This window comes from Hyperoodon ampullatus (assembly GCF_949752795.1).
Source record: "Hyperoodon ampullatus genome assembly, chromosome: X".
Classification (NCBI taxonomy): Eukaryota; Metazoa; Chordata; class Mammalia; order Artiodactyla; family Ziphiidae; genus Hyperoodon; species Hyperoodon ampullatus.
Window position 1 is genome coordinate 100935352 of NC_136913.1, and position 72089 is coordinate 101007440.

At 36.9% G+C, this 72089-nt stretch overlaps 1 protein-coding gene across 1 annotated transcript; it reads right to left on the reverse strand.

The window, feature by feature from the left end:
* Positions 1 to 3726: 3726 nt before the first annotated feature.
* On the reverse strand, positions 3727 to 48747 carry LOC307069781 (sodium- and chloride-dependent neutral and basic amino acid transporter B(0+)-like; the record flags this gene model as incomplete). Its single annotated transcript, XM_079728103.1, is given in 13 exon segments — positions 3727 to 4135; positions 4838 to 5005; positions 7015 to 7124; positions 7383 to 7482; positions 8032 to 8038; positions 8040 to 8148; positions 9346 to 9471; positions 11291 to 11519; positions 16322 to 16462; positions 18055 to 18187; positions 19347 to 19485; positions 20287 to 20448; positions 48615 to 48747. Coding segments are annotated over 13 exon segments (1704 nt in total). The 3' UTR covers positions 3727 to 3988.
* Between the last annotated feature and the right edge of the window lie 23342 nt (positions 48748 to 72089).

A 72089-nucleotide genomic window follows, 5' to 3' on the forward strand; every position in this document is an offset into this window, starting at 1 on the left:
TTCTACTGTCACTGTCACTTATCTTTGTCTATTGTGTCTTTTGTTGAACATAAATCATGAATTTTAATTTAATTGGGTCATTTTTCTGCTTTATGAATTATAATGGTAAAATTTCATTTTAACAGTCCTTTCTTTGCCTGCCCATAGTGCACACAAATATCTCCTTCATTCCCATCTACTAACATTATAGTTTTCTCTTTCACGTTTATGTCAATAATTCATCTAGAGTCCAAATTTTTATGATTTGTTACCTAATTTCATCATTCTCCACAAAGTGAACCAGTTTTCCCAAGATTATCAATTAAACAGTCTTTCATTGCCTCATTGATTTGTGGTAACTTTTTAAACACATATGAACTTTTGGGCTCTCTTCTGTTCCACTGGTCTACGTACTCATCAACACCACATTGGTGTTATTACTGTGATTTTATTATGTCAGTGACTGGTAAGGCAATCCTCTGATTTTTCTTTTTAAAGATTGATTCAACTCCTTAGAGTCCATTATTCCTTCACATGAATTTTGGAGTAATTCAGAAAGTTCCTAAAAAAATCACATTGAAATTTTTATTTTGAATGCACTGAATTTAATGGTCTTTTAAAGAAAGAATTACTGGGAGATCAGCTCGGTGCTTTGTGACCACCTAGAGGGGTGGGAGGGAGGGAGACGCAAGAGGGAAGAGATATGGGAACATATGTATATGTATAACTGATTCACTTTGTTATAAAGCAGAAACTAACACACCATTGAAAAGCAATTATACTCCAATAAAGATGTTTAAAAAAAAAAGATCAAAGAGACATATCAACAAAGAAAAAAAAAAGACTAGCTTTTGAGGTAGCTTCCTTAATATTCCAGCACTATATTCTATTCACCTCGCTATAAATACATTTTTGATGTTACACTGAAGCCTTTACAAGTAGTTTTCAGCAGCTAGCACATACCAAAATGATATCTCACCTTCAAACAGAAAGGCTGTTGGATGTTTAATAACAATGAAAGCACTTAAAAAAAAACCTCTCCTAGTGTCCTATTCCATTAGGAGCATACAAGAAAAACTAGTGACCTGTTCTTCAACTTTTCTGAATGAAGCATTGTAAAAGATATGCAAAAGCAAGAAGACAAAGACCGCATAGGAAGTAGAAAAAAAGCCAGAGCCATAAAGTTAATGCACAAGACTGTGTGCCAAGAGCATTCAAAAGGTGAAAACAGGAAAATAATGACACCTTTACAACTCTCTCATATCCTTCTTAACCCCTAACATATCTGCAGCCCAAGCTAAAGAGAAATATAAATTAACATTTGATTTCTAAATTCGACAGTGTCAAATAGTCAGAAAAGCAACGTATGCCCTTTTGCCTTTCATATGAGGACAGCTATACGCAGGAATAGACCAATAAGCACAATAAGGAAAACATTTTAATACCAACCTTGAAACAATGGTAGAATCCTCCAAACTGAAACTGGACCTAAGCTAGCAAATTGTCCCAGTGAGCACTCTAGGAAGAACAAAGGTAAACCAGCCAGTGCTAGCATAATCGCATAAGGTATCAAGAAGGCACCTAGAAAACACAAAAAAAGAACAAAAGCACTCTTATATGCCCAAATCTTGATGGCACTTTGACAACTAGCACAACATTTTGAAAGCATTCTGATATAGTGGAGTCAGAGAGTACTGGGTTTAGGCTCCAAATTTACTACTGTCTGTGAGAAAATAGTTGATTCTCTAAATCTTGGATTCCTCATCCATGAAATGGGGATGCTAGTATTACCTAATGAGGTTGCTGTGATTATTAAAAACAATAGCCCGGGGCTTCCCTGGTGGCGCAGTGGTTGAGAGTCCGCCTGCCGATGCAGGGGACACGGGTTCGTGCCCCGGTCTGGGAGGATCCCACATGCTGCGGAGCGGCGGGGCCCATGAGCCATGGCCGCTGAGCCTGCGCGTCCGGAGCCTGTGCTCCGCAATGGGAGTGGCCACAACAGTGACAGGCCCGCGTACCGCAAAAAAAATAAATAAATAAATAAAGGGAGGGGATGCCAAGTCAGATACAAAATTCAGACATCTGTCAGTTTGCTCACTCACATTTAAAGATTTGATTATGTTGCTAATATATATTTCACTGGGAAAGGAATGAAAGCACAATAGAAAAAGAAACAGTTCGAGTTGTTTTCTTTTTAATAAGCTACACTAAAAAGAATATTGAGATACAGTGATTTTAATTTCAGTCAAGTATGAAAAAGTTTTTTCTAATGGTTTACAATACAATACTGTAAATGTCTCCAAGTTTGCATTAAAGTAAATGGGATTTGATGGAACTCTTTCTTACCACTGTTGAATCTGTGTAATAATAATACTAAGAGCTATCATTGAGCACCCTAAAATGTGCCAGGCACTCTGTTAAGATCTGTACTTTACACAATTGTAAAGATAGTCACAGAAACTCTTAACTACTCTTTGTAGTCAGCTCTTGAAGTGGATTTCTTTCCAGTACCAGCACTACCACCAATTAGATATTATCAGTATTTCATTAGAAGTGTGCCTGAACTGTAGAAATCTTCCCTGAACTGTAAGAGTCATCGTAGAAAATTACATGCATTTTTTTATTTGGTGAAAAATCCACACCTCAAATAACACCAAAATATAAGGGTAGAATGCATGTAATATAATATGGATTAAAGTTAACGTCTAAGCTGTAGTTATCTATTTCAAATAGTATTTTATAAAATCCAATATAATTGAGGAATTAACAATCTGTTGATATTCACTAACAGCATTTGATCTACGCTCAAAGAAAACCCTCAAAATATCTAACACGAGTTCATCTTACATATGTACATAATTCACTGAGGTTTTTCAGTTACAGGCCTACCTATTTACCTACCTTCATGCCCCCTCCCCCCAAAATAAGTTACCAGTGTAAATTAAACAAACACCTTAATGTTTACACTTAATGTATACACTTAATGTATACACTTAATGTATACACTTAATGTATACACTAATATGTATAAAATGGATAACTAATAAGAACCTGCTGTATAAAAAATAAATTAAATTAAATTTTAAAAAAAGTGGATGGAGCACTTAGAACTCCCATGAGTTGTCAAAAAAAAATCTATGAGTGACATAATATGTTTTCATTATCTTTTGGAAGCAAACTGGGATATAGGACTTTCTAATTTGGCTGCCCTCATTCTTGACAAGTTTCACAGGTTTATCTCCTGTAAGTATGTAAATAAGTTACCACCCATAAGTAGTAACTTATTCAGAGAAGACAAAATCATTCTACTTGATCTATTAACTAGAAGTAATCAAAGCTTCTGGATTCCATTTTCTAGATTTATCACTTACTGGCCATAGGATCCTTAGTTTTCTGTCTTACTTCACTATTTGTAAATAAAGAATGTAACCACTAAGTTCACCTAGAAAAAGTGAGCCATGAATACATGAAGTTTTTAGACATATGAACCAAAAGTATTAAGCTACAGTCATCATATTATATACACAGTCCATGTTTTTCATATATATGGCATTTCTAAATAAGTGAGGCTTTCAATTTTAACACTGTCTTTTAAATATATTGATTTATTTTCCCCAGCTTTATGGAAAGGAAGGATTATGTACTAAGAAAATGTAAGCAAGTGATATTTAAAAACTTGTATAATAGAAAATATAATTATTTTCTAAATAACCAGTTCAAAATAAAACCTTCAATATATTAGGAAAATATTATTTTTAATATTTTATTGTGAAATAGAGGCAGCTATGTGTGTGTTAAGATAATCTTAAAAGAAATATAATAATCACATTGCTAAACATTAGTAGATTCACATTTTTATATTACATTCCTGCTTAAATAGGAAAAAAAGCTCATCATACTATTACGAACCTAGTATATACGTTTTTCTACTCAACATTCAAATAAATAAAAATTTCCTCTATTCTAAAATAATCACATTACACAACCACATATTTTTAAAAACTAGATCTCATTCTGGTTTTCTACTGCCACTAACAGTAGGTATTTCATGGTCAGTCTCTTTTTTAGGATCTACCATATTTTTATATCTTTCCCCACGATGTCTTTCCAGGTATGGCCCCCAGTTAGGAGCTGGTCTGCAGCAGCTTACAATGCGCTGAAAAGCAAAGAAAAAAAAATGAAGTTTTAGAGTGTTAAGTCTCCTTGCTAACCAAAATGAAATAAGAACCATAGAAAAGTAAAAAATGATCATCTAAATTCTTAATATACTGTCTACCAAAAAAAAGACACTCAAATGTAACCAATTGTTAATAGAATTGTATTAACTACAAAGCCAAGATAATTGAGTATGTAAATGATTTCAAAAGAAAGTGTTTTGTGAGCCCATTCAAGCAACAATATCACTTCATATACTTTCACTGAATTCTCAGACATTTCTATCCTGGCCTTAGGGTGAGGGTTAAGTGAGGATCTAAACCAGTGTATGCCTGGGAAGTTTCAAGAACCAAAGCGAGGGTCAAACCATTGACCTAGATCCACAAAGCACTCACCTAGATCTTGAACCCAATCTGCCTGCTGAGCCTACCCTGTCATTGTCCTATTGAGATGTCATAATCAACTCCCCTAGACCTTCATGGAAGAGGGATAACTCAGGGTCTAGACTGGGTTCAAGAAATTTACCAGAGTTTTTCCAGCTTTAACATGCTATTACAGTATGTATTATAACCAGATGAAGTTTTAAGGGTGAAAATTATAGATATAAAGGAAAAAGGTCATTTGCTTTGTGTCATCTCAGTAGAACTCAGTACGGGTATAGATACCATAACTTTTAAAGTATAAATAATATTAACATGCTTACTTGAAGGATGGTTCCTTCAGCTTGAATTATTTTTATAATAGCCATAATTGGAATCCAAATAATGCAGAAAATAATCATACACCAGCCTAGAGCGACTCCCCAGTCAGGGTATGGAATTTGGGCATAACTAGGTCTATGAAACTGTACCAATGACCAGATCAAGATTGCCTGTGAAAGTAAAATATGAAAAGAAAATGGTAAAGATTAAACTTTATTGCACTAATGATTTCATTTGCACTAAGTATTAGCAATTTGATTCCATTCCTTATCAAAAGCAATTAAAATGAAAATACATTCAAGCCAACTAAGATAATCAGGTAACTAGCCAGAAGATAAAATACTAAATGAACCAATCTAAATAACTTGTATTTGGCTCTGAATAGATTCTTCCAAAATTAGCACTTCCATATACTTATAAAAGATACAAATACTTGTACAACATGTATTTCAATAAACTACTGAACTACAACACGTATTTCACTTATAATAGCATGGTTTTATTCTGTTCTATAAGCTAGCCAGCATATCAATCAATTCAATGAGAATGTAAAGTACACTTTAGTGAACATGCTCTGCACCTTGCTTAGCAGTTGTTTCTATTATTTTCTACTACACAGAGCACCCCTTACTCCACACCCAAAACACACACGCATTCACACATTGGTACATAATTACCAAAGAACGCTTCACTTTCTTATTGAGAAAAAAACAAGCTCAATATATGTTTCGGCAAAACAGTGACTCTTCAAGATGAAAACTAAGGCCAAGTTTTTTTAAAAGTGTTAAAAAAAAAACCTACTAGAATGTTGCAGCATTAAAACTAATTATTTAGAAATCTATAAAGCAAACAAAACAAAATGAGCAAAAACTAAAAAATCATCTAGTAGTTCCTCTAAATTTACCTGTCTTGAATTTTATAGATATTCAAGTTTAATTTTAGAATTAAATTGATTAATTTCTTTCATTTCATTACAGTAATTTAAGTTTATTTCACAATTACCATAATTTTACATAACTACAAGAGAATGGCTGAGGGATAGTGGAATCTAATATATATGACTTTATACAAAATAGATGATAATGTATATCATTTAATATCTAATACTTTTGCATTTTAAAGTAAATCCAGTTGTCAAACCTAGTAATCAGTGAAAATTAGCCGGCTAAAAAGTCTAGCTAGATCTTCTAAGTTGGTAAAGCACTTATATTATTATGGAGACTTGTGAAGACTTGTGAAGTAAGGAAAACAATATTTAGTAGCACTGTGAAAATCATTTAGCAAGAATATGGAGCATACAAATATTTTATTTCAGCACACCCAGTTCCCAACCGCTCACTACTTGAACCTGACCTTATAATGTTAAAAACACCCTCTAAAACAAATTCTAGATCAAATTATGTAATGGCCTTTTCTAGGAAAACCTTTGAAGCATGGGGGCAGTGAGAACCAAAGCATCCTCTCTAAGGCTTTGCCACTGCCCCACCCCCACCATTATCTCTAGTCCATAGAAATTCTCTGTCCCATTAAGTGTTTATTTTGGCATTCAGCCTTTTACTGTCCTGAGCTTTTATTTAAAGATATCATGTCTACATGTCATGTTTCTCTAAGAAGACAGCTTTTGCTTTCCCCCAGCTCCTAAATAGCACCAATTTTTAACATAAACTATTGCCTCTATTGACACACGTGAGTTTCTTTTACTAATTTCAGATACTAAACACTTCCCATAAAAAAATATGCATTAACAACTGAGTGTTGTTTCTTAGCAATTAGTATGTTTAGATTGAATTCCTTGAAGGCAGAGACTGGGTCTTAAGCAGAGAGGTTAAGAACATTGTAGATGGCTCAGCATATTTTTTAGGGAATGAACAAATGACTGGCTTTTAAAAATGTATCCTATTGATAATTTTTAAGTATCTAGGACCTTTAAGTCTATAGGAGCCTGGTTATTTTCTCAAATGGTAACTGTTTAAGCCTATGGCCTCAAAAATAATACTACAAAGAAAGGCATTGTAATTTAGGCAACTTGGAGGCGCCAGTCATGAAGTAAAAGTTGAAAATCATTACTTTATGATATTAATTTGCCTTACTCTATTCAGTGTGAATAATTCAAGTTTATCTTAGAAGTGTTTAAATATATATATTATTGATACCAAATTCATGGCATGTTAATACTTACCGTCAAAAGGACAGGCGTAATGAAAAACCAGCAAACTCTCCACCATAGCCAGAATATCCACCTTTTTGCTCCAATCATCATTTCTATATCTTCAATGAATCTGTTGCCTCCTAAAAACAACAAAGAGTGCATTCAGCCCTCATTTATACTTTCATTCATTACTCATTGTGGCCCCAAGTTAGCTTTCTATGTCTAAACCTTTTCCAATACTACAGCAATGAAGCATATATATACCTTTAACTACATTTTATTCATAATAAATTTTTGTCCAGTATATTACACTTAGCTATTACAGTAAACATAATGAGAAGGAATCAAACTAAGTCATTTTAGTAAAATGTGTAGATAATTCTATAGTCACTATTTACCATAAATCCAGATGAACCCTATTAGTTCCAGTATAGCTGCAATCAAAATGCCCCATCCAGCACAGAAGTGGTCAATCAGATGAACCCAGTAAATTCCAGCCTACCAAAAAAAAATCAGTTACTTTTAAGTATATTTTTAATTATTTCTATGATTGATGAGGTACTCAAATTGAATCTACTAATTTGATTTTAACATATGCTCCTTGGTTTCACCTCTGCCAAAATGCGAAAAGGAATGTTTTCAAATGTAAACACAAACGTGGCTTTAAATATCTCAAACAGGATGTACCTTTTATTCTATACTGAGTCACTGTTAAAAAATAAGCATTTAGAATAGTTGATTATCAAAATGATATGCAGTGTGTGCTCTGTAGTAGCTGCCAAGAAATACAGCCTATGTTTAAAGTATATAACTTTATTGTAATTGGGGAAATTGTCCATTATTGGGCTTTTTCCCCCTCTGCAAAATATACTTACTATTGAAATTGTGTTATAATGGGGAAAAAACCTGGGCTAAAACTCAGAAAATCTTGATGCAAGTCAGACTTGGACTTGTCACTAAACATCCTCTTAAACCTTGGCTTCCTCATTTAGATTATAAAGTACATTCCAACTAATATTTTGTCTATGAAAAAATACTGTAGTATACCTGAGTCACAGACGAGGCCAAGGAGAAACAAAATGAAGCAGCAACGCAAAGTGATGGGAACCCTCATTTTCTTCATCACTTTGGGAAATAAATCTTGAATCGCTGTTGTAATCGTTTCTTCAGAAGGGAAAAAATGACATGTCAACTCATTTGCCAATAATTTTAATCACAGAAATCAACTTCTATTAATCAAATTTACAAATATGTGTTGAGAATATACGCTGGGCCCTACTTCTTACTTTTAAATATCCACAGGGTCCTTTCTCTTGGCAGTGACCGCTCATCAGTTCTGATAAAAATCAAATGGAGCTCTATTTGTTGTTTTTAGTCTGTTTTATAAGGTTTTTCATTAGTAGCAATTATAAGGTAACAGGTTCCCAAGGGCTGAAGTAGTTTGAAAGAGGGTTATAGGGAAGGAAGAATTCTAGTAGAACTTTTAAATAAGGTGAATATTTGAATAAGTAACATGGAGACAGAAAGGCCTTCTAGGTTTAAGAAATAAATGTGTTCCTGAAACAGGGTACTGGCTAAAAGTAGAAGGATATATGAGTAAAAGGATTAAGAAACATATTTGAGATTTTTGGAGGGCTTTGAAAGTCAACTAGAGGAAGCTGGACCTTATCCTGTAAACTATTAAAATGGTTTATGTAAGAGCACAATATGATGAAATTCAGAATCTTTTTCCCTAGGGGAAATCCCTATGTGTACACAGAACCATGTGAAAGAATAGTCACTGCAGCAGTGTGTGTAATTTTTAAAAATTGGAAATAATCCAAATGCCCATCATTATGGCAACAGATTGTGAATTAATTAGCACTATATGTCTATGTGTCAACATGGATTCATAATACATATAAAAAACAACTGTCAGAATGATATGTATGCTATGAAACTTCACATTTATGTGAAATTTAAAAAAATTATGTTATTTATGGATACATATAAAATGTATACAAACATGTTCTGAATAACATACATAATCCATGGTGACAGTTGCTTCTAAGAAGGAAGAAATGTGAATTGTATTAGACAGAGAGACACAGGGGACTTCAAATTTATCTATAACAGTTTAGTTTTCTAAAAAATATCTGAAGCAAATATAAAATATTAATCTCTGCTCCTTTTGGGTGTCTGATACATGAGTACTTTGGATTCTTCCATGTTTAAAACTTAGGTTAAAAAGAACTTTCAGAAAGATGATTCTGAGAGTAAAAGCTAGAGGGAGGCAACAAGGGTAAGAAAAGGATGTTTTTAAGTAGAGGAAACATGAGTAAAATATACGAGGGATATGTTAACATTGGGAGTATTACTTACCAACGGAAGCAAACTGCGAGTCGAGACCCAAAGTCAAAAGCATGAAGAAAAATAATATGGACCAAAATGGCCCACCTGGGAGTTGAGCTAGAGCTTCTGGATAAGCAATGAATGCCAAATCAAAACCTAAGAAAAATGAATGGCATTTTAATTTAAAATTAGTTGCCAAGAAAACTCACATATTTGAACATTTTCAAAATAAGATACTAGAAAAATCTCATTTTAATTTGGCAACCCAATCCAAAATATACATTCTTTAGCAACTGTTTCACTTTCACTTTTAAAAGCGTTTGACTGGGTTGTTCTACGATGTGATAATGTGAACATGTGACGTGAATTAAGCTAGTGAGATAAATTTTGTAAATGGTACATTTCTCACATAAGAAATCTTAACTATATCAATGATTTTGTTCAGCTGATTTTATTTATTTTTTAATTAATGAAGAACAATTGTCTTAAACTCCAGAAACCTAAATTAGGTCACCTTAGCCTAGAAGTTCTAAAAAATTTACACTATCAAGAAAGATATATTCATGGAATTAACTTTTTAGTCTTTAACTCTCTTTCCAAATGTTTACCCAAAATTACTATATGTAGTGCCATTTAATTATTTTTTTCACTGTACATTTCACAGCCGTGTAGTGCCATTTTATTTTTTTTATTGAAGTATAGTTGATTTACAATCTTATGTTAGTTTCAGATATACAGCATAGTGATTCAGTATTTTTTCCAGATTATACTCCATTATAGGTTATTACAAGGTAATGGGTGTAATTTTAGTGCCGTTTTAATTATTATATGGATACCTGCAAAATTGTATGTAATGAAACTATAAATTGAATCTTATTTTCTATTTGTTTTTTTTGTTTGTTTTTATTTTTGACTTATTTTAAACATTTTATCAAGAAGGCACATTTTTTTTATACAGCAGGTTCTTATTAGTCATCAATTTTATATACATCAGTGTATACATGTCAATCCCAATCGCCCAATTCATTCTATTTGATGTATGTTACCTTTAGAGACGCTTTATTAAAAAATTTCAGTCATGTTATATGATACTCAGTTTTAAGTATTTTAAGTTTCTCCAACCTCCCAGGGGACTGACCTAGGAGTCAGGAGAATTAGCTTCTAGCCTAGGCTCTGTCACTTCCTAATGATTCGATCTTCTGCAAGACATAACATTTCTGTGCATCAATCCACTCCTCTGTAAATGAGGAGCTGGATACTAGATGATCTCCAAAGTCCTTTCTAGTCCTAACATTCTATTCTCATTCATCAATCTCTCCATCAAATGATACTAACCATAAATAGAAATTTAATAAGAAAGTCCTACTTAAAAGAACCCTAGAATTCTGTTCCTGAGAATCTTTAGCCAGATAATTAAGCATCCCTAGTTAATGTCTTTAAAGTTAGGAAGTTCACTAATCAGATTCCTTTCAAGTTGGACACAGCTGTATACTCAGTCAGTTGTGTTTCTATCTGTATGACACTTGTGCGTTTTAAAAATTCAGACCTAATAGTGTAATTTTACGTGGATTAATTTTTATATATAGTCTCTCATATATTCATATATACATATTAACACACACATGTATATATATGTATGTGTATATAGATATACATACACACAAATGAAGATAATGCATGTAAAGTGCATAGCATGATGCCTGATACTTACAATTGTGCAGTAAGTAGTTCCTATTAAGGACTAAACAAAATTTGGAAAAGATATTCTTAAACAAGTGTTCTGGAATGTACTGTTGTTTCTCAGATCATCTAAGAATTATTAAATCATTAAAACAATCAAGTTATATAAGATGAAATGAGAAAGAAAACACAATACCCTAAATCTTGAGTGCTTTAATTGCTGTAAAATATATCAGTGTTTCTTAAATGAGCTATATTGAGTTAATCAAAGTTAATAATATATAGCATTACATACCTGATTTTACAACTTGAGAGACTTCCTTTCCAGATATATGAGCCATGTGTCCCAATATAGAAAAAATAGCAAATCCAGCGAACACACTAGTGAGGCAATTTGTCAAACAAATTACAATGGCATCTGAGAAGCAGTTGTTATTGAACTTATTGTAAGATGACAGAGCAACTAAACCACCCCAAGCCACTGACAAGGAATAAAATATCTGTGTGGCGGCATCTTTCCAAACCTACAAGAGAAAATAATATTTAAAAACACACTCTTAATTTTTCATTTGTATAAAATATTTCATATATACAAATGAATAAATATTCATACAAGAACAAAATAAATACCCAAGTACCCACTACTCAGCTTAAGAAATAAAATGTTACTAGTCTATTAAAACCTCCCTGTGCCCCTTCCTGATCATATCACTCTTCCAACCTCAGTGGTAACTGCTATCCTGACTTCCGTGTTTATCATTTCTTCAATTTTCTTTATATTTTTAACTAACCTAAACAATATGGCATTTAGCTTTACATGTTTCTGAGTTTATAGAAAAGTTTTCTTAAAGCATATAAACTTATACAACCTGCTTTTTCCATTCAGTAGTGTATGAGATTTATCCATTATCAATTTGAACCTTATGAAATTTCAATTTTGTAACTCAAAAATGAAAGAATATAGGCAAATTCCTATGGTTCAATTAAATGTATGTAGTTCTGAACATTTTTTTCCACTGCTGTATTGCCCCACTAAATATTGCCAAATTATGCTCCAAAATAGTTGCATCACTTTGCACTCCCAACAGCTGGTATGAGAGTTCCCATTCCCCTACATCCCTGCCAACACTGGTCAGAATTTTTAATACTGTCCAAACTAGTGGCTGTGAAATGAGTTTTGATAACCCTAAGTACTTTATAAGGTTTAGCATGTTTTTATGTGTATATATATATTCCATAGTCTTTTCCTGTGAAATTCCTGTTCATACTTTTTGCCAATTTTTTGTTTGGGTTATTCGCCTTATTTGAGCTCTAGGAATTCTTTATGTAGTTCGGATTCTAATCCTTTAGCTGTTATATATGTTAGTTTTTTTCTCCCAATTTGTGGCTTATATTTTTCACCTCTTGACATTGTGTCCTTTGACGAACCAAAGATTTTGTTTGAATGTAGCTGAAGGCATTCATCTTTGCTTTTATGTATTGTTCTTGATTTCTCTGACTTAAAAAAAGAATCCTTAGCCCAAGGTCATAAAGCTACTATCCTATATTTTCTTCTAAAAGACTTAGAGTTTTGCTTATAGCCTTAAGTTTTCAGTTCACCTGAAATTGATATTATGCATATTAAATTAGAAATCCCAACACACTGTTTTCTAAATGGAATATCAATGATCTGAAGATAATTGATATTATCAATTATGTCCAAAGATAATTGATATTTTCAATTATATCATTTGGATATCAATTTTATATCAATTGGATAGTCCATCCCTTTCCCACTGACCTGCATCCCCACCTCTGCCACATATCAAGTTCCATATGTCCATGAATCTGTTTCCGAGATTACTATTCTGTGCCACAGGTCTGTATGTCTATACCTAGGCTAACACCACATTGTTTTTATACCTATAGCATTATAATATTGTTTCATATCTGGTAGGACAAGTCTTCCTCACTTCCTCAGAAACACCTCGCTTTTTTGCCTTTTCTCCTTTGCATAAATTTTAGAATAAATTTTCAAGTTCCATGGAAACTGTGCTGGGAATTTGGTTGGAATTCTATTTACTCCACATATCAACTTGGGGACAATAAAAACATTAATTCTTAACAAGGGTGGTACTAGGCAGTTTTTGAAGAATGATGATACATTTAGGCATACCCTCAGTCATCCAGTACCCTCATTCCATGTTTTGATTAGAGCCCCACGTGGCTGGCCTCATCTCTCCATCTAATTCGACCCCTTTATCATTCCCCCTTTCACAATTTACCCCTCCTATGTCTCTGCTAAAGGACAATAATAAATCTTAGAAACTAACCTAGGTAAATCCATCTTAATAGTAAAATTCTGTAGATATAACATTACCCCAAAGAAAAATCTAACTGTGAAGACTTCACATAATAGGGCTGGCATATATGTAGGCAAAAGTGTGTTTTTAGTCCATCTGAAAACAGGACTGGTCAGTGGAAGGCAGGCCGTATAACATGGTGACTAACAGTTCTTGCTCTGGAGTCAAAAAGAATGAAACCTAAATCCAGTACGTCTCACTTTCATTGAATTTGATTTATTTAACATCTTCAAGCCTGTTTAATCATCTATAAAGTGGAGATGATGATGATGATAATAATAGTAGTAATAATTATGTGTCCTAGGAAGGATGTGAGAATTAAATGAGATAACATATGTAAAGCAATTAGTAGGATACTCAGTGATAGCTATTATTGGTTTTATGGAAGAGAAACATAAACTGATACTCGGTTTCTTTTGTGGAAGTTAAAAACAATAATTTTCTCCTTGAAAGATATGTAATCTATTTCCAATTTCAATTGAAATAAAGTTGTTAGGAGTGAAATAAATACTTACTAGGTCTTCAGAATACAGCTTGATGTTAGATTATTATTACATTTTATTTCTCACATGATTTTGTTATATAGAAGTGAAATATATATATAATATATATACTGGCAGGAAGCCAGTAGGAAGTAAAATGGGTGGATAAATAGATGGATAGATAGACAGCTAGATCACAGTTATTTCACTTATGTATAACAAAATCATGTGAGAAAAAAATGCTCTCTTATTTCTTAGGCGGTTGTACATATTAAGAAATGAACAACAGGCTTATGTTGGTCTCTCAGCTGCTTTGACTTGATACATTATGTATGCATATGTGAGTGGGGGGAAGGAGGCTGGAGGTCGTGTGGCAGGTCTGGGTTGTGTAAGAATGCTACTGCATACCATGATGTACCTAGGCTGCAAATAAAAGTGAAATATAGTTCCAAACATAGTTATAATCTCTGTATCTACCCATCTCATAGCTATATACAAGATTATTAGTTGAGTGATTAGGAAACCTTAATTCAAGATGCAAAAGCAGGCTATGTAGATTTAATTAAATGTGACTCTTCCTGGGTCTCAACTTCATCACTGTAAAATGACGGAGTTAGTAAAATAGTCACTGGAGGCCCCTCTAGCTATAAATTTCTATGGTTATCTACTCTCCTAGAGATATCAGTAGAGTTCAAATACTTAAAGAAAAGGAAAAAAATATATACTTATGATTGCATGTTTAGAATATGGATTGGAGAGGAATAAAAAACATCTAAGAAAAAATTCTCATTGCCAGCAAACCCAAAGAAGGCATGAGGGTAGTGTTTGTGTTGGGGAGAGGAGGTAGGATGATTAAACTGTATGTTTCATAAGGAGCTTTAGGCTTAGCTCTGATGTTTTAAAGACAATAGAGACACCGAAACACAGACCAGTATAAAATAGTCATGTAAAATTTTCTGGATAGTTTCATGGAGCTATAAAGCCCAGGTGATCTGAGGCTTGTAAAAGCCACTTAAAGGAATATCAAAGGGGCTTTTCAACTGTGCTCCAAGTTATGAGGTTTAAAGAAAATGGAGGGTCCACTTCTTAGGGAAAATGTTGCATCTACAATAATATAGTATTATATAACAGCAATAATTAAAATACTTGTGTGCTCATATTTATATAACGGTTTACCATTTCAAAGAACATTAACATATTTTATCTTGTTTAATAACCTAAGAGAGGGAAGATGGTGAGTCCCAACTTCCATTTTATTTGCTTCTCATCCATTACCAAAAATGGTCTAGTTGGAAAGAGACTAACAGACAAGATTAAAAGATATGAGGCCCAAGATAAATGAAGAAATCAACAGTGGCCTACGGACACATCAAACTATGTTAATCTCCAGCACATAAACAATAAAAGTTCATGGTTCTAAGATAATTTAGGGTTTTTTGGTTAATTATTGAGTGAAAATTATTTGGACACACAGAAGGTAACTGAAGGCCAGAGATTGACCTCTCAATTTTCAAAAAGGTAAAGGATGGATTTCCATGAATAAAAACTGATAAATTTGACTTGCTTACCAGAAATGTTCTACAACAAATAATTAAATATCTGGATTGTGAGTATTTAGAAAGTCACAATTGCTCGAAATTAGCATGAGTTCCACAAAGAATACCATAGCAAACTAAAACTAATATCCATTTTGGCTAACACTACTAATATGGTAGATATTATAGTGTTTCTTGATTTTAATGTAATATCGTGGGGTTTTACCTGACCAGAAGCTTAATGTGTTCCAAGAATGTGACATGACTACTAAAAAAGTGAAAGTGTTATTAGCCTGTATCAATAGAAGCATAGTATATAGAGTACACTTACTGACAGTGCTGTCTGCAGTCAAAATTGTAAAAGATTTTATGTACCTATGATACACACAGCCATTGTCTGGAGATGGACCAATATTATAAGCGGTAACCAATTCATAATCATGGCACATATTTATGTGTCTGGTACAGGTAACAGTTTTGTTTATGGAATGCTTCATCCATTTCAAATTTATGTTTTAACTTCATAATATTAACTTTTGATACTAACTTTTGAAGACAATTAAAATTTATATTAGACCATTAAACCATCAGCTATAATCTTTAAATCTACTATGAGTTTATCTGATAAGTCACATAGCCCTAGTCATCAATTTGTGGGTACTCATGCATGAAATATTCTTTTTCAGATTAATAAGCCCCAAATCCTTTTGGTCAAATAGAATCAGTTTGAATAAAATGACTTTGAAAATCCTATTGCTAAAAATGATTGTCTCACTTCCAATAAGAGAGCATTAGTGCCATGTTAAATAGTTAAATCAGACATCCTAGGGGACGGAAACACTAATAAACTTAAGTACATATTCTTTTGCAAGCTACTATATTATGACACTCAATGGCAATCAAAGATTTTCAATATTGGCTTTTAAGTTTTACCTCCTCAGATAATTTGAAATCCAAATTGTCTTACCTCAGCTTCCCTAAGTTTTGTAAAATTTGACAGTGCTCCAATATAGTATGAAATGCCTTTTGATGCACCATCCAGAGTTGCCCCTCGGATCAGCAGGATGAGCAAGACAACATAGGGGAAAATAGCTGTAAAATATACCACCTACCAAGAAGAACAACCAAAAGTTAATGTTATTTTTTTAAATCATGGTGTATAATTATATACAAATAAAGTTATTAGCCAGTTGAAATTAGTAAAATAAAGTATCAAAGATTTCATTAGGTTATTAATGTCTGATAATACTAATACCAATGTTGGCATAACTTTCTCTTTCTGTTCTCACCACTCTCAAATGATCCACTTTCAAAACACTCTGATGTATGAAGCAATATTTACCAGGTTTGTGTTGTAAATACACAATACATTAGCAACGGTGACTTGGAATCTAGATCGAGTGCTTTCCTAAATGTATCCTAATAAATGTCTGAGGGGACTGAATAGCACCTCTTGGTAAATTACTGCATCGATGTGGGAAGGGAAATGATTTTAAACCCTGCAATGATACTCAATCCCCAAGGAGAAGGAAAATCTCCTAGTAGGTGTCCAAATCCCATGAAAGTTGATTAAGTGAATACTTAATCGACACTTGCTATTATTATCCTTAAAGCTACCATTAAGAGAGTTTGATAGCACACATATATACGTGTGAACTGCTTGTGTCCTAGATAATACATGGTTCCAGATGAGCAGACTGCCTTTGAGGCTGGCTTTTCATTAATGTGGATGATTTCTTTGGTCCATAGATGTCCTATGTTTGATAATATGCCCAAGGAGATGATTTAAACAAGTCATCCAGAGACCAATAAAAATTAATTGTGTGGGTAAATGGCTTTTAATGGATTCTTTCAATGTTAACATCAAAAAGGAGCCAAAGGTTTCAAAAATGTGCAACTGCAGCATTATTTTGGAAAGTTTCCACTGACTTTGTGATGTTCACTGTGTTTTTCTGATCTAACAGCATGTCTCATTACAATGTAACATTAATTGACTGTGCTAGATATTGTACCAGAACACAAAGATAGTATCCACAGTTATTCCTGTCGTCTGTCTTTAAGGAAATTTCAGTCTAGTAGTTACAAACACATACACATTTACTTTTCTGAGTACTGTCCAACTGCTCACAGAGAAAATTTCATACTGTTCTCTGAAATTGCCACCATGTTCTCTGAAAGTTTAAAAAATAAAACAATGAAGTGGGAAATGTTTTTCAGAAGAGGACTCTGCTGAGACAAGGTTCTGAGTCAATTTTGGCAAGCTTTAAGAGAACAATGGTATAGTTTTTTTCCTTCTCTCTCTAACAAGGGGAATCCTGACACTGTCACCCTATATAACGTATATAACAAGGATCTAAACTTTCCAAACCAAACATTGCAATATATAATTCCATTCAAGATGCTTCTTTATTATAGTAGGACAGAAATACTCCCAAGCCTCAGAATGCTGTATCAGCTAGAAGGGCCCAAGTTTAGAGAAACTGCACACATCTAGTACTAATTTTTGCTTGCTTTGTTTTATTTTTAATAATAGCAGGGTTCTTATGTATTTTCTTAGAGCGAGGCTGCCTACTTAGAAAGCTTTTCACACATTTGAATGTTCCCATCATAGAAAAAACATGCATTTGGTACTACCTGGCATTGAACTGCAATGAAATTGGAAAACAGCTACATCACTGTCTAATGTGTTTTCTAAATTACCTTCCCAGAAGACTTGATTCCTCTAAATAGTGCTGCTCCAACTATGAGCCAGGCCAGAAGAAGACAAAGTGCTAAATACCACACAATGACTCCAGCCTCATCCAATCCACTTGACCGTTGGAGCGCCACTTTACTGAAAACACATAAGCCCTTTGATGAACACACAATCACTTGTCTTGATACATTGAATTTTTAAATATCTTTCATCCAGGGAGAAGCTTCATGAGTACTTTATTAATACATCAATGTTGTGTGAGTCTTTTATTGATACAATTGTATGGAGGGGCAAACATAGTTCAGTGAAAAATTAGACTCTGAACTTTCTGGTCAACTGCAGCCAATCCAAAGTTCCAAACCCCAGAATAAAAGACCCACTCATTCCTTTAGCTATGATTTTCCCCTAATACTTCAAAGCTCCTGTATGGAAAGAAATTAACCTTACATCAGATTATTTCATTTTACTCGTTACGGTAGTTTTTTCTCAAGTTCAAATGATGGAGAAAACATTTAAATTGTATTAAATATTTTCTTATTCATCATACTTGTAGTTATCAAACCTAAATGGTCCCATTATTTATACCTTTTTCAAAGGTATAATTCCATGATTTCCACTAGGAACATATATGGATCTAGGATTTTAATTCTTAGCTTGATATTTGGAACATTTCAAGGTCCAAATTTTAAAAGGGTCACAAAGAGCAACAACATGGAGCTGAGGAAGAGCTCATTACAGCAATAGTCAAAGAAGTTATGTAAGGGTAAAGGGTAGGTATACAGTAAGGAGATAAAAGAGAGCTCATTTAAAATTAATAAAAGCAAATATAACCCCAAACATCTATTTTTACCATATGATGACAATTATAAGCAAAATGGATAATGAAGAATCTCAGCCTTAAATAGCAATTTTGCCCCCAATATTACTCATCACCCAACTGTTTATCATTAGAACTTGCTCATTAGAGTCTAAAAGTTGCATATTTTTCCTTCAAAGCAATGCCCTAGCTTATAGCTAATAAACACTGTATAAATCATCACTGAGAACATTGTGCCCATTTCATAACTAATTTATAAATGACAATCTATTAACTATGAGCTAATTTTGCAGGCTACTACTACTCACACAGGCTAGGTAAACATTTGAGTCAAACGAAGTATAATTTGCTCTGACTTGACTCCCCCCCCCGCCTTTTTTTCCTACTTATATGAGTTAAGAAAAGAGCGGATCAATATTTTATGGTTATAAACATTTTTAATAACATCCGTTTAAGATGTAGATAATTTACTGTACTCACTTCCAATATTGTTCACTGGGAAGCTGCCCTGGCTGATAAACTTCACTTCCATTGATGCAGGTAAAATTGTTGGCGTCTACCCAGCTTTTATTCACTTGGAAGATTTCACCTAGCTTTATACTCACATTACAATGTGTCACTAAAAATTAGAAAAAAGAATACATACACAGACACATACTTAGTTTTAGAAGAGTACTTACCTGGAAAAAAAAAGTTTTAATGATGAAATATTTAAAGTACTGTTTAAATTGTTACTTGGTGAAGGTGGAGTAGAAATCTTACAAATGGAATAAGCCATGCACATTCAGCATCTGAAATCCTCTCTACTACTAAGCTGGGGGTGAGTATGAAAATATCTGCCTTTTTAAGTTGTGGTTCTATTTAGAGTAATAACAGCTATAGAGTAACAATCATTTCAGTTGGGACTTAGTGCTCTAAGGAACTTTTCATATGTGGACTTATTTAACCTATATAGATAAATGACACCTTTAAATTCCTAAGAAGTGTTAAATCTTTATCACTTTATCCTCCAATATACACAGGCAATCCCAGTGGTAATAGTCTACAGTATGGATGCTACATTGTCCCAAAGATTAGCAACACTCAACCATCAACTGAAACACTACTACTATCATAAATAGTGCTTTTCTCTCTTACCACTTTCCCATTTTCTTCCTTTTCTTGATGCCCACAACTTAGGCCTGCAAGAAGTACTCCAAGTAGTGGTTTAGCCTTACTGGGTGCCCTCAGAAATTGACATATTGCATTAATCAATTTTCAGGTTATACATGCTTTATTCTGCTTTTATCAATAACCTATGGCTCACTTAAAATTGAACCTAAATTGGTTAGAAAATGATTTAACCCTTTAATCTTCTTAGAAAATATAAAAGAATGATGCAGAGTTAATAATATTTTTTAAATAAGTAAATGAATTTTACCTACAGGCGATCTGCTACAGGTTTTATCTGCCCAATAAGAACAAGTTTTCCATGGTAGTTCACGTTGAAAAGAAGCAAACATGTAGTAAAGACTATGGACAATTATGACATTATAATAGATTGTCACAAAAATGGATATCAGGACCATTGTAATTCCCACACCTGGAAAAGAGAACAATTAAAATAAAAAACAAGTGAAATTTGTTTTCCTAATTCATAAAGCTGCATCTCAATTTCCACAAAATCTATTTTAAAATGAGAAAACTGTTTCAAACAATGTTTTTTCTCTCTCTCTTTTTTTTATGTGGGGAGGCAGTACTACTGTCTGAGTAGCTTTCTTCTCAAAATTATTTTGATGATTGACTTTCTGAGACAGTTTTTTAGTTGATCAGAAAAAGGTTCTAAGATCAAAGACCTGTATTAAGCCATCAAATTCACATAAGGGAAGACCATGTTCATTATTCTTTCTTATTAAGTCTGTAAATTCTGGTCAGAGTGGATACTACTAAAAAAAAACTATTCAAAGCTCATATCCTATCGACTTGCTGACCAATACTTCCCTCTTCATCTATAAACCAGCATTTTAAAAACATCTTTATTATAATTGCTTTACAGTAGTGTAGTAGTTTCTGCTTTATAACAAAGTGAATCAGCTATACATATACATATATCCGCATGTTTCCTCCCTCTTGCATCTCCCTCCCTCCCACCCTCCCTATCTCACCCCTCTAGGTGGTCACAAAGCACGGAGCTGATCTCCCTGTGCTATGTGGCTGCTTCCCACTAGCTAGCTATTTTACGTAAACTGGGACCAAGTGAGAGAGTGGCATGGACATATATAAACCAACATTTTGACAAGTAGAAGATAAATCCTCTGAATGAATGTCCTAAAAGGAGAGTGTACAGCATTTCTACAAGTGCATGTAAAGAAAATTCAATAACTCAGTAACAATCCAAATTTGAACTTCTGAAATTTCTTTAACTCAGTAGTTTCAAAATACAGCAAGCATATTGAATGTAACTCCTATGTTAAGACTAGCTTTTGTGACAAAGCGAGAGAGTGGCATGGACATATATACACACATATATACACAACGTAAAATAGATAGCTAGTGGGAAGCAGCCGCATAGCACAGGGAGATCAGCTGGGTGCTTTGTGACCACCTAGTGGGGTCGATAGGGAGGGTGGGAGGGAGGGAGACGCAAGAGGGAAGAGATATGGGAACATATGTATATGTATAACTGATTCACTTTGTTATAAAGCAGAAACTAACACACCATTGTAAAGCAATTATACTCCAATAAAGATGTTAAAAAAAGAATTAACATCTTTATAAATATTAAGCCATTTCATCAAAGAACATAGACTGTCTCTCCATTTGTTTAAATGATCATATATGTTTTTTTCCAGCTTCATTAAGGCATAATTGACAAATAAACAGTTTTATATATTTAAGGTGTGCAACATTTTGATACATGTATGTATACATTGTGAAATGATTACCACAATCAGGCTATTTAGCACTTCCATTATCTTACATACTAACCATTTTTTTGTGTATGTGGTGAAAACATTTAAGATCTACTCTCTTAGAAAATTTCAAGTGTACAAAACAGTATTATTAAATATAGTCACCAGGTTGTACATTAGATCTCCAAACTTATGTATCCTGCATAACTGAGACTTTCTACCCTTTGACCAACATCTCTCTATTTACCCCCACCCCCTCACTACCACTATTCTATCCTCTGTTTCTATGAGTCGGTATAGCTAATCTACCATAGATATGAAATTTACAGATATGCCTTTATGCAACTTCACTAAAGGCCAGATTTTAAACTTCCGGGGTTTTCAAAGCAAGAAACATTCCAGAAAATGTTTGCTGCTCTTTACCATCTGTCTTTTCACACAATATCATCCATTAACAGGGTGGGAGAGTTTCCAGTTTTTCTCTTGACATCTGGTCACATAATTTAGGTCTACGAATGGAAATCAAAATGCATAATAGAGCCTATTATCTAAATTATTCTGCCTTCAGTCTCTCTGCACCCCCAGACTTAAATAAAGTCCAGAAAAAGGTGTGTGAAATATTCATAAATACAAAGCAGAAATATTTGATAAGCTTTCAACAAAATAGTTAAAATAATTGCCCTTCAATTCCTACTAAAAGCCTTTTTCCTCAATGTGTAGTACTGTTCCAGGTGGTTTGCATATATAAAAAATAGCTCATGAGGAAGGACAAAATATATCAGGAGAAATACTACATGTTTAGTGCTGAAGGAATGTTGATTAAAAGATCCCCTGGGGATGCTAAGAATTGGGCACAGAATAAAGTCAGTGAAGTAGAATTTCATAATGGCTGATGATTAAAATTTTGCTCTTAACCAAATTTATGTAAATTGATTGAGAAAAATAGAGAACCTTCCTAACAGTGGCAGTAGCATTAATAAAGGCATGGTGACAGGAGGGAGCAAGGTGTATTAATGATAGTGATTTGACTGAAGAGATGGGCAATATTATGAGGAATGAAAAATACATTTATGGAGATAATATGAATGTAGAATAAATTTATGGAGAACTTTACATGTTAGGCTAAGGATTTAAGGATGTATAACTTCCATTACCAGAGGTAAAGTGAAGTAGGAAGTCTTGCCAACCCCCTCTCTCTGGAAACAATCAACCCAGAAATATGGTTTTAAAAGAAAACAAAACAGCCTCTGGTTTGGGACAAGATGGCATAGACACATCTCTCCCAGCTCCTCTCTACTAAGTACAAATAAAAATCCTGGACATAATAAAGTAGACAATCATGGATAACCCTAAAGAGTTAAAAAGAGAAAACAGACTGCCTAGGGAATCCCAGAACTTGAGGGGAAACACAGCAACCCAGTTTTTTACCACCCTCCCAGGGGAAGAAGCAAAACCAGGCCCAAAGTTTCTTGACTCTCCAAGAGACAAAAAACATGCCAGCCTCAGTGCCTTGATAGAGTGGTAGCCCTGCTGGCACTACACAGCCAAAAGAGACCTGGAAAGCACTCTCTGTTACACAGGCCCAGCTACTCCCAACAGGACCTAGTGGTACCCAGTAGGCCAGTGAAGTACATCTTACCCCTTCAGGCAGCACCAGGAAGAATCAAGAGGGAACTCCACCAGCACCAGGTGACTTGGCAAAGAGTGGTTCTCATGTCCCATCAGGCCCAGTGTCTCTTGTCTCCACTTAGGGGCAACATGCCTGGGAGAGTACATTTAAAGAAGAATTAGTGCCACATTTTACACATTCTCTTTCAGAAAGCAAACAGAAGTGGATAGAACACTTTCCAACATATTTTATAAGATCAGTATTACCTTGATACCAAAACCAGACAAGGGCAGTAAAAAAAATGAAAACTTCAGACCAATAGCTGTCATAAACTTAGACTCAAAACACTTCAACGAAATATTAGCAAGACATTGTGTAAAAGTGGTATTCATTCTTCTTGAACTGTTTGTTAGAATTCTCCAGGGAAACCATCTGAACCTGGAGCTTTCTTTTTCAAGAACTTTTTAATTGCACATTCAATTTCTTTAATGGTTAGAGGGCTATTCAGATTGTCTGTTTATCTTTTTGAGTTTGGTAGTTTTTGATTTTTAAGAAATTTGTTAATTTCTTCTAAGTTGTTGAAATTATGATCCTACAGCTGTTTGCAGAATTGTCTTATTATCTTTTTAATGGATGCAAGATCTGTAGTGATATCTCCTATTTTATTTCTGATATTGGAGATTTGTGTCTTCTTTTTTCTTCAAATCTTGTTAAAGTTTCACCAATATTATTAATTTTTTTCATAAAACCAGATTTCTCATATTTTCTCTATTGTTTGTCTGTTTTTATTTCATTGATTTCTGTTCTTATGTTTGTTTCCTTCCTCCTCTTTGTTTTGGTTTTACTTTACTCTTTCTAGTTTCTTGAGTAGGAATTCATTAGTGATTTGAGGCCTTATGTCCTATAATTTTATAATTTATTTTAATCCACAAATCAGCAAAACAAAAAATAAAAATATTAGGGTATAATATCTCTAATGGGAGGTAAATGAACCAGTCCAGATGAGCCATATGAAGTGGTTAGCAGATTATTTGTACAGATAACTCAGAAAAATAAAAACTCCTTTCACAAGAATTTGTTGCAAAAGTGAATATTCCTTTGAAATATCTTAATGATTTTCTCAAATGTTCAATTTATATTGACAGCAAATAACTTGAAATAATATAGAACTTAAAATAACATGAAAGGCAGATACTCTTTAAACACATTGTATGTTGAGAAAAAGGACAAATGGAGACAAGTGAATAGAGGACACAAAAGAATATCTTGTGGTGTTTGCACCCAAAGCAGTAAAGAGGATTTCAGGGCAAAAAGAATCACCAGAAATGCAAAAATCAACAAGCCTAAGCAAGAATAAGATTGATAAGGAAAACTAGGAGCACCAAACGTAAGATAAGTCAGATGCAGTTTAGATAAGAGAAGATAATAAGAAAATAGGAATAAGAAAGATGAATTAAGAGTAATTATAAGGATGAGGAGCTTTACTTAAGAATGATGGTGGAGGTTCCCTGGTGGCACAGTGGTTGGGAGTCCGTCTGCCGATGCAGGGGACACGGGTTCGTGCCCTGGTCCGGGAGGATCCCATATGCCATGGAGCGGCTGGGCCCGTGAGCCATGGCCGCTGAGCCTGTGCGTCCGGAGCCTGTGCTCCGCAACGGGAGAGGCCACAGCAGTGAGAGGCCCGCATACTGCAAAAAAAAAAAAAAAGAATGATGGTGGAGGGGGAAGATGGCGGAAGAGTAAGACACGGAGATCACCTTCCTCCCCACAGATACACCAGAAATACATCTACACGTGGAACAACTCCTACAGAACACCTACTGAACGCTGGCAGAAGACCTCAGACCTCCCAAAAGGCAAGAAACTCCCCACGTACCTGGGTAGGGCAAAAGAAAAAAGAATAAACAGAGACAAAAGAATAGGGATGGGACCTGCACCAGTGGGAGGGAGTCGTGAAGGAGGAAAGGTTTCCAGACACTAGAAGCCCCTTCGCGGGTGGAGACTGCGGGTGGCGGAGGGGGGAGCTTCGGAGCCCCGGAAGAGAGCTCAGCAACAGGGGTGCGGAGGGCAAAGCGGAGAGATTCCCGCACAGAGGATCGGTACCGACTGGCACTCACCAGCCTGAGAGGCTTGTCTGCTCACCCGCCAGGGCAGGCGGGGCTGGGAGCTGAGGCTTGGGCTTCGGTCGGAGCGCAGGGAGAGGACTGGGGCTGGCGGCATGAACACAGCCTGCAGGGGGTTAGTGCACCACGGCTAGCCAGGAGGGAGTCCGGGGAAGAGTCTGCAGCTGCCGAAGAGACAAGAGACTTTTTCTTCCCTCTTTGTTTCCTGGTGCGCGAGGAGAGGGGATTAAGAGCGCTGCTTAAAGGAGCTCCAGAGACGGGCGCGAGCCACGGCTAACAGCACGGACCCCAGAGACGGGCATGAGACGCTAAGGCTGCTGCTGCCGCCACCAAGAAGCCTGTGTGTGAGCAGGCTCCACACCTCCCTTCCAGGGAGCCTATGCAGCCCGCCACTGCCAGGGTCCCGGGATCCAGGGACAACTTCCCCGGGAGAACGCACGGCGCGCCTCAGGCTGGCGCAACGTGACGCCGGCCTCTGCCGCCGCAGGCTCGCCCCGCCTCCGTACCCCTCCCTCCCCCCGGCCGGAGTGAGCCAGAGCCCCCGAATCAGCTGCTCCTTTAACCCCGTCCTGTCTGAGTGAAGAACAGATGCCCTCAGGCGACCTACACGCAGAGGCGGGGCCAAATCCAAACCTCAGTCCCAGGAGCTGTGCAAACAAAGAAGAGAAAGGGAAATCTCTCCCAGCAGCCTCAGGATCAGCGAATTGAAGCTCCACAATCAACTTGATGTACCCTGCATCTGTGGAATACCTGAATAGACACCGAATCATCCCAAATTAAGGAGGTGGACTTTGAGAGCAAGATTTATTGTTTATTCCCCCTTTCCTCTTTTTGTGAGTGTGTATGTGTATGATTCTGTGTAAGATTTTGTCTGTATAGCTTTGCTTTCACCATTTGTCCTAGAGTTCTATCTATCCTTTTTTTTTTTTACTTTTTAAAAAAATTTTTTCTTAATAATTATTTTTTATTTCAATAACTTTATTTTTTCTTACTTTATTTTAGTTTCTTTTATCCTCTTTCTTTCTTTCTTTCTTTCTTTCTACTTTTTCTCCCTTTTATTCTGAGCTGTGTGGATGAAAGGCTCTGGTGCTCCAGCCAGGAGTCAGTGCTGTGCCTCTGAGGTGGGAGAGCCAACTTCAGGACACTGGTCCACAAGAGACCTCCCAGCTCCACGTAATATCAAATGGCGAAAATCTCCCAGAGATCTCCATCTCAACACCAACACCCAGCTTCACTCAACGACCAGCAAGCTACAGTGCTGGACACCCTATGCCAAACAACTAGCAAGACAGGAACACAACCCCACCCATTAGCAGAGAGGCTGCCTAAAATCATAATAAGTCCACATACACCCCAAAACACACCACCAGACGTGGACCTGCCCACCAGAAAGACAAGATCCAGCCTCATCCACCAGAACACAGGCACTAGTCCCCTCCACCAGGAAGCCTACACAACCCACTGAACCAACTTTAGCCACTGGGGACAGACACCAAAAGCAACGGGAACTATGAACCTGCAGCCTGTAAAAAGGTGACCCCAAACACAGTAAGATAAGCAAAATGAGAAGACAGAAAAACACACAGCAGATGAAGGAGCAAGATAAAAACCCACCAGACCTAACAAATGAAGAAGAAATTGGCAGTCTACCTGAAAAAGAATTCAGAATAATGATAGTAAAGATGATCGAAAATCTTGGAAATAGAATAGAGAAAATGCAAGAAACATTTAACAAGGACCTAGAAGAACTAAAGAGGAAACAAGCAATGATGAACAACACAATAAATGAAATTAAAAATACTCTAGAAGGGATCAATTGCAGAATAACTGAGGCAGTGGAACGGATAAGTGACCTGGGAGATAAAATAGTGGAAATAACTACTGCAGAGCAGAATAAAGAAAAAAGAATGAGAAGAACTGAGGACAGTCTCAGAGACCTCTGGGACAACATTAAATGCACCAACATTCGAATTATAGGGGTTCCAGAAGAAGAAGAGAAAAAGAAAGGGACTGAGAAAATATTTGAAGAGATTATAGTGGAAAACATCCCGAATATGGGAAAGGAAATAGTTAATCAAGTCCAGGAAGCACAGAGTCCCATACAGGATAAATCCAAGGAGAAACATGCCAAGACAAATATTAATCAAACTGTCAAAAATTAAATACAAAGAAAACATATTAAAAGCAGCAAGGGAAAAACAACAAATAACACACAAGGGAATCCCCATAAGGTTAACAGCTGATCTTTCAGCAGAAACTCTGCAAGCCAGAAGGGACTGGCAGGACATACTTAAAGTGATGAAGGAGAAAAGCCTACAACCAAGATTACTCTACCCAGCAAGGATCTCATTCAGATTTGATGGAGAAATTAAAATGTTTACAGACAAGCAAAAGCTGAGAGAGTTCAGCACCACCAAACCAGCTTTACAACAAATGCTAAAGGATCTTCTCTAGGCAAGAAACACAAGAGAAGGAAAAGACCTACAATAACAAACCCAAAACAATTAAGAAAAAGGGAATAGGAACATACATATCGATAATTACCTTAAATGTAAATGGATTAAATGCTCCCACCAAAAGACACAGACTGGCTGAATGGATACAAAAACAAGACCCATGTATATGCTGTCTACAAGAGACCCACTTCAGACCTAGAGACACATACAGACTGAAAGTGAGGGGATGGAAAAAGATATTCCATGCAAATGGAAATCAAAAGAAAGCTGGAGTAGCAATTCTCATATCAGACAAAATAGACTTTAAAATAAAGACTATTAGAAGAGACAAAGAAGGACACTACACAATGATCAAGGGATCGATCCATGAGGAAGATATAACAATTGTAAATATTTATGCACCCAACATAGGAGCACCTCAATACATAAGGCAAATACTAACAGCCATAAAAGGGGAAATCGACAGTAACACATTCATAGTAGGGGACTTTAACACCCCACTTTCAGCAATGGACAGATCATCCAAAATGAAAATAAATAAGGAAACACAAGCTTTAAATGATACATTAAACAAGATGGACTTAATTGATATTTATAGGACATTCCATCCAAAAACAACAGAACACACATTTTTCTCAAGTGCTTATGGAACATTTTCCAGGATAGATCATATCTTGGGTCACAAATCAAGCCTTGGTAAATTTAAGAAAATTGAAATTGTATCAAGTATCTTTTCCGACCACAACGCTATGAGACTAGATATCAATTACAGGAAAAGATCTGTAAAAACTACAAACACATGGAGGCTAAACAATACACTACTTAATAACGAAATGATCACTGAAGAAATCAAAGAGGAAATCAAAAAATACCTAGAAACAAATGACAATGGAGACACAACGACCCAAAACCTATGAGATGCAGCAAAAGCTAAGAGGGAAGTCTATAGCAATACAATTCTACCTTAAGAAACAGGCAACATCTCGAATAAACAACCTAACCTTGCACCTAAAGCAATTAGAGAAAGAAGAACAAAAAACCCCAAAGTTAGCAGAAGGAAAGAAATCATAAAGATCGGATCAGAAATAAATGAAAAAAAATGAAGGAAATGATAGCAAAGATCAATAAAACTAAAAGCTGGCTCTTAAACAAAATTGATCAACCATTAGCCAGACTCATCAAGAAAAAAAGGGAGAAGACTCAAATCAATAGAATTAGAAATGAAAAAGGAGAATTAATGATTTGTCTCCCTTTTTCTCTAAAGATGCATTCTCTTGGACTGATTTCTTTGGACTTTTGTCTTTTAAAAATCAAAAGCCAGGGACTTCCCGGGTAGCACAGTGGTTAAGAATCCACCTGACAATATAGGGGACATGGGTTTGAGCCCTGATCCAGGAAGATCCCACATGCTGCAGAGCAACTAAGCCCATGCGCCACAACTACTGAGCCTGCGCTCTAGAGCCCGTGAGCCACAACTACTGAAGCCCACACGCCTAGAGCCCATGCTCCGCAACAAGAGAAGCCACCGCAATGAGAAGCCCATGGTGCACTACAATGTAGTGCATGAACAGTAGCCCCTACTCGCTGCAACTAGAGAAAGCCCATGTGCAGCAACGAAGATCCAATGCAGCCAAAAAGAAAAAAAAGAAAAAAAAATCAAAAGCCAGAAATTTTGAGATTCACAAACCTGTTCTTGAAGGTTGCTACCTCTCTGATGAACTTCAAAGCCTATTTCAAAATCTATTTTGAAACTCAAAAGCTGAGAATTGGTTTTTTTCTGTTTGAATTTCTATCATAACTGTGCATTGAAGGAGGTGAGTATAGCATGATACCCTTGCCTTTGCATTGATGGGATAGAGTAGGGAGAGCAAAATGCATATTATGTCATATTTTACAAATTTACCAAATAAAATTAAAATATTTGTCTCAAGTCCTTCCAACCAATAAGATGTTCTAGATGTGAACTTGAATTAGAAGATCAGATTCTTCCCCTATCCAGAACTTCCCAGCTAGTATATAGCACATCGAAGTGCTCCAAACATGTTACGGATACACACTCTTCAACCTGGGGCGGGCTCTGGACATTGGCAGTTACATATAAATCTTGTCATTTAAAAAAAAGTTGGAAAACATCATCCCAGCCTATCTCCTTTCCTACTCCTTTACTTAAGCCTTTTTAACAAATGGATTTATACAGCAGCAAGCCTAGTCAGACCAGAGATGGATGGGATATGAAAAGCAGAATAAGCCAATTAATCAGGCAGATAAACCAAGAAGGATTCAAGCAAGAGGAAGGTGGTAGAGGAAGGAGTGGAAATCAGCCACAGCATCTCTGTTTTAGAGACAGGCCACCAGTTTCTAAAATTCTTAGAAGGGGGAAAAAGCAAGAAGAATTAGGGTTCAAGGAAGAAAGTCAAGGGAATAGTTCATCAGACCCACTTATTAGCATGTGGGTCTGATTTGAGAGCAGGACCAGCAGTAAGGCTAACACTTATAAGGTTCTGAATTACTGACCTAGGACTCTTTAGATTCTCCTGCCTTGGGAAAGAAATGGACCTAGCAACCAGAGAAGGGATGAACTTCAGCAAGCTTTAGCATTAGGGGGCAGGACAAATCAGAGAACACATCTGAACAGAAATGTATAAATACCAAGAAAATAGTGGCTTGTCTTATCCTAGGGACCCATGATTTTGCATGAGTTCCAGAATAGGAATTGAATTTAGGAAGAGCCAAGAACACACACTGTCTACCCCTTACTGATGTGATCTCTACTGATGTATTTTTAAACTTCTTTGTTTCCTTCTAGATCGACAAATAGAAAAAAATATTTGGGACTAAAACATGCAATATTTCTCTCACATGGTTATCACATGAGAAAAGCTTCGGGTACCAAAATTAACCAGACTAGGCAGACACTCTCATCCCCATCTTCGTAAGTAATCACCCATAACACCAAGGCTCCTGAGTTCTCTGTCCTCTGTGATGCTCTGTATTTCCTTGCCCGTAACTGAAGCAACTGCTCTCCCCGCACACGCCTTTCCCAAATCCCTTTACTAGGCCCTCTGTAAACGGCCACTGCTCCATATTTAGCAAACAATCCTATTCTCAGAATACATGTGGGCATCACATTCATTTTCTTATCTTAACTGAGTCCTAGCTCTTCCCTGAGGCCACTTCTCCTAGGTACTCTAAAGTGGGGCTTACTTTCTCACGCACCATGCAATTGAATTGACAGGGTTGTGTCCTCTTTGATCTTCATTGCCACTTTCATTCATTGCTCTTGGCATCTTCTTCTTTTAAACAAAACAAGCACAAACAGCAACAGCAGATTCCTGTTTTGTTGCTAATTATGCCATTCCATTACAGCATCCTCTCCCTTCCCAGTCACTGTCCCCTACGATCTCCCTGACATTCCCCTTCCTTTATTAAACACTTTGCCATCAGGCTCATAGTTTTTGTTTTTGTTTTTTTATATTTCTATATTTCTTTAGTTCTTATTTAATTTTCTCAGCAATGCTGTGGAATTGGCAGCATACCGGTCTTTTGTTTTTTTTAAATTTTTATTGGAGTATAGTTGCTTTACAGTATTGTGTTAGTTTCTACTGTACAGCAAAGTGAATCAACTATACGTATACATATGTCCCCTCTTTTTTGGATTTCCTTCTCATTTAGGTGACCACAGAGCACTGAGTAGGGTTCCCTGTGCTATATAGTAGGTTCTTATAGGTTCATAGTTAAAAAAATTTTTTTTTCTTTTGGGATCTCTTCCTTCATCCAGGTGACTCTCATACCTTCAGGGATCATCTATTTAATAACAAGACCTCTCAGTGCTTCAAGCAGCCCCGATAACTTTTTCCTCCACTCCATGTGAGTCAGTCACTTCCACGATTCTGACTTGAACCTCACCATCATCCACAACTGTTAGAAAGAAATCATCTTTCCTTTTCTGACTTCAACCTCCTATCCTTCCAGTTTGCTTGTTCAACTGCCTCCCTGTGTCATGGAGACATCCAGTCTATTGATCCCTCTACTTTTTCCCATTCACTCAGATCCTTCCTTTCATCACTTGCCTCCTTACCCAATGTAGATTTCATGGCCCATCATTTCAGTAATGCCCAGCCAATATCCCGAGTGTAAGATTACACTCACTAACTTTATGTAAGACTTCAACGGTACTCTGTATCCTCACCATCTTTCTCTAAGTCACTATTTCAAAACTTCTCTACCATCCTTGAGTCTCTGACTCCCTCTCCCTTTCTGTGCTGATGCAGAAAGAGGGAGAAGGGGTCCAAAATTTGAGAATAGAAGATAGAAAGAAACTTCCAGAAGGAAAGTTTCTCATTTTCTCTATACAAAATGCACATATTTACTTTAAAACTTCAAACAGCTTATCATCCTTCTCCCCAATTAGGATAATGAGGCTGCCCTTTATTCTATCTAAGACTAATTTCTCCACATTATTTATACTCATTGTTTCCATTTCTTTACTTTCAACTCACCCTGTTCAATCTAACTTTTTGCCCCCTCCCTCCATAAAAACAGATCTGCTTGATGCCATCAGTGTCACTAAATAAAATACAATTTAGAGCGGCTGGGCCCGTGAGCCATGGCCGCTGGACCTGCGCGTCCGGAGCCTGTGCTCTGCAACGGGAGAGGCCGCAGCAGTGAGAGGCCCGTGCACCGCAAAAACAAAACAAAACAAAACAAAAAAACACAAAAAATACAATTTACAGTTTATGTTTTATTTGACCTCTCATCAGCAGCATTCACTGTTAAACTACCCAAACCTTCTTGAAACACTCTTTTTTGTTACCGTCTACAACACAATACTTAACTGTGTCTCTGCCCATTCCTTCTCTGCTCCTTTGCAGGCTCATCCTGATCTACCAGCAAATCTATATTACATGTTAGAATTCATCAAGGTTTGTTAATAAACCCCACTGGTTTCTCATTCTATAGTCTTCCCCCTGATTTCAACTAGCACGTATACCCAAGTGAGTAAAAAAAAAAAAAAAGTAACATGTAATGGCAGAGAGACAGAAAAATAGTAACTGTTAAGTATTGTGTATACATTATGTTAAGTATTGTGTGTGTGTATATATATCCGACATCTGACGTCTGTGATCCAAAGCGGTATATTCAATGGATAACAGAATATTCAACTCATTGTATTTGTTCTTTCCTTAGTTGTTTTAAAGTTACCTCAGACCAACAATGAACACATCTCACATACACACATACACACACATTCACACACATCTACCCCACCAAATACAGTCCTCTTCCAGGATCCCCTTACCAAAATGGACCCTTGATGGCACCTCATGCCCACCCCATTGCTAATTCAGAACTGGCTTATAGATTTTACCTTCCAAATCTGCTTCATTTAGCCAGGCTTTTCCATCTCCACTGTCAACACCCTAATGGAAGGCAGTGTCTCCTGAATGAACTATGACAGCTTCCCAATTTTGTCTTATTGTATTCATTATTACCCCTTTCCTATCTGCTTCCAACGGCTGCCAAAATTTGTAATGCAGATCTTATCATGGTCCCTCTCTCAATTTAAACTCTTTCAGTGTTTTACCATTGCTCTTAGGATATGGTTAAAACTCCTTAACGTTTTCAACAATGCTCTGTGTAGTCTGGCCTTTGCCTACCTTTCAGGGCTTTCTTGCCATGTTCCCTCACAGCACAAGTCCTTTGCATATGCTACCTCTTGTTTCCTAGAACATTTTTTCCCGTGTCCCTCCAAGTCATCCTGCAGAACTCAAGTCATATCCCTTTGTGATACCCTTTCCTTTTTCCTAGTATCACTCTTAGTTTGTAGTTGTTTATCTGTATGGTTATTACTGCCTGCATTTTCTTTCCAGAGTCCAGACTCTAAACTCTATGAGGGCCTATCTGTGTTTGTCCATCTTGTACTCCCAGCGCCTAGTGAATAATTGTTGAATGAATGAATGAATAGACTCTTTACCAGCACAATAGTGAAATTCACCAAGTAAGAGTTTACTTCTTTTGGCCACTCCTTTCCATGTCTTCTTCTCTCCACAGTGGTACAATCAGTATTCTCAAAACCATTCTCGGGCTTCCCTGGTGGCGCAGTGGTTGAGAGTCCACCTGCCGATGCAGGGGACACCGGTTCGTGCCCCGGTCCGGGAAGAACTCACATGCCGCGGAGCGGCTGGGCCCGTGAGCCATGGCCGCTGAGCCTGCGCGTCCGGAGCCCGTGCTCCGCAACGGGAGAGGCCACAGCAGTGAGAGGCCCGTGTACCGCAAAAAAACAAACAAAAAAATGTTCTCTTACATTCTTCCCTAGTTCTGAAGTATTAGTTTTCGAGAAGTGAGGAGATAAGCTCATTGAGACTTAGGAGTGACAGGCTGGTAAGGCTCAATAGTTTTCTCCTCCCAACTGAATTTACCTTTTGAAAATGGATTAAACCTTAAAATTTAAACAAAGAGGTTCTACTGTGAGATTTCTTCTGTCAGAAGAAGGCTCTGAACAGATACCACAAGTTCTACTGAAGAGATTGTCCTTTCCTTACTCAATTTTTGTGAAATCCATTTCTTGTTCATAGTGTAATTTAAGTTTATTTTGGCTTCTTCTAGAAAATCATTGATACTAATGTTACTGATGTTTAGCCAAATATCTAATTCTGTTTATAATATCTCAGAGCTGAGGAGGACTTAAGCTTCATTTCCACATAATGTAATCATTAATTTTCATTTCCTAACTGCCTTAAGTAGTAATTATTTTTGATGTGGTTATTGTCAAAACAGTACATAAGGGGCTTCCCTGGTGGCGCAGTGGTTGAGAGTCCGCTTGCCGATGCAGGGGACACGGGTTCGTGTCCCGGTCCGGGAAGATCCCACATGCCGCGACTGGGCCCGTGAGCCATGCCCGTGAGCCATGCCCGTGAGCCATGCCCTTGAGCCATGGTTGCTGAGCCTGCGCGTCCGGAGCCTGCTCTCCGCAACGGGAGAGGCCACAGCAGTGAGAGGCCTGCGTACCGCAAAAAAAAAAACAAAAAAAACACAAAAACAAACAAACAAACAAAAAACAGTACATAAATTATGTCAGTTGCTATATAGATATTCAGATAAATAGATATATACATAATTGCTTTTATCATACCTATGTTATTGGTTAGGACAAATGATCATAACATGCCATTCTCCCTGCTCTCCCAAGGAAGAATAACTTCCCTTGAGAGCCATAGACCCAGTGAAAGATTTAGTACCGGAGCTGACAAATTTGTCCTGGCTTTTGTGACTTGTAGGAAGCTATACATTCTGTTTGTTGGGAAATCTAATTTTGCATTAACCTAGCAGAAAAAAGAAATCCACAAGTAGCTGAGAATCTGATTGATATGCAGCTGCATTAAAAGAAGAGAAAATGTAATGCTGTCTGCCTATGGTTTCCTTCAGTCACCACAGGGTAATAAAAGCAACATATTTTTTAATTACCATTTCTTACTAGAATGTGGAAATATTAGCCTCCAGATACCCATTTAAAAGCTTGAAACCAGATGGTAGAAAATATCCAGCTGAATCAAAGTCGAGGGGAGAACAATCTGAGTAAAGTGATTTGGAGACATCTGATATGTGGAATGGGGGCATATAAAGACTCCGAGAGAAAGGAAGGGAAGGCAGATCAACTACTAAAGCCTCCGAAAATGTCAGACATATTTGAGAAAATCTTATCAAGTTAATAATGGCCAAAATTCACATCTTATTTCAGAGAATGGCTGGAAATCATAGGCTGTAATTTCTAGTATCAGATGTGAAATTGCTCCTTTAAGTGAAAGTAATTTTGATACCTTAAATTTCCATGGTGTCTTTCTTTTCAAAGAAAGTTTCTCAGAGTGAGGTTTGCAAGTACATAGAGTTAGTTGTCAGCAGAAACTTGCAAAGAAAAAAATGTCCCAAGCCAGGTTGTCCTCTTTCTTCTTTCTTCTGGCTACACATCACAATTGTCACCACACATCCCCCAAGCTCAACCTCCATATACCCAAAGGAAAACACAAAATATTGATATATGCTACTATACATATGAACTGCTTCTGGAGTACAGGAACAAATTGTTCCCAGAATCAGCTCTGTGTTCTCAGGGATCCCACTATATCCATTCATTTATTGAGTAAAAAATATATTAAGCAGCCATGTTTCTCCAGACCCTTAGCAGGCCCTACAGTATAAAAACATGAGCAAGATATTCAGTTGACCCTCCAAATCCATAGATGCCACATCCACTGATTCAACCAACTGTGGATTGAAAAAAATCGGGAAAAAATTCTAGAAAGTTCCAAAATCAAAATCTGAATTTGCCTATCTGACAACTATTTACATAGCATATACATTGTATTAAGTATGGTGCCTATGGCAAAGAATACACACATGAAAAAGCCCAGAGAGACTATTTACTGACACACTGAACAGAAGCAAGTATGGCCGAAGTATTTCAAGAATGGGAGTGTGCAAGATGGGGTGGTAGATCAGCCAGAAATCAAAGCCACCTTTCCGTGCCTTGAACATGCCAAGCAAGCTCCAGCCTCCTCCAAAACTTCACATGGCTCTCTCTCTCACTTCATTGTAGCCTATGCTCAAATATCGCCTAATCAGAGAGAACTTCCTTAACCTTTCAATCTAGGATAATTTCCTTCCACATCATTCTCTGTGCCTTGATTTGCTTCATTTTTCTTCAATGCACTTACCACTATCTGATATATTATTTATCATCTTTCTTCCTTCAGTAGAATGTAAGCAACTTGAGAGGCCCTTTATTCTTTTCATTGCTATATCCCCAGTACCTAAAATTATTCCTGGCACATTGTAGTTGTTCAATAAATATCTGATAAGTGAAGACATGAAAAGCAGGTAGAAAAGTGCCTGACAGATAATAAGTGCTTCAAAGTGTTAGCTATTTTGTTGTTGTTGTTGTTGTTGTTTTGCTGTACGCGGACCTCTCACTGTTGTGTCCTCTCCCGTTGCGGAGCACAGGCTCCGGACGCGCAGGCTCAGCGGCCATGGCTCACGGGCCCAGCCGCTCTGCGGCATGTGGGATCTTCCCGGACCGGGGCACGAACCAGTGTCCCCTGCATCGGCAGGTGGACTCTCAACCACTGCGCCACCAGGGAAGCCCAGTGTTAGCTATTTTTATTACGAAGTATGGATAAGGCAGAGGAGATCATAAAAAGATAAAATAAAAACTTGAGTATTTGAGTACCACAGTCTCTCTGACTGGAAACCTGGGTTTGAGTCTCTGCTGAAAGCTCCCATAAAAGGAGGGACTTTACTATTTCCTGCTGCAGACTATCCCACTGATTAGACCAAAGGTCTATTCATTCAAAGGTTTTCTCTTAGGCTGACCTGAAATCTGCATCCGTAGTTTCTTCCATCTCTTCCAACCTTCTTGAAAAACACAAAGCAAATCCCTTCTGGAGAACTAAAGTCTGCTATTACATGTTTCTTTACTTTTAATCAGAACAAAATAATTCAATTCCTTGAACTGCATGAATTTCTGTTAGCCTTTTAAAATATTCAGACATATGATCTGACCAATAGGCTTCATTGGTCCCTGGGTTATCATTATTAATGCAATTTATGATTCTATAAGCATTTTAATAACTGTGTTTACTGAAATAGTTATATAAGTGTATATGAACATCGATTCATTTTAAAGTGTTTTCTCTAAAAAACATATACTTTGCTGATTAAAGTTGTTAGTTTAGCTGGTTAATACAGAATTCTATTTTTAATACTTGAAACAAGAGAAAAACTAATCTCTTAATCCAATGCTTTCCCCTAAGCTAAGTAGAGTAAATCTCTGGGATTTGAGGATTTAAAATTCAAAGTTTCAGATATCCACAGAAGACCCAAATATTAAAGGCATGCAACAATCTGTAATTTTCCTGAGGCATGAGTTTTCCTGAGGCATGAACGGCACACCCGGCAAGGTTAATATGTGGCAGTGTGTCTCTTAGCTTATGAGTGAGCCAAGCTCTCTCCCAAGCTTATGTATCTTAACATGGCTCTGTTATTCTCTGCTCAAACTTGTATATATATATATTTTATGGGATTGAAATATATGTTACAGTATTGTTAGAGAATATGGGGAATATCCAGAGTTTTAGTAGTTTTTCTTAGCAACTATTTTAAGTCTAATATCCAGTTCTTACAAGAGTGGTCATAATACTCTACTGCCACCTGGTGACATCATGTTGTCCACTCAGCGTAAATTTATGATCCAATCCCCTGCATCCTACTATATGTAGGATTCCTTTGCCAGTTTGGAAGAGCTCTTGATCAATATCCATGCTCTATTCATTCTCAACTTAGAGTAGGGAGACCAGGTTATATGTGAATGGTTCTAAGTGAAAAAATCAGAGAATACTCACACTGCTGTAGCAGAGTAAAAAATAAATTAATTAATTAATAATAAAAATAAAAAACCAAGATATTCCTTAAGCAAATTCAATTGATTAAGCCATGACTGAATAATTATTTTTGGAACATAAGATTTTTCCATTCGAAATTATTATGACTTTTAAATACTCTATTGTGTCTGGTTGAAACTAAAGTTTGATTGAACATAATGCTTTAGAGAAACCGTTTTACATTTTTTTAGAATCCATTTATTTTTTAAATTTGTGTTTTATTTTCTTAACTTTTTATTTTGAAATAATTATAGACTCAAAGGGAATTACAAAGATAATAAAGAAAAGTCCAGGGTACCCTTCACCCAGTTCCCTAAGATGGTTTACATCTTAGTTAATCATATCATAGTATCAAAACAGAAAAACTATCCCATCTCCACAAAGATCCTTTGTGTAACTCCTTTACAGTTACACGCTTCCCCCACACCATCCACTACCATAGCTAAACCCTAGCAACTACTCATGTGTTCTCCATCTCTATAATTTTGTCATTTCAAGATTATTATAAATGAAATCATACTGGATATAACATTCTGAGACTGGCTTTTTTTACACTTGGCATAATGTATTTGAAATCCATCCAAGTTATTGTATACTATAAATAGCTTCTTTTTATTGCTGAGTAAAATTTCATAGTATGGATGTATCACAGTTTGTTTAACCACTCATCCATTATAGGCTATTTTGTTTGTTTCCAGTTTTGGGCTATTACCAATAAAGCTCCTATGAACATTTGCATACAAGTTTTTGTGTGTCTGAGAGTTCTCAGAGACAGGGTGCCTCTCTCTCTCCTTTGCCATTCCATGATGGTTTTATTCAAGGAAAAGACTATAAAAGGCTTAGCATCTACTAGTAACTTTGTCAAAAGGAAAGTCCCAAATCAAAGTCCCAATGAAAGACTTTAGTTGTAGAAAAGAATCTGTAAAAAGTGGGCCACCGCTACTATCACCACAATCCTACCCTGATATGTATAAGTGCTTATATCATTTGAGCCTTATATTTAGTGTTTTTTAAAAATATCTTAGATGAAAACATCAACTAGGAAATGTTAACAACTATTAAACAACCAACCAAGGATATGCCTTGGTATATCCTACACCAGGGAAATGTGTGCAGTGATCCTATGTTGACCAAATCCAATAGAGATTAAAGATCATGCGTTGAGTGAATATGTGTGAAAGGGGATCCAGTGGACAAAAAGAAAAATAAACATATTTTAAAATATTCCTTCATATGAGGTTATTGAATGTCAGAGGATTTATAAATTGGCCAATATGAAAATATCTCCTGTCTCCAACATAAAGAATGAACTATCAAGAAAAGTGCAGAGTAAAGGAAGCAATGTTTTCGGCTGGAGCTTCTTATTATCTCAGCAACATCTGCTGAGGCCTGATTTTGCTCTGGGATCCCTCCTCCCAGATGAATATATGGGAAGGTCTTACATAGACCAGCCATTTAAGATGGGTTCAAAAAGAGTTTATTCTGTTACATTCAATGTTTCCTCACCCAGGTATCCACAAGTAGGTTAAAGCTTCACTTTCCAGAAGTCTCTTACAGATCAATAGCTGCCAGAGGTAGAGGGTGGAGGGTGAGGGAAATTGGTGAATGTGGTCAAAAGGTACAAACTTCCAGTTATAACATGAATAAGTTCTGGGGATGTAATGTACAGCATGGTGACTATAGCTAACAGTACTGTAATGTATATTTGAAAGTTGCTAAGAGAGTAGATCTTAAAAGTTCTTATTACAAGAAAAATTATTGCAACTATGTGAAGTGATGGATATTAATTAACTTATTGTGCTAATCATTTCTCAATGTATACATGTATCTAATCATTATGTTGTACACCTGAAACTAATACAATGTTATATGTCAATCATATCAATAAAACTGGGGAAAAGAGAAGTTTCTTGTCTCTCAGACAAAGCAGTACGCATTTTTTGCTCTCTATACCCAGCTATAGATAGGTCGAATAAGTTTAAACATCATTTGAGCATACCCTCTTCCCCACAGTTTCTCCTTATGGGAAATGAGGTCCATAAAACCTCTTTCTTGTTCGTAGATTTTATTGTGAAGGTAAATTAAAGAAGGGGAGTGTTGGGGAGGAAGAAATTTTCCTCTACTAGGTTCTTCTGGCTGGTCTAAGAATTAAATTGACGTGAGAAAGATTAACAGGAGAAAATCAAACAAAAGTTTAATAACATATACACATAGGAGAGACCCAGGAAAACTGAGTAATTCATCAAAATGGCCAAAACCCTCACCTTAAATACCATCTTCAGCTAAAGACAAAAGAGGATGTTGGGGGTAGAGGTTTGGGACTTCAAAGGAGAGGAAGACAATTGACATGGAGAGGGAAAAACAAATGTTTGGTAAATAAATATTTGCTGGGCTAGGCAGAGACAATGGGTCATGGAGAGGAATTTTAATAAGCAGACTTTGCTGGATTTCTCCCTGTCAGCACAGCTAATTCATAGTATAGTTATCTATGGTGATACCCCTTCCTGGAACAGGTCCTCCATCTACATTCTTTTAGGCAGTTAGGGGGAAGGTCAAAGGTTCTTCCTGAGTCTTTTGGGACTTAAAAATAATCAGCCTAAATGAATCCTCTTGCCAAAGAGACACATTGTGCTGGCAAATATTGCTCCCCTACAGCAGAGACATGTTTTGAGCTTTTCATTAAAAATACACAACATAAATTTAAAACATTAGTATTTTTGGTGCAATTGTTACAAACATGGACAAGCTACTCCATTCAAGAGGTGAGAAAAGACACTGCCCCAAAAATGTGACAAATAATCTTTGGGTTGAATCCTAAGCTTATTAAACTGTCAGTGCTGAATTGTCAGTAAATCAAGAAGGATGTTAATGAGCATCTGTGCTTCAGCTTTCATTGCCATTTGGCAAACAGTAGCACAAAAAGAAAATGGTAATTAGCAATAAAGGTGTGTTTATTGGTTCGTGCAATTGACAGAGGCTGTGTGTCTCTTCTGCACAGTATGTGTCCTTTATAAAACTGCCAGACAATGGAGGCAAAACCTGTTCTCTTTTCCTTTAGGCTAGAGCTTCATGACCTTGAAGGGCCACTAGAGAAAATCAATTAATGTGGGTAGGAGAATTTATTGTTTTCATTGAAAAACAAAACAAAGAGATCTAGTGAACTGAGTAAAAATTTGAGTAGCCCTCAATCCCTCCCTACTCCAAAGGCCTTTCCTAAAGCCTGCCTTCCCACTCCAATCCATCTTCCATACTGCCTCCTGTGATCTTTCTAAAGGGAAAATTGATCGTGACATTCTCCTGATGAAAACCCTTCAATGGCTTCTCAGAATAGGATCCAGCTCCCTAGGGTGTTCGGTAAGTCACCTCGTGATCTAGCCCTTGCCAACTCTCTAGTTTCTTCTCAGGCCACTATTCCCCCATCCCCTCATAATCTACACTCTGAGAAGGGAAATGTTATGAGGAGAGGGAGGCAGGAATGTTTATACTCTTCTGGAGAAAGGGTACATTGGCACAGTCAGGGTTGAGAGCAATGTGGCAACCTATAATAAAGCAGAAAGTGTTTGCTTTCTGCAGTCTTGTTATTCCACTTCTAGGTACACCACTGAAAACTTCAGGAAGTGCGCTGGTATCTTCATTGCAGTTTTTTTCACAACTGTGAAAAGTGATATGAGAAAAGCAAAGAACCCCACGTAAATAAGAGAATGAATAAACACATGATTACGGTCTCCTTACATAAAGGAATCGTATAGGGAGTAACAATTAAAGAGGTAGTAGTATACTACATGGACAAATGTCCAAAACCTAATGTTGAATTAAAAACTATATTCCTGTGGGATGGATTGGGAGATTGGGATTGACATATATACACTAATATGTATAAAATAGATAACTAATAAGAAGCTGCTGTATAAAATAAATAAATAAATAAATAAAAATTTAAAACATATATTCCCAAATGATAAATACATGATGCAACTTATGTAAAAATTTTAAGTAAATAAAAACTTATATATAGTTTATGGGCACATACATTTGGGCCTATAAATAAAAAGAAGAGATACGCAACAACTTCTAAGAGAGAGGTTACTTCTGGGGAGACGGGTGGGGGGGGGAATGCATAGGAGAGGATTACAAAGGGCCTCACTTTTTATTGAAATATGTTATTTCATATCTATCTGTGATATTGTGATTTAAAATAACAAATATATATTTGGTCTTTTTTCAGTCACAGAGGTCCTAAAGCCCTTGGAATTTCCTAAGTGATGAGAGCAATAAAGGTATCTTAGTTTTGTTAATGAAGTGACTTTTGGAAAGCACCTAAGGATGGTGGCTGGCTGGCAGTGGAGCCAACTGCGTGACTAGGGGGTTGAAACTTTCAGTCCCACCCTACTGACTTCTAGGGTGGGGAGAAGGACTGGAGATTGAGTTTAGTCACCAGACTAATGATTCAATCCAGCTTGCTTATATAGCAAAGTCCCCATAAAAACTCGAAAGGACAAGGGTTTAAAGAGCTTCTGGGTTGGTGAACACGTGGAGGTTTGGGCAGAGTGGTGCCTTTGGAAAGGGCATGAGAGCTCATGCCTTCACACCTTGCCTGATGCATCTCTTCCATCTGGTTTTAAACTGGTAGACTAGTAAGTAAAATGTTTCTCTGAGATCTGTGAGCTGCTCTACCAAATTAATCAAACCCCAGGAGGGTTTGGAACTGCCACTCTATAGCCAGCAGGCCAGAAGCACATGTGACAATCTGGACTTGAAATTGGCATCTGATGTGGTGTGAGGGGACAGTCTTGTAGGACTGAGTCATTTACCTGTGGGATCTAATCCTATCTCCCAGTAGATAGCTTCAGAATTGAGTTGAATTATAGGAAACTCCCCTCCAAGTCAGAATTGGTAATAGAATCATTTTACTGTTATCTATCTATCTATCTTTAAGAAAATATGCAAAATGTTAACATTTGTTAAATCTAGGTGGTGAATACACAGATGTTCAATCAATTCTTTTTGTGTAGTTTATTTGAAATTTTTCATTAAAAATCATTCTTTACACATACAAATTTTTTGTCATAAATGAGAAACACAAATAAAAACTCAAGCCATGGAGTGGATGGAACAGGATGGTGGGATATTGTGTTTACTTTCTTCTCAGTCATCTACCATTTTTCTTCTTCCTTTTCAGGGTTATAGTGCATAACATAAATCATGCCTTTTCATGGGCTTTTTTTTTTAAACAAACAACCTGATTTTATTTATTTACTTTTTTTTTTTTTTTTTTGCTGTACGCGGGCCTCTCACTGTTGTGGCCTCTCCCGTTGCGGAGCACAGGCTCCGGACACGCAGGCTCAGCGACCATGGCTCACGGGCCCAGCCGCTCCACGGCATGTGGGATCTTCCCAGACCGGGGAACGAACCCATGTCCCCTGCATCGGCAGGCGGACTCTCAACCACTGTGCCACCAGGGAAGCCCTATTTACTTTATTATTATTATTATTTTGAACATCTTTATTGGAGTATAATTGCTTTACATTGTTGTGTTAGTTTCTGCTGTATAACAAGGTGAATCAGCTATACATATACATATATCCCCATATCTCCTCCCTCTTGAGCCTCCCTCCCTCCCACCCTCCCTATCCCACCCCTCCAGGTGTCACAAAGCACCGAGCTGATCTCCCTGTGCCATGGGGCTGCTTCCCACTAGCTATCTATTTTACATTTGGTAGTGTATATATGTCCATGCCACTCTCTCACTTCTTCCCAGCTTACCCTTCCCCCTCCCCGTGTCCTCAAGTCCATTCTCTACATCTCCATCTTTATTCCTGTCCTGCCCCTAGGTTCTTCATTTTTTTCTTTAGATCCCATATATATGTGTTAGCATACAGTATTTGTTTTTCTCTTTCTGACTTACTTCACTCTGTATGACAGACTCTAGGTCCATCCACCTCACTACAAGTAACTGTTGTATACTGTGTGATTTTCTGAATGATGGAGTATTTCCTGAAGCTGTAGCCATGAAATATAAAGCTAGATAGGGTATGGACTTAAATATCTAAATTAGTGAGGGTTGTGCTCTATTTTGTTGATGAATGGCTCTGTTGGGTAGTATAATTACCACTGGTTGTATTTGTTTTCCACAAAGACCCCTCTGAACTTAGTTCTTTACATTGTAATGGAGTGTAAGTTGGTACAAGCACTGTGGAAAACCATTTAGCATTACCCAGTAGAGTAGTACCTACGCTTAGCATATGACCTACCAATTACACTTTTATTTTAGACTCTAAAAAAACTGTTAGAAATGTGCAGGAAACATATCCAAAGAAGTTGTTGAAATAGCTAAAAAACAGTCTGTCAAAGAAGCAGACAGAAATGTCACATCCAAACATTGGAGAATAAATAAATAAAGCAGAGAAAATGAATGAGACAACTATAACAGGTCATGGAAGAATACACACAGGATGATTCTGTTTATATAAAATCAAAGACATGAAAAAATTAAACTACATTTTTTTTGAGGAACACTATAGAATACATTTTTATTTTATACATCAGGGTGATTTGAAATAGGAAAAAGCGGAGAACTCTGAGGGCATCTTTTTAGAGTCCTATCCAATTGAACAAATCCAAATTTTAAGAGGTTCATACATACGTGGAAAAACTATGATGGAAAGCTTTGGAATGATGAATACATAATTCAGGATATTTGGTTTCTTACTTGGGAGGGAGGGAAAACAGGCAAGGGCTTAGATAGGACATCAAAGAAACTGGCAATGTTTCATTGTTTAGGATTGGTGGTGGTTATACATACGTTTCTTTTATTTTTATTATTTTAAATATATGCAGGAAATTCCCTGGCAGTCCAGTGGTTAGGACTAGGCACTTTCACTGCCGGAGCCCAGGTTCAATCCCTGGTCGGGGAACTAAGATCCTGCAAGCCACGTGGCATGGCCAAAATCTATATCTATATCTATATCTTCTATCTATATATGCATATATATTTTATACATGTGTTGTATTTAATAATAAAAATAAGAGAATTCTAATTTAAAAGACAGTTCTAGAAATAGTGCACCAGGCAAGTCTCTTGTCCGTAGAGACCAGGGAACCACTGGGCTGAGTCATGGCCTTGCTGAAGTCATGGTCTGGCAACTCCTTCTATCTGTGGTCTTTGAACACCAGTGTTTTGTCAGAGAGCTGAAAGCTGCTGAGCCACTGTACTGCGATTTATGGAGTATCTGGACGGCACCACCATCCGTAATTACCTCATCTCCTGATGGATGAAATTCTCCTACTAAATATGTGTTCTGTTTCTTGAGGATTTTCTTATCACAAAATTTTTTTCAAAATGCAAATTTACTTAAAAGATATGTCATATAAGGCTCTGTTACTTGAGTATGAATGAAACTATCATTTGCCTACTTGGGAAAGGAGAAATATGTCTGAGTATGAACCAAGACAGGAAGGAATGAGGTCCAGAATGAGAAGTGGGAGAACCTCACCAAGAACCTTTGTGGACTTTACCATCTTGCCTGTAAGTGGTATAATAAGAATCTGAAGGATATTTCAATGCTTATTCATTGAACAGGGTATTTATTAGCCTTCAGGTCTTAATGGAGGAAATAGGTTTTAGAAGGGCCCCACTGTGATATATACATTGTTCATTGAAGAGCAGTGAGGTGCTGGCCTAATCTGGGAAAATGTTCCAGGATCAATGTCTAAAGGAAACCAGTTAGACAGAATGCCCAATGAGTTGGGGTCAAGGTTAGGGACAAAAATCATAGGGTTACTGAAGGGTATAAATCCCAAGTTGCAGAAAACAAGCAGCAGGTGGGGACCCTAGGGAATGATAGCAACAACAAACATTAGGAATGTGTAGGGTTTTTACTATTCAGAAGTTTGAAGCCTACCACAAACAGATAAGGGAGGGCAAGCAAGCAATATGCCTTCCTGCATCTATTTTTGCTAGCTGCGACATGCCCACATGAGCACACAGACAAAAATCTGGCTTTATTTATTCAATAGTAAAGTTGACTCAAGAGCTTTAGACAGAAGGCCTAGGATCCAGCGATTTCTGAGGAAAGGAAGGCTGAAGCTAGTAGCTTCGGTTCTGGCACGCAAGCTAGTGTGAAAATCAATCCTCATCTAAGGGCCAAGTTTGACGAAATCAGCTTCAGTTGTTTAAATTGTCATGCAGCTGGGCTAGAATTGCTTGCTTGTTATGATGCCATTAGCCTTTCAACTAAATATGTGCATTCATAATTGTTTGACAAAGTTATAAAGTCATGAAAATACACTACTGACATATTAAATCTGACTCATTTAAATTTTAAAATGCAGTTCCTGGCACACAGTAGGTGCTCCATAAATGTTTGTTGAATGAGTTGAAATCAGGAAATTAGAAGAGATTGTTCTGCTTTCCAACAGTGCATTAAATTGAGTACACCATTTCTCAAGCTGAAAGGAAGCTAAATGAAAGGAAATGGGTTTATTTGATTGTCTCACCTACATAATGACATGAAGTAATAAGGAAATTATTCAGATAATTCATCCCAAATTTTGCCTGATGTAGACAGATGATTAAGGCTTTTGTTTTTATAAATATGCATTATTCAGAGAGCTCCCTCCCTGTTCCCCTTCCCTTTATAAATGAGAAGACAAAGTGCTCTAAACCAATTCCTGGATTTGTAAACATAGTGTGCCATCTATTTGGCTTATCTCCTCAGAGAAGGTAAGTATAAAGTCATTGCAAAAGACTCAGGATGGAGATATGACAAGCTAAGTGGCTTTCTGATGTCTCAGCACCTGCTTTCCTGTTTCTGATTTAGCCAGTGATACACTAGAGATTCCTTTTTTAAAAAAAGACCTGCATACTTCCCAGCCACAGCATTGCATTGCATTCCAGTGGTCCAAGAGCTAATTTTTCTTAGAATAAAACCTTGACCTTAGAAAATATCACTTCTAGGGTGATAAATGGGCATGTCTCAAACAAAATAGATTATTTGAGGAGAGAGGAAAGATAACCTGGTGCAGCATCTTAGAGCCATCTGGGTTCCAGTGACCACTTCAGCCTCTCAGAGTACATTTCCCCTAAATCAACTCAATCCACAAGCAGCTTGAAGGAGTACATGGAAATGACTGAGTGCCCCAACTAATCAAATGCCTCTAACCAGATGCTTTCTGTAGAAAACTTGTTGAAGGTCTATTAGTGTTCTGACCTGAAATTACATAGCTTCCCTCTGTCTTCATTTGAAGATCAGCCATGTGCTTTAAATTGATCAGTATCAAGTAGAATCTTAGTAGCTTTACCTGGGTAGGTAGAGTGCCTATGTATGGGTATATAAGCAAACTCATGCACAAAACTCTCACACTCAAAGTCATGCTACATAAATAAAACTCTCCCCACTGTGATGGGAGGCAAACAAAATATGCACACTTGCAATTAACTTTTTTATTAAAGATTTTAGTTTTTAGAACGGTTTTAGGTTCATAGAAAAATTAAGAGGAAAGAACAGGTATTTCCCATATATCCTCTTCTCTCACACATGCATAGTTTCCCCTATTATCAACGTCTCTCACCAGACTGGTATATTTGTTAACAATAGAGGAACCTACATTGATATATCATAATCATCCAAAGTCCATAGTTTATGTTAGGTTTCACTCCTGATATTGTACATTTCAATTCATTTTATATTCCACAAACATTTATGGAATACCTACTACAGTAAACATTAGGATTGTACTATTATAAATCCTCTGCCTTTAAGAAACTCATACTTAAGGGGAGGGGAAGCAAATTTGATAAATACTATATGTATGAACTATAAATACCAAGAAGATGTGGGGAAAGTTTCACAGAGGTGGTGACATATGACCTGTATTTTGTGGGTATTGACAGAAGAGTTTGCTAATCATGAAAGAGGTAGCAGTGTATTATAAGTAGAATAAATAGGATGGGCAAAGGCATGGGGTTGCAAAAGGGTATGAAGTCTTCAGAGAATGGTGAGACATTTGTTACATACAATATATGGGAGCATACAATATATGGGAAGTGGTGCAAGTCGGTTAGGTGTGAGAGTTTGGTAGGGAAAACATTATAAAGAGCCTTGGATGTGTAGCTAAGAAGTTAGACTTTATCCAGTAGATAGTTGGGAACCAAAAGAGGTTTAGAAGCATGGCTTCAACGGTAGAAGGGTTTCCCTATATTGTCTGATCTTGGTTTTACTGCCTCAGCAACCTCACCTGGAGCTGCATCTGAAGGTGACTGGCAACTTAGGTACCATGAAAGTGCCTGGTAGACTTCTAAGTCTAAACTTTGAGACACAGAAAACTTCTCATTTGTGGTAATTATATTTCTATATTTATTCCTACACATGGTAGCCACATGTGGCATGAGGCCAATAGGAGCTACAAAATCTAATTCAGAAAAGCATGTTAAATATCCAACTTGATCTTGAGTATGTGACTGAAGCCCGTGACTCTCTCTCTCCAAGTCACAGATGTCCTGGCAGAATCTGGCCTGAACTAAGCACCAAAAGAGATCATAAGGTGAATGTTTTATTGCTTTTTCTTCCTATTTTTAATATCTTCAAACACCATTTTGCATCACCCCACTTCCTATATCTTATCAGTAGGGGAATGTTTGAAGTATGTGGGGATATGGACACACAAGCAATGATAGCAGGAAAATGGGAAGACGTTTAAGCATGAACACTTGATGCTTGCTTTTACGTCTGATATCTCTGGCTCTACCAGACATGGTCAGATTTATGTTATAGAAAGATAACTACTGGCAATGTTATGATATATTGAAGAGGGAGAGATTGGTGTCAAAGAGACCAGTTAAGAGGTTGCTACCACAGTTAAGGAAAGAGTTGAGAATAGTAGGTACTAAAGTAAGTGGATAGTGGAGATTAAAAGCAGTGGACAAGTAAGGGAGCTATCTACTTCTGTGGTAAAAGCAAAAGAATTGCATAACCAATCAGATGAAAGAAGGGAGAAGGTGGAGGAGAAGGAGGAGTCTAAGATTACCAGTTTTTTTCTGGATTAGAGGACTGCGTACACTATGAATTGAGAGCATGAGTAACAAAAAAACTGGTGTGCAGGCAAGAGGATGTGTCTAGTTTCAGACACTGAGTTCAAACTGTTGATAAGACATCTAGAGAAGCAATTCAGTGACAGTAGAAAGAATTGTAGCCCCTTATAATTCTTATAGGATGCATTTTTTTCACATTTTAACAGTTCTGAATTTGGCATATGTTTTATAATAAATGTGATCACTTAATGTCATCATTTAATTCAGAATTCTCCCCCGAAAATCTGCTATATCAATAGTTCATCTTACCTATAGCTATCATATTCAATGATGAAAGACTGAAACTTTTCCTCTAAGATCAGGAACAAGACAAAGATTCCCACTTTCACCACTTCTATTTTTTGGAGTTATAGTCTAAGTAATTAGGCAAGAAAAAGAAATCAAAAGCATCTAAATTGGAAAGAAAGAAGTAAAATTATCTCTGTTCATTTATGACATGATCTTGTATAGAGAAAACCCTAAAGATTCCACACACAAAGAATCTGTTAGGACTAATAAATGAATTCACCGAAGTTGCAGGATACAAAATGAATACACAAAAATCAGTTGTGTTTCTTTATACTTACGATGAGTAACCTGAAAAGGAAAGTAAGATAATTCCATTTACAATATCATCAAAAAAATAAAATACTTAGGAATTAACCAAGGAGGTGAAACACTTGTATACTGAAAATTAAAAAATATTGTTGAAAGAAATGAAAGACATGAATAAATGCAAAGGCATCTTATATTCATGGATTGGAAAATTTAATATTGTTAAGATGTCAATACTATCTAAAGTGATCTACAGATTCAATGCAATCCCTATCAAAACCTCAATGATGGGGCTTCCCTGGTGGCGCAGTGGTTGAGAGTCCACCTGCCGATGCAAGGGACACGGGTTCGTGCCCCGGTCCAGGAAGATCCCACATGCCGTGGAGTGGCTGGGCCCGTGAGCCATGGCTGCTGAGCCTGCACGTCCGGAGCCTGTGCTCCACAATGGAAGAGGCCACAGCAGTGAGAGGCCCACATACTGCAAACAAAACAAAACAAAACAAAACAAACAAACAAACAAAAAACAACCTCATTGATGTTTATTGAAGAAATACAAAAATCCATCCTGAAATTCATATGGAAGCTCATGGGACCCTAAATAACCAAAACAACCTCAAAAAAGAAAAACAAAGTTGGGGGACTCACACTCCCTGATTTCAAAACTTGCAGCAAAGCTATAGAAACCAAAACAATGTGGCACTGGCATAAGGACAGACATATTGACAAATGGAATAGAATACAGAGCCGAGAAATAAACTCTTGTATATCTGGTCAAATAATTTTTAACAAGGGTGTCAAGACCATCAAATGGAGGAAAGGACAGCATTTAAAACAAATGGTGCTGAGAGAACTAAACATCCATGTGCAAAAGAATGAAATTGGGCCATTACCTTACACCATATATAAAAATTAACTCAAAATGAATCAAAAACCTAAACATAAGAGCTAAAATTCTAAAACTCTTGGGAAAAAATGGGGGAAAAGATTTATGATATTAGATTGGGTAATGATTTCTTGGATATAACAGCAACAGTATAGGTAACAGAACAAAAAATAGATAAATTTGTGTTCGTCGAATTAAAAACTTTTGGGCATCAAAGGACATTATAAACAGAGTGAAAAGGCAACAACAGAATGAGGGAAAATACTTGCAAATCATATACCTAATAAAAGATTAATATCCAGAATATATAATGAACTCCTACAAGTCAACAAAAGAAAAAAAAAACAATTAAAAACGTAAAAAATGGGCCAAGGACTTGAATTGACTTTTCTCCTAAAATATACAAATGGCCAATAATCATGTAAAAAGATGCTCAACATCACTAATCATTAGGGGAATACAAATCAAAACCACAATTAGATAACTACTTTGCACCCATTAGGATGGCTATTACTAAAAACAAGCACAAAATACAAGTGTTGGATAGGACGTGGAGATATTGGGGTCTTGTGCATTCTGATGGGAATGTAAAATGGTGCAGCTACTATGGAAAATAGTATAACAGTTACTCAAAAATTTAAACATAAAATTACTATATGATCTAGCAATTCCACTTGTGGGTATATATACAAAAGAACTTAAAGCAGACACTTGAACATATATTTGCATGCTCATGTTCATAGCAACACTACTCACAAAGCCAAAAGGTGGAAACAATCCAAATATGCATTGACTGATGAATAGATTAAACAAATTGTGGTAAGTGCATACAGTGGAATATTATTCAGCTGTAAAAAGATATGACATTCTGATACATGCTACGTGGATGAACCTTGAAAACATGATACTAAGTGAAATAAGCTAGACACAAAAGGACAAATACTGTATTATTCCACTTATATTAGGAACACATAATAGCCAAATTCATAGAGAAATAAAGTAGACCAGTGGTTACCAGTGCTGGGAATAGAGGTGAATAAGGAGTTTTGGTTTAATGGGTGAAGATTTTCAGTATGGGATGATGATAATGTTCTGGTGATGGCTGAACAACAATGTGAATGTACTTAATGCCACTGAACAGTTAAAAATGATTAAATCCGGGCTTCCCTGGTGGCGCAGTGGTTGAGAGTCCGCCTGCCAACGCAGAGGACGTGGGTTCGTGCCCCGGTCCGGGAAGATCCCACATGCCGCGGAGCGGCTGGGCCCGTAAGCCATGGCCGCTGAGCCTGTGCGTCTGGAGCCTATGCTCCGCAACGGGAGAGGCCACAACAGTGAGAGGCCCATGTACCACAAAAAAAAAAAATAAAAATAGAAAATAAAAATAAATAAATAAATAAATAAATAATTTTTAAAAATGATTAAAACCATACATTTTATGTTATATATATTTTACCACAATAACTAAAATTAATAAATAATAATGTCACCCCAATTTGGAAACCTTAAAAAAGAGTCCATTCTGTAATTGAAGTCAAAGTGGGAGCGGCTCAGCAATTAGCTTTTATTGAAAGCCAGCCATCTATTCTTTTTGCTCCTTGCTGACAGATGATGGAAGTCTTTCTGGCTTCCCAGAGTAATTACTGTTCCCTTGATAAACAGGGAAAAGAAGGGCTTTTCCCATGTTTTTCCATTGGTTAAGTATCCTAAACTGCCCCCACTGGAAGGGTTGCTAGGCATTTCAAACCCCCTTGATTCCTCCATGGGTAGATAAAGCTAAAACAGCCCTTAATGACATTTCTCTAGTTATCAGAGCAGCAGAAGTAGGGCCCAATGCTGACATTCCCTTTTCTAAAACCATTACACAGCTCACCCACCCTACCACCCAATTCTTGGTTAAAATTCTACAAACTTTCACCTCATCTCCATTTTGATCCTGTTTCCATTCTTGAGTTCCCCTGGGATACGGAGCTGTATTTCTCACTCTTTCCCAATGTATTTTTCCTTTTGGCCCATTTAGTTTCTCCAGTTTGACTTTCCCACTCTCTAGCAGAACTTACTGCAAAACCTTCATTTTCTGAGTCAAGCTGGGCCCTTGAACCCCATAACACTCTTACACTGTTCTTCACCCTAGCAACTCTCTTTTGATTATTTGAATATTCCAAGCGTTTCCTGCTTTGAGGCACTTGTGTATGTTGCTTCTACTGCCTCATGTTTTAACCCAGTCTTTGCCCAGATGAACACCTACTCATCAGTCAGATCTTAGTTCAAATGTCACTTCAACAGAAAAGTTTCCCCTGACTCTCTTCTCATCCCATTTCTAAATTAGACTACTGTTAAAGTGTCTAAAAGGCTCTTTTCCTTTATAAACACATCACAATTTGCATACATGTACTTGTGTGATTCTTTTTATTATTATTTTACTATTATCTAGAAGATAAGCTTTACAGGGCATGGGACCATGTCTGTCTTGTTTGTAATTTTACAGCAATGGCCAGCACAAGGCCCAGCACAAACTTTGGTTCAATAAATGAATGAATAAGTGGATGAATGTAGGTTTCAGCCAATTTTGTTGGCATTCTACCACCACCTGAGGAGATGGGGACAGCCTTTCTGTCTCCTGAATATCCTGAGTGCCATAACTTGGGGCCCTAATACAGGCAGAACTGAACAGAGACCCAGAAAAAGGAGATCGTAAGAAAAGAAAAGGCGATTCTCACAAGCTATTGCTAAAAATGCCAACGGGCTGATGCATAAACACTCATCCAATAACTTTGCTCTCAACATCATTACTAAAGTAAAATGGTAGGACTGGCTCTTTCCATCCATGGTTCTCCCCACTCCTTCCACAATGTATCTGTCCTTTTCTGACTTTATCCTCGGATCTGTTATTGATGCTCATTTTAATCTGATTTCATTGGTTTCCAATATATGTTTCGTTAGGGGTGGGTGGTAGTATTGGTGGTAGATATATAGTTTGTCTGGACACCCCTCTACAGGGAGTACCTTGAAATCATTCCTTTCTTTCCACTTACCAGAGAAGGAACAGCAGAACTGAGATCTTATGAGTCCCATTTCATTTAAACCTTGGGCACATTCATCCAAAAAAATTTTTATGGTTGTTTTAAACTATTGTGTCCTGGCAAAGATACTTGTAATGAACCTTCATTCTGCTTATTTATATATTAATTTATCTTTGGTAAATATGTTGCCCCTAAAAAGCAGCAATCTCTATGTCTTTTGGATCAGTTATATAGCTATTCATCTGAGACAATGTAATGGGGCTTCACTTACGTGAATAAGTTGTATTGATCACCAAGTTCTAAGTTTCCATCCTCTCCATCATTTGAACCAGGCAAACTGTAATTTGCTGCTGCATCATTTCCACCATAGAATTACAGAATATTGGATCTGGAAGGGACTGCAAATAGCCACTAGTACAATCCCCTTATTTTACAATTGAAGAGACTGAGGCCAATATGTCACACTTATTCTGAGCCAAGAAATACTAAGACCTTGCCATCACAGAAGATTACTTCCCATGGCTATTGTATTCATTACTTTTAAGATGTTCATCTTCCCCCTATAACTCAACAAATGTCCACTTATTTCTTTCAATTCTATCTTCTCTAATCTCTCCCCAACTATCCTTATCTCCCACTCTTTCCTGTCTTTGACCCATTTCAGCAAGCCAGAGTAGCACTACCTTCACACTTCTGCAAAGCTATATACACTTGCTCAGGAAAAGTGGGCTATGAACAAAGTCAGCCCCTTCCAGCACCAGGCCAGAGCTCCTAAGCTAGTTCTGTAGAAGTCCTGTAGCCAACCATGATCCTCCCCTATCTGACCATTTTGGTCTCTGCACAAGCACAGAATTTCAGTACCATTTTCCTACCGACACTGGATAGTCCTTTTTATGACAGCCACTTTATAGACTATTGTAATAAAGTACCAATTCCTAAGCTGTCAAAAGCCTAGTACCAAATTTGCTTTAAAACAACTCTATGCACAGATGTGGAATGGGATCCAGCTTTATCAGAAAATATCTTTGCTGGGACACAAAGCCTAGAATGACTTGAGCCTGAGGGAGATTATGAGGCAGTTAGGACTTTATAGAGAATACTGGCTTGGTTTATCAACACAGCCTTAAAAGATACTTAGAAAATCATCGCTCTCTTTTTTTTTCCCCTGAAACCCAAGACCCGCTTGTAAGACAATGAATTCATGATTGCACAAGTGATCACAGGCTAGCTTTCAATTTTTGATTTTGTCATCACCAGAGAGGAGACCAACTCACCTCTTAACCATACATTTTATTGCCAAAAAAAAAAGAAGAATTGAGTCCTTCCTGCTGTTGACCCATCCAGTAATCTAACAGGCCATGAACATTCACTGACTCTAATATGTGATATGCTAGGTATTGTGTTAGGTTCTGGGGACATAACAGTCATCTAAGTCATACTTTGTCTCCTGGAGCTTACTCTGCTGGCAAACATGGCTATTAATTAAATAGAGATATTGGGTACCAATGTTCGTATGATAAGGACATCTATCCTGACCCAGGGAAAACAGACTTGATGGATCTAAGGATGCATGGCAACACTATTCACATCTGGAAAGAGGATGATAAAGGAGGGGAAGAGGGGCAAGTTTGGAGGAGAATTTAAACTTTACCTGTTTCACAATGTTGCCTAGGCCTACCCTTGACTAAAGGATACCCCTTGGAACAGTCATCCTTCTCAAAATCTTATGTTGCTCTCCTGCTCACAAACTTCTATTGGCTCCCTGTTGCAATCAGGGTTAGATTTTAACTCCTTACTCCAACATAACAAAAAGCTCTTCACAATTTAGAGCAAATCTTTTTCTCTACTTTTATATTCTGTCATATATATCTGTACACTCTGCCCAATGAAGCATTGTACCATTTCCATTCCTCCATGTTTTTAAACATGCTGTTTGCTAGAATACTACTCTCCCCCAACTTCCTCCTGCCTAGCAAACTCTTTTTAATCCATTGTAACTCAGTTCAAATGTAAACTCCTTTACAATAGCCAGGACATGGAAGCAAACTAAATGTCCATCGACGGATGAATGGATAAAGAAGATGTGGTACATATATACAATGGAATATTACTCAGCCATATAAAGGAACGAAATTGGGTCATTTGTAGAGATGTGGATGGACCTAGAGTCTGTCCTACAGAGTGAAGTACATCAGAAAGAGAAAAACAAATATTGTATATTAACGCATATATGTGGAATCTAGAAAAATGGTACAGATGAACCTATTTTTCTGGCAGGAATAGACATGCAGACATAGAGAACGGATGTGTGGACATGGTGGGGGAAAGGGGGGTGAGATGAATTGGGAGATTGGGATTGACATATATACACTACCGTGTGTAAAACACATAGCTGGTGGGAACCTGCTGTATAGCACAGGAGCTCAGCTCCGCGCTCTGTAGTGACCTAGATGGGCAGGATAGGGGGATGGGAGGGAGGTCCAAGAGGGAGGGGATATATGTATACATATAGCTGATTCACTTCGTCATACAGCAAAAATTAACAAAACATTATAAAGCAACTATACCCCAATTTTAAAAAAATGTAAACTCCTGATTAAAGCCCTTATTGGCTATCCCAGTCTCCCTCCCCCATTGCATACCATCCCACCTAATGAACTCTGTCCCCCCTTTTTTAGAAATAATAAGATATAAGCTTAATAATAAGGCATCTTTTGAGTACTTATGTATCCAATAATATACCGGACATTTTCACATAGGTTTTATAATAGCATATATAAAATATCCTGTGAGGTGGGTACTATTATTATTGCCATTAACAGATGAGGAAAACAATTTTTTTTTTTTTGTGGTATGCGGGCCTCTCACTGTTGTGGGCTTTCCCGTTGTGGAGCACACGCTCCGGATGCGCAGACTCGGCGGCCATGGCTCACGAGCCCCTCACTCCACGGCATGTGGGATTTTCCCGGACCGGGGCACGAAACCCCGTCCCCCACATCGGCAGGGGGACTCTCAACCACTGCACCACCAGGGAAGCCCTATGGTGATAATCATTTGGCAATATATGTCTATCAAATCAACACATTGTACATCTTATACTTATATAATGTTAGATGTCAATTATATCTCAGTAAAGCTGGAATGAAGAGCAAGAGGATAATTAAGAATATCTTGGGCTTCCCTGGTGGCACAGTGGTTGAGAGTCCGCCTGCCGATGCAGGGGACGCGGGTTCGTGCCCCGGTCCGGGAAGATCCCACATTCTGCGCAGTAGCTGTGCCCGTGAGCCATGGCTGCTGAGCCTGCGCGTCCAGAGCCTGTGCTCCGCAACGGGAGAGGCCACAACAGTGAGAGACCCGCGTACTGCCAAAAAAAAAAAAAATCTTTATGCCAATAAATTTGAAAACCTAGGTAAAATAGAAAAATACCTAGAAAACTATAAATTACCTAACAGACTCAAGAAGAAATATTCCTGGATATTCCTATAATCCCACATAAAGAATCAAAATTAGTAATTTAAAACTTTTCCATATGAGAAAAAAAAAACAAATCTGGTACAATTTTATGAGAAAGTGTTACCAAATTCAGCAATATATGAGAAAGATAATAATATATCATGACCAAACTGCATTCATTTCTACAGATTTACAATGCCACATCTGTCCTCCTGCCAAATTTTCTTATATACATAGACATATTTCAGGGCACTAGTGTGTTCCTTTGGTCATTTGTCTAAATCTGTACCAATACATCCATTTGTAAATTATTGCAGCTTTAAAATACATCTGAAATCTTATAGCACCTGTTCCCCCATCATAGTCTTCTTTTTCAGTTTGCCTTATTTCTTGGATTTTACTCTTCTAGATGAATTTTGGAATCCATTTTTTTAGTTCCAAGAAAAATATATTGGATTTCTATTAGAACTGCATTTAACTTATAGATTAATTTGGTGGAGAACTGACATTTTTATAATGAGTACAGCAGGTCTTTCCAGTTATGTCCTCAATAATTTCTGGACAAAGATCTTGAATTTATTTAATGTTTAGATTTATTCATAGGTACTTTAAAAGTTCATTGCTATTTTGAATGAGATCTTTTTGTCTTATTACATTTTCTAGTTGGTTATTAGTACTGCATGAGGGCAATATTGATATTGATTTTCATTGATCTCTGATGTCCTCCAAGTTTATCTGAAATTAAAAGCATAATTAACATACAAACATATAAGGAGAAGGGCAAACTGAGCATTCATTCTGAATGGTTCTATGTTTTATGATTTGACTGTTCGTGTATTTGTTTGGTGCCTGTTTGTGTGTTTAAATACTAATTTTTTAGAAACACTGTACTTTCCAATACTTCTTTATGGTATACCCAAACTGACCAGGTACTGAAAATGATCTTGATCAAAAAAGGACCATTGGACTACCAAGCCATAAGATGTGAGAGCGCCAATAGTCATCAAATATCATACAGTCATGTATTCATTCAGCAAACATTTAAGCAACTACTATAGGTACTGAACACATAGTGTGTGACTGGCACTATGCTAGGGGTAACCAAGAAAACCAAGGTCTCTGTCTTTTTATATAGCTTATCATCTAGTGGGAGAATCAATCAACAAACTTCTTGTGATGGTTATTTTTATGTGTCAACTTGGAAATGCTATAGTAGTTAGTTAGTAATTAATCCAGGTGTTGCTTTGAAGGTATTTTGTAGATGTGCTTAACATCTACAATCAGCTGACTTTAAGGTAACTAACCCCTGACAATGTGGGTGGGTCTCATCTAATCAGTTAGGACTTTAAGAGCAAAACTGAGGTTGCTGGAGAAGAAGAAATTCCGCCTCAGAACTATAGCATCAGCTCCTGCCTGGATTCCAGCCTATTGGCTTGCCCTAAAGATTTCAAGCTTGCCAGCCATCCACTGGCAAGTCATGTGAGCCAATTCCTTAAAACAAATTTCTCTAAATAGATATATGCATACACATATATGTATGTGTACATACATCTATACATATATGTATATATACATACATAATAGGAGATACACAAACTCTTATTGATTCTTTCTCTTGAATCTGGAGCCTTGACTGATACGTCAGTAAAAACACAAATAAATGTATAATTGTAAATTGCAATACATGCTATGAAGGGAAAAATTGGCAGGGATGGTGTAGAGTGGCGGATGAAGGAGAATCTACTTCTGTGGTCAAGGAAAGTCTGATGAATTACCTTCTAGGCTGAGACCTGAAGCATAAGAAGCAGCCAACCAGATGAAGAGCCTTCAGAAAATCTGGATCAAATTATACTCCCACAAGGAGTATATGAGAGTACCTAACACCTTTGCCAATACTATAATTTTATTGTTAACTCTATGCCAATTTGCTAGGCAAAAAGTCATATCATGTTATTTTTTCAACTTATTTTTCTGTAATTATTTGTGAGGCTGATTTTTTTTTTCATATTATATGTCATTTGAGTGCTCTCTTTCCTTCTACAGTTTTGACCAGGATGGTTGAACAATAGCTCCAAGAACAGTGTCTTGTATGTAAACAGCACCATAGATTAGCAGAGGTGGAAGAAACCTGAGAGATCTCCAGTTCAACCTATGTCCAGTGCAAGAATTCCTCTGATAGCATTCATAACAAGTTTTAGCTTCTGCTTGGATAAGTTCAATGAAAGGACTAACTAGAGAACCACAGATTATCCTGGAAAGAATGGACTTTACATATCATTATTAGATCTGTTCATAAATTTATTCATTTATGTCAACAAATATTCCTTGAGTTTTATAATAAGAAATAGCCCAGTCTCTTCATTTTAAGGATGAATAACAGAGGCTGACAGAATCTAAATGACGTTCTCTAGTTTCTCAGGGGTGAAAGAACAAACTGGGGACAAGAATCAGGTTGCTGTAATCCAAGTTCACCATACTTTCCACTCTAAGGTGATAATTTCCCCCAGAATATTCAGGGAAAAGAACAATACACCTCCACATTAGAGTAGACCTAAAAGCACTTTCTTGTCGCTCTATAGCGAAGGTCCTTATAAATTCCAGTGGCATGTTTTTAAGGTTCCCACAAGAGGTAAAATAAGAAAATGTAATAGTCTTATGTTACATACTAGGAGGCATCTATCAGCAGAGTTAACCAAGGTATTTAGTTTTAGAAGCATTTTTGTTTTCTGGATTCTAGTCCTTTAGTCATAAACATGACAAATAACATTTAAGAATTTGATAATAAAAGTCATGGGAAAAAATAATAATAATGTGCTTTCATCTGTGTTTACAAATGTGCCTCTTAACAATTTGATCTCCTAACATCTAACATGCCTATTGAAATAGTGAAGCACTTGCTCCTAGCTTAGAGCACTGGCTTTCATATGATTATTTCGCTTTTAATAATCAGGCAAGAGAAATTAAGAACTCAGGGAAAGAGCCTAAATTTGCATAAGGACAACACCCACCAATCCTCCACAATGTGTTCAGTTATTCTAGTCAATGTTTGAGGTGCATGGACAGTGAACGGTGCTGTTTTCAGCACTATAGGGTGACGGCTTAGCTTTAGAACCAAAAGCAAAAATAGATAAATACTTGCCCGATAGGAAACAAAATGAGATAGAGACGACCGTATTATTTCAGTCATCCTGATAAGCTGCCCACATCTGAGAAGCAGGTGGTCAGGGTGCTGATGGAAACTATGTGATATAACTTTATGATCTATTCCACGCCATTGTATAGCCACAAGTACAGAATAGTGTTGAATCACTCAAAATCATTCCATGGGTAAAACCCAAACTTTTGGTTGTGCTGCATTGACCTTAAAAATGGATCTGAAATGCTATCAGTAATTATTATGCTGTACAACGTTAATGAATTGACACTGAGCCCTATTAGATATTTGGATTTATTTTATTCATACTAAGCGTTATTGAATTCCAAGCCAAGTTCTTTTGGTATTCTAGCTTATTAAATGCCATCTTTTCAAACAATACTATTTCAAATGCAGAACAGACGGCTTCCTGCTGCTATAAGTGAAATTATCAGAAGACATACTTTAATAGCCAACTGCAGCCCAACTGATTGAGGTATGATGGATGTTTAATAGTTCAAGTACTCAGCGTTACACTGTGTTCTTGACATCAAGTCTTCACCATCAATTAGGATCACCTTTGATTAGTGCTCAGCAGAATCCAGAAAAAATGGAAGCAGACTCCTGGCCTGACATCATGCCACACTGTGGGGCTCTTAGTTGAAGTTATTTAAGCCAGTGTGAAGTACATTTAAAGAAGAGGATGAATTCACAATCAAACTGTCCCTTGAGCGCCCTGAATCAGTCAATATGTACTTGAATCTGCCTGAAATTGCTACACCTCTGAGTAATTATATTGGCATAATAAGGTATTTCATTAGGTGGTCTAGTTGCATCATTATTGTTATCATCTGGGCCTTTGGTATTCCTCTTTTCCCCAGTTCAACAGCTATCCTTTATCATACACTTTTACTTTAGAACTGTGAATGAAGTTCCATGAAATACATTCATTATATTACTCATTCATTTGTCAAACATTTAACTGAATGTATACATGTTCCAGGGAGTCCTTTATGCACTGCAGAAATGGAGATGAAGAGAATATTTATCCTTCCTTCAAGGATAGAAACAGTCATCTAAACAGCTATCCTATGTTAACATGTTAAGTGCTGGGATAAAGGTAAGCGCCAGGTACTACAGCAATTCAGTAGAGGGAAATCTATGAGATTTAGCTGGAAGAGGCAGTCATGCAAGGCTTCTTGGTGGTGCCTTCACTGCATCTTCAAATACTGTTAGGAATTGTTCAGTTGAAATAGGTAAAGACACTATAGACAGAATAAAAAGACTAAAGGTCAAAAACCATATAAAGTACGCAGGCTCATACAACTGTGGTGGGACACGTCCTGCAGAGGAACTCAGGACATAAATGACACTGCAAATTATGCTAGGGACTCTCAAATTGTATACTCTCTGCAGGTGAAGGGGTGTTACTGAATGATATCAAGCAAGAGAATTACATGGTAAGAAGTGTATTTATTTATGTATTTGTGTATGTACATATTTATTTACTTATAAGTTTTTCTAGTTTATCGAGGTATAATTGACAAATAAAAATTGTATATATTTAAGATGTACAGCTTGATGACTTGATATACATATGCATTGTGAAATAATCACAATTATGCTAATTAGCATATCCATAAACTCACATAGTTACCATATATTTTGAAGGTAAAAGCAGCTAGACTAGGTGATTGATTAAACCTAGGAGTGGGATAAATGGAGAAAAGAAAGACTCTTATGAATGTTGATGCCATTAATTTAAATAGGGAATACTGGAGAAAGCAGAACATGGGGCCTTGGGATGTAGGGGAAAGTGAGAAAAGATAGGCTCTTACTTACGGAGCTATCTGCTCTCTCAGGCAGGGCCAATGCCATTTAATTCAGCTTTCTTCTGGTACGATAATCCATTCTAAACCAAGGGAATTGATACTGGACCAGCAGAACTTTGAAATTTGATACTCAAAGGCTAGCATCCTTCTGAGGACTGTTTTGACAAATACAACCTGGGGTTCAAACAGAAGCTAAAGCAAAGAAGCCAGAATTTTATCAAAGGCTAAATTCAGTTGGCGAAAAGACAAAAATAAAAGTTTGCTCACTTTGTGGAAAGCAGGAACTCTGTCAAACATTGCTGTACCATTTGGTAAATTACTCATCCAACAAGTCCTTGCTGCTGAATCTGGATAGTCTATCACAGGTTTGGCTTCCACCTTCAGCAATACAGGTAATTGAGCAAAAATTATTTATTTTAACACATCAACAACGTATCAATAATATTACTTAAGTAATAGAGATAAAAGAAAACTGAGGAATACAATCAGAGAACCTAGTAGAAAGGAATGAACTCAGACCACAGATAAAGGAGTGTCTGATGTTTTTTAACATCTTTATTGGAGTATAATTGCTTTACAATGTTGTGTTAGTTTCTGCTGTATCACAAAGTGAATCAGCTATACATATACATATATCCTCATATCCCTTCCCTCTTGTGTCTCCCTCCCACCCTCCCTATCCCACCCCTCTAGGTGGTCACAAAGCACCGAGCTGATCTCCCTGTACTATGCAGCTGCTTCCCACTAGCTATCTATTTTACATTTGGTAGTGTACATATGTCCATGCCACTCTCTCAATTCATCCCAGCTTACCCTTCCCCCTCCCCGTGTCCTCAAGCCCATTCTCTACGTCTGTGTCTTTATTCCTGTCCTGCCCCTAGGTTCATCAGAACCTTGTTTTTTTTTAGATTCCATATATATGTGTTAGCATACAGTATTTGTTTTTCTCTTTCTGACTTACTTCACTCTGTATGACAGAGTCTAGGTCCATCCACTTCACTACAAATAAGCAACTGACAAAGGATTAATCTCCAAACTATACAGGCAGCTCATGCAGCTCAATATCAAAAAAAAAAAACAAACAACCCAATCCAAAAATGGGCAGAAGACCTAAATAGACACTTCTCCAAAGAAGGTATACAGATTGCCAACAAACACATGAAAAGGAGTGTCTGATTTTTGAATCTACAAGGCTGAGGGCCAGGTCTTGCCAACAGAGAAATGTTTATCTGATATGTAGCCAGTCCCAAGAAAAAAATCATGTCTTCTACTTCTTAGTTAAATGTAGCTTTGACATACAGACTAATGCTAGAGAAAATCCAGCATTCAATTTGATGCAATCAGTATCACAGGTTATAGGGACAAATACCTCCTCTAACAGTCAGCAGGACATCGCCACGTGCTATAATTTCAAACACAACTGTCTGAAAAGTTTAATGGCCTCAAACCATAGTAGCCTCCATTTGGGCAGGCTTGGCTTATGGAATGATACCACCACTCTCCTTGTCCCATTTTTATAATCCTGAGTCATGCCTCACTCTATTCATCAGTAAGTTAGTTAGTTACCAAGTCCTATACTTTATACTTTCTCTCACAAATCACAAAGGTGAAACGTCTCACGTTTCATTGTATGGTAGGCAGAATAATGTCTCACCAAAATGTTCACATCCTAATCCCTGATATCTGTTGCATGGCAAAGGGGAATTTGCAGATATAATTAAATTAAAATGCAGAGGGAATTCCCTGTCAGCCCAGTGGTTAGGACTCCATACTTCCACTGCAGGGGACACTGGTTCAATCCCTAGTCGGGGAAGATCCTTCATGCTGCATGGGTGCGAGCAAAAAACAAAAGTATGCACACACACACACACACACACACACAGCTGAATTACTTTGCTCTACACCTGAAACATTGTAAATCGACTATACTTCAATTGTTTTTTTTAAAAAGAAACCAAGTTGAAAGGGTTAGTGAAGGCAGTTTGGGACAGGTTGTGGTACATCTAGCTTGATATACAGGTTTGGAGAGACACCTACAGACACAGCATTTAGGATTCAAATGCAGGACAGGGGATGAAACCATTCCCAGAGAAAGTACACAGTGAGAAGAGAAGAAGTTTGAAAAACCCAGAGTTTGTAAATATCTAGAAAGGGGTTAGAGGAAGAGGAATCAGAGGAAGAGACAGAAACTGAGCTGTCAGAGTACAGGAAAACCTGGAAAGAAAAGTAGATCCACAGCCAAGAAGAGAGAGTTCCAAGAAGAAAGAGGGGTGACCCTTCTTGGTCATACCTTGTCATGAAATAGATGTTTGGTCAGATCCTACATGCCTGAATCCTGCCACAGTATATTCACTAAGGACATATACACATCAAAGTGGAAACATCAGTGAAATGTACATTCTTAATATTAATTAGGCCAAAAAAGTAACCTAGTCTATTTCCCATCTTCATCTATGCTCAATTACCTAACATAGCCCACCAAAGAAAGTGGTTATAAAATGTTTATCAGAGAAAAGTTGCAAACACTGTAAATAACAGAAAATGCTTAACACCCTCTATATATCACCTCTATATATCATTTCTCTATAAAATTGATCACTATAGGGTCCAACTGATTTCCAGTCTTTTCTTTCCACAGGTAAATTAAACTTCTGACAAAGCACGTCTCTACTCCCTTGCTCCCACAGTGTGAGAAAAGTGTCCTATTTAAGTACAAAGCACCTCCCTCATCTTTTTAAATTTTCTTATTCTGCTCAGGCCCAGGAGGAAGAATACCTGGTTAGAAACTGTGCCATTTATCTCCTTGGCAACTGCAGCAACAGCTGCAGAGCAGCACCTAGAATACTTTTCATGAAAACTGATGGAACTCCCTCATCACTTTCTGGGCTGTGGGAAAACCGGCACTCTTATAATACATTGCTTTTTTAAAAAAATGTTATTTGGGTATACCTGATTTACAATGTTGTGTTAGTTTCAGGTGCACAACAAAGTGAATCAGTTATACATATACATATACCCACGCTTTTTTAGATTCTTTTCCCATATAGGTCATTCCAGAGTATTGAGTAGAGTTCCCTGTGCTGTACAGTAGGTCCTTGTTAGTTGTCTATTTTATATAATGGTAGTGTGTATATGTCAATCCCAATCTCCCAATTTATTCCTCCCCCTTTTCCCCCCTGGTAAGCATAAGATTGTTTCCTACATATGTATAATACATTACTTTTGGGAATGCAAAATGATTCAATGCCTATAGAGGGGAATTTAGCAACAGCTACCAAAATTACAAAGGTTTTGCTTGTTGATTCAGGATTCTTATTTCAGGGAATTTATCTTGTTGGTATGCCTACACAAGCAAGAAATGCCATACGTATAAGGTTATTCTTTGAGGCATTATTCATCATAACCAAATACTGAGAACAATTAGTATTCATCACTAGGTGTGGTACAACCACACGATCGAATATTATACAGGTTAAAAAGTGAGGAAGGGCTTTCCTGGTGGCGCAGTGGTTGAGAGTCCGCCTACCGATGCAGGGGAGGCGGGTTCGTGCCCCGCCCCGGGAACATCCCACATGCCGCGGAGCGGCTGGTACCGTGAGCCATGGCCGCTGAGCCTGCGTGTCCGGAGCCTGTGCTCCGCAACAGGAGAGGCCACAATAGTGAGAAGCCCGTGTACCGCAAAAAAAAAAAAAAAAATGTGAGTAAGATTTCTCTGTATTGATACCATTTTAAGCCGTACAGATGCTACCTTTTGTGTAAGAAGTGGTGGAAATTAGAATACATATTTGTATTTGAGTGTATTTGCATAAAGGAACACTGAACACATTCATAAAACAGATGTATCTATCTAGAGGGTCTGCAGGGTGCAGTAGGAAAGGAATAGATAGACACAGGCTGATAGTGAGACTTCTTAATGTTGCCTTTCTGTATAATTTTGCTCTATGGAACATATTAATGAACAACCCATTTAGAAGGACATAATTTAAATGAAAAATTGCACTATTAGAGTATAGTACATGATGGTAAACTTCCAAATTTATTTAATGCAGCTCACATAGCCTTAATACCAGCACATCATAAAGGTAGCCTAAATAATGCAGGACTTATATGGAAAATACATATATAATATTCATGTAAAACATATACAAGTATATATTTTATGCACATATATCAGTATATGCACACACATATATGTATATATACACAGGTGCGTGTGTATATATGTGCACATACGCATATGTATATATATTGCATATATACATATCTATGTATATATATAAATATTAGTATCATAGTGAAAGTAAACCATTGAAGTTACTTGCACTTCAATCAAGAAAGGGGCAAGAAAGTGCATTGTCATCACTGCTATTTAATATTTTTAACATTATGTTTAAAGTATTAGCCAATGTGGCAAAAAGGAAAAAGAAATTACATGTATAACAATCTAGGAGAAAGCAAAAGTATCACTATCTGCGGTTAATATATTGTATAACTGAAAACTCCGTAAGACTTTACTGTAAACTATAAACAATAAGAGAATCTTTTTTTTTTTTTTTTTTGCAGTATGCGGGCCTCTCACTGTTGTGGCCTCTCCCGTTGCAGAGCACAGACTCCGGACGCGCAGGCTCAGCAGCCATGGCTCACGGGCCTAGGCATTCCGTGGCATGTGGGATCTTCCCGGACAGGGTCACGAACCCGTGTCCTTTGCGTCGGCAGGCGGACTCTCAACCACTGTGCCACCAGGGAAGCCCGAGAATCATTTTTTAAAAATGCAGAACTATCTTTTTTAAACAGTTGCAAAAATTATAAACAAAATGTTAAAAATCAAAGCTATCGGTGCATCAAAGAATATATCAGGACCAAAGGTTTGTTTCTAGAATGCAAAAACTAGTCAACGTGCCTAAATGCTTTACTTACTAGGACATTAAAATATCCCAACACTGGCCCCATACCTGCAAAATTATAGATAAATCAGCTGATTTCCCAATAAAAGAAGATCTTTCAATAAATTTACAACCTAAGGGTCAAATCCCACAATTTCCCAAGATAAATTGGTAATCTCAGAACCCAACAAACATCACAGTATGGACCCTTCTTGCTGTTACTAGCCACTAACGAATGTATAAATTAATGATATTTGAAGGAAGGGAGCAGGCAAATTATTTCATGGGTGTTCAGCTTTTACGAGAAATGATGTTGTGCAAATATGCTGATCCTACCCTGTTCCCTCTAAGATTTCTTTCCATGTGGCAATGGCGACGCACAGAACACATGAGGTAATGTGGATGCACAATAACTGGTTTATTTATGCCAGCTATGATCACACCAGCTAGGTAAATATCAGGTAAATATCATACTCAAAGACATCGAGTATGCAAGCTCAATATGTGGGCACAAAAATAGAAACAATTTTGAATCCTCCTTCTTATTTGTATCTTCATGTATTTCACTGACCAAGAAATCTTAAATCCACTAATTTATAACATTTCCTTTCAAGCAATATAACATACAAAATACTTTAAAGCCTTTACAAACTCTCTAATTCAACAGAATCTCAAATTCTACAACTAAATTCTAAATTGTTATTCTGAAGAGTATTACTCCTACTTGTTGCATATGTCCTTCTATATCTCCTTACAGAGTGAAGCTCGCCTTTGCAGTCCACCACATCTTTCTCTCTCCAAGTTCAAACTAATACTTTTTATATATTAATTAATCATAGAGTCCACATCTCCACCGCTGGTATTAACTTCTTCGCTGACAAAAAAGTTGAGTGTAGGAGTTGCATAAGTTGGATTCATCAATATATAGCATTTTAATAGACAATATTAGACATTCTTGTATGCCTTACAGGCATCTTTTAGCATGCGTCACACTACTTGTACATTTTTAGTATCATTGTGGATTTATCATTTTTTAATGGACTCAACTGTTCCAATTGACCGCAACTCTTGCTAGTTTTCTTTTTTTGATGCTCAATTTTCACTCTTTGCCCAGTGAGAGGCTTCTTTAGGCAAGCCTGTTTTTTAATACTCACTATGTCACTCTGCCTGATTAAGAGCCTTCCTCGGGTCTCTCTGTCCTTTGTACCCCCCAGTCAGCATTCTCACTTTCTGGAAATGGCAAGATGTTCCAGGCTCATCTTGCTTTCTCCTGCCCCAAGATTTGGTGCCAGCTACCCTCCAAGGAGCCCTGGTTCCTTTTAGTGGAGAATAGTTTAAGGAGCCAAAATCTGGGCGCTAGGGTACAGCACAGATTTTTCCACAATGCTACTACTGGTAATGGGTAAGGCGATTTTAGAGACCATTTAGGCTATTGCAATGACAGAGCAACAGACTTCCAGGGCAAAAGCACGTATTTCCAATTTATCCCTAGCTTTTCCAAATCTCTTTTCACCAATCACGACTGGCATACAATGCTATATATTGTCATACCCAGCTCAATGCATTCAGATTTCACTGTTGATGAATCTTTAGAAGCTTCTGTTTCCTTTTTCTTCTTTTTGGCTCTTCATCCGTGGATCCTGGAATTTCCTCCGTGGATCCTGGAATTTCCTCCAAATTGTAAAGGTCCAAATCCTCCTCTCTACAAGAATAATCTATACTATTTTTACTTGAAAAGGAAAATAAATGCCAATCTTTCTCCAAGTAATGTTGTCAGACTTAGCAAATAAAAATACATGCAATATTTAGCACATAACTTGTACTAAGACAAAGCCTGTTGTTTATCTGAAATTCAAATTTAACTGAACATCCTGTATTTTACCTGGAAATCCTACCTCCAAGGGAAGAGTAGGGAATCTAAAAGCATAGATCACCTGACATCACAGAGTCCCCTAACCCTCTTTAAGACATATGAATTGAAAGGAAAATATGAAAACTACTGGCTTTCAAGGCTCTTTTAAAAATGTTCTTCGTTTTCATTTTCATGGGCCAAAGTGCAGACTTGTATCACTTTATTTAAGTACATAATTTTGAAAATAGGTCTTTTCCACATCGCAACTGTTTCATTAATGCTATTCTATTCTAATTATTGTCCCCCCACTAAAATTTTGAGTAGGGAATGTTAACGTTTCAGTGGGTTTTAGATATATAGAGATTGGATCCATTATCAGAGTGTTTCATTATCTTAAAATTCCTCAAAGCAACCTAAAATGTCAGAAAACACAATGACATTCACATCAAGAATCAACAGAAGAAAGTTTTTACTATTACATCCTTTAAACTCCCCAAGCAGTAAGTTCATGTGCATTCATTTCTATAGGTTCTTATATATTTTCGTAACATTGATGTCTGGAAATGCACAAAATGGATTACAGTATATTCTAGTTATTTTACATAGTCACCTTACATTAAGTACTCCCTCAAAACCATTTAAACAACAATTGGAGCATTTTTATGTATTGCAAAAGGTTTTGTTCCTTATTATAATAAACACAGAAGACTCCGAAAATTATTGCCATAGAAAAATTTTGTGCAAATGTCCTAATCTTTGCATGGATTTAAATATACCATGCTTGTTCTCCCAATTTTGCCATCTGTGGTAATTGCACAGCCACCACAGGTTGAAATGTAGTCACAAAACATGGTTTAAAAATTTACCAAGTAAAATTTCCCCCTCCCAATTTTTACCATTTTAATTAGGAGCATCAGATTAGAATCCCAGAGTAGGAGGGAAAGAAAAAATATATATATATACACATATATACATATTTGTGTATATATATATATATATATATATATATACAAACACACATACATGTGCACTTTAAAACATATACATATATATGTATATGTATATACATATATATGTATATGTATAGATACACAAACATACACATTTTGTGGTACAAAGACCAAAAGATCAAGTTGCAGAAACTTCTCTTTTTTTTTTTTTTTGCGGTATGCGGGCCTCTCACTGCTGTGGCCTCTCCCATCATGGAGCACAGGCTCCTGACGCTCAGGCTCAGCAGCCATGGCTCACGGGCCCAGCCACTCCGCAGCACGTGGGATCTTCCCACACCGGGGCACGAACCCGCGTCCCCTGCATCGGCAGGTGGACTCTCAACCACTGTGCCACGAGGGAAGCCCAGAAATTTCTCATTTTTAAACATTACAAAAAACAATGAAAATAAATGAACTGAGCATAAAATCAAGAACTTAGAATGCAAACAAAAATAACAACAAATCCTCAAGAAAGTAGAAGGAATGGGAATGAATGAAAGAAGTTGATAGTACATAAGTAAGAGAACGGATAAATAAAATCAGGAGCAGATTCTCTGAATGGACCAAAAAGAGAAAAACAACAAAAACTAATCTCCAGCAAACCCATTAAAGGAATGAATAGCCAAATCTAATAAATAGTACCCCCCCAAAAAAAAGATAGGGAATAATGTTAAGCACCGCAATGTTCATAGCAGCATTATGTACAATTGCCAAGGAATGGAAGCAACCTAAATGGCCATGGACAGATTAATGGATAAAGAAGATGTGGATATACAAACAATGGAATATGAGCCATAAAAAGAAAGAAATTTTGTCATTTGTAGCAATATGGATAGATTTGGAGGGTATTATGCTAAGTGAAAGAAGTCAGACTAAGACAAATACTGTATGATATCAGTTATACGTAGAATCTAGAAAATAAAACAAAATAGTGAATAAAACAGAACAGAAGCAGACTTACAGATGTAGAGAGCAAACTAGTGGTTACCAGTGGGGAGAGGGAAGGAGGCAGGGGCAATATAGGGGTAGGGGGGAGAAAAGGGTTATTATGGGATTATATGAAATTATGTGTGTGAAACTTTTGAAAACTGTAAAGCACTATAGAATTTAAAGACTTTCATTCAATTAAACAAAAACCAAAATATCAAAAAACAAAAGCATTTTCATCAAAATAATGACAATAGTTATATCTGAGTGAAAAGTTCACAAAGGAATTTTGTTTTTCCTTAGTGCCTTTCACACACTATAAAAATGTTTAAAACAAAACCATATTAGTTTTATAATCAGGAAAAATGTTATTTAATTAAACTAACTGGAACATTAAAAGTAAATCTATATATGTTATTTTTAATTTTTATATATACTACACACATATCAAAAACTTTAAGTAATATGTATATACTTAGCCTAACATTATTAACATATCAGTAAAGTTAAAATATACAAATTAAAAAAAATAATTTGTATATTGATAAAAATAATGGTTTACTGAATAATGAGGTTATGCAGAAAACATATTTTCTTCTTTTTGCTTGTCTGCTGTTTCTAACCTTCAGTTTTTTACTTTAGAAATAAGAAAAACGAGTTGATTTTAATAATAACAACATGTGTGTGTGTATATATACATATATATATATGTATATATACACACAACACAACTAAAAATGGTTGAAAATATATGCAACTAAATATTGGAAGATACTTTCTCCAGGTGGTTGGATTAGCATTTTATGTGTACCTGTGTGTATTGCTGAATTTTCCAAATTTAAATGAATGTAATTTTTTAAAGCAGATTCCCAAAATATATAGTCAGTCTGATCTCATTTTAGAGATAAAAGTCGCATGTTTCTTCATGCATGTACGTGGGCGTTTGGGTGTGTATGTCTGTCTGCACAACAGCAGACTGGCAAAATTGAGTTCAGCATTGTTTCTAGGTGATGGCCTTTTGTGTGGTTTTTATTCTCTTATTTGTACTTTTTCCCTGTATTTTCCACATTTTGGAAAATCAAGTAAAGAACATTTTGAAGCAAATTGTAAACTTAA